The 72,089-nt window shown below is 38.0% G+C and overlaps 3 protein-coding genes across 3 annotated transcripts; all 3 read left to right on the plus strand.

Moving 5' to 3' along the window:
• Positions 1-2,680: 2,680 nt before the first annotated feature.
• LOC122023580 (5-formyltetrahydrofolate cyclo-ligase, mitochondrial-like) lies at positions 2,681-33,763 on the plus strand. Its single transcript, XM_042581755.1, has 7 exons — positions 2,681-2,971; positions 21,316-21,456; positions 22,229-22,393; positions 23,551-23,592; positions 23,666-23,711; positions 32,831-32,901; positions 33,498-33,763. Exons 1-7 carry the CDS (start codon positions 2,683-2,685, stop codon positions 33,629-33,631), a joined length of 888 nt encoding a protein of 295 aa, XP_042437689.1. The 5' UTR covers positions 2,681-2,682; the 3' UTR covers positions 33,632-33,763.
• Positions 33,764-34,423: 660 nt separating this feature from the next.
• On the plus strand, positions 34,424-35,374 carry LOC122023581. The gene is made up of 2 exons (XM_042581757.1): positions 34,424-35,005; positions 35,096-35,374. Exons 1-2 carry the CDS (start codon positions 34,586-34,588, stop codon positions 35,210-35,212), a joined length of 537 nt encoding a protein of 178 aa, XP_042437691.1. The 5' UTR covers positions 34,424-34,585; the 3' UTR covers positions 35,213-35,374.
• Positions 35,375-37,521: 2,147 nt separating this feature from the next.
• LOC122022960 (reticulon-like protein B1) lies at positions 37,522-38,380 on the plus strand. The gene is made up of 3 exons (XM_042581061.1): positions 37,522-37,600; positions 38,069-38,249; positions 38,338-38,380. Exons 1-3 carry the CDS (start codon positions 37,522-37,524, stop codon positions 38,378-38,380), a joined length of 303 nt encoding a protein of 100 aa, XP_042436995.1.
• Positions 38,381-72,089: the final 33,709 nt, after the last annotated feature.

Here is a 72,089-nt window from a genome sequence, read left to right on the forward strand (position 1 = left end):
CTTCAACTCCTTCTAAGTCCCTGGGCACGAAACTGATTTCCGGTCCACTTGCCCGTTCCTGGCTGCAGCCGACCGCATGGATCTGAAGCTGCCGGACGCTCGCCTTCCTTGCTCGGTTAGAGTCGCCTCCGGTCGGCCCGCCCGCAATAATGTTGATCTCGCCTCGGGAAGTATTACTTCTATTTTCTTCTTCCCGAGCGGACGGTCGGGGCCGTTCCCTAGACATCCGGAGATTCTCCCGCCTCGGAGAGCGATGTCGCTCCGGAGTCTGTTGTTGTCGCCTGTCGGCTTGGGAGATTCTACTTGGGAGATTCTCGGTAATGTGCTTTGTGGAGACTGTTAGCAGTATGCTATCTTATGTCTTCGGCCGAGCTTGCCATCCGCTCGGCCTTACCATCCTGTTCAACGAGCGCCGAGGCCCAACTTCCTGCCAGGGCGTCTTTTGCCCTCAGTTAGACACCGGTCGGCTGGCCGGGCAGTCGACCCACCCTTCTCCGGTCGGCCACCTGCCCTTTGACTCCCACGTGGCGTTAACTCCCCAGAACAGGGGTCCCATATTCTTACCGCCGGATCAGTAGATATTTGTATTTCCTACCATATACAAATATACCATTCGGGCTTTGTAAATAATCAATCAAATAATATAACTTTCGTTAAATTATTTAGACGACTAGCACCACTCTGTTAGATAATTCTTCAATGGAAATAAGTATAACATAAAAGTCAAATAAATTATACTTTTTAGTCAATTCAACGAGATATAATTAACAAACTTAAATACAAGCTAAATAAGATAATAGAAGTCTTAGTAATTGATTATGCAAATCAAACTATTTGTAAACATTATTTCTAGTTAATAATGATATTGAGATATTCCATTTGTTTTTAACTAAGCTCAATAACCTACCTATATAATATTGCTTAAGCCAATTCAATCAACATAACTTTTATGAAACTAAGTTAAACTAAAGTATACATATTTTACTTAAAATTTTTTAAAACATATAATCAAAAATAATTTTACATGAGAAAATGATAGATTCTTCGACATTTCGAATATTAATGATTCTGTAATCTTGAGGTTAACTTTCACTCAGACCTAATTCTTCAGGGAATAATTACTAACTAAAGGGATGAATGCCTTGTACCGGAGAGAGATCATGCAATCGTCGGTAAAGCGCTAAGGGTACGTTTGGTTTAAGTCATCATGTATAACCTTGGTTATGTGATTACCAGGTAATCACATAACCAAGGTTATGGGGAATAAAATATAACCAAATGTTGTTTGGTTCAACCTAGGTAATGCAATAAAAATTTGTTTGTTTGAAGGTTTTAATGAATACCCTAGTTTAATATTTTACCGTATTACCCTCAGTTACAAAACCAACTATACATAATAATAATAATAATATTATTATTATTATTATTATTATTTGTTTATTTATTTTTTAATGTTTTTTTTGCTTTTCTTTTTCCGGTATATATATATATTTTTTTTTTTATGTGTTTTTTTATTTTTTTAATATTTTTATATTTTTTATATTATTTATATTTATATTTTTTATTTTTTTTATTTTTATTTTTATTTATTTATTTTATTTTTAAATTTTTTTTATTTTTTTAAAATGTTATTTTTTTAATTTTTTTAATTTTTTTATTTTTAAAATTTATATTTTTTAATTTTTTAAATTATTTATTTAAAAAAAAATAAATTTTTAAATTTTAAATTTTTTTAAACATTTTTTTTTATTTTTTGACATTTTTTAATATTTTTTTATATTTTTTCTCTTTTTTTCATGTTTTTTCTTATCAGAGGGTATTTTTGGTAAAAAAATTCGTTAACCCCGGAATCAAGAAAAACCTTAGTTTTCTGAGGTTTTCCGATTCCGGGTTGCATGACCCTTTTGCTGACGTGTCGGGTATGGAACATTACTCGGGAATCATCGAATACTTAAACCAAACAAGTTTTTGTTGATAACCTTGGATGGATAACCAAGGTTATCAAGAATAACCCTGAACCAAATGCACCCTAAGAGCTATCGTTCTCGGTTTCACCGATGAGGCATGAGTGAGGCTAGTGAAAGTACTAGTGAACACTAAATGAAGGAGGGTTGGTGAAGTAAAAGTAGGGATTTAGGTAGATTTCGCCGATAAGAACTAGGGTTTCCAATTTTGCCATGAAGCGGGGGCCAGGCAGTGTTGAAATTTTTTTTACAAAAAAATGCACGAGTAATTCAGTGAGATATCTCGAACTGTCGTTTAAACCATCCTTACTTCGGACGATCATACAACCACACATGCGATTTTGGGAAGGTTAAAATGGAAAATGAATCCACTGAGGCTACCGATTTAGACAATTCCAAAACCACCTATGTGATTTGGGTAAATCGCAAAATCCACCACGCGATTTAGGAAATCACCAAAGATAATTTAAAAATAATAATATCTTTTAATGAAAAATTAAAAGATAAATACTTTTAATGAATTAAATAAAACGGGTATTCTTTTTTGTTTTTGTTTTTGTGCTTTTAAAATTATACCGCTTTATAATATTATAGCAGTTTTAATAAAACTGATAATTCCAATCTAAATTATTTAATTAAATTAGGTTTAACTAAAATAGTTTAATAATTTTAAAGACCAAAATTACTATTATAAGTAGAAAAATAATTATTTTTGCGCATGCTTGCTCAAGCGGATCAACAGGCGATGAGAGGCGAGGGAGGCGGAGTATTAAAAAAAGCTGCCTGTCTTTTGATGACCACCGATCTCGCCTTCCTCCTCTTCTCCAGTTCCCTTCCTTCCCTCCCCCCACCCGCCGCCGTTCCGCTCCGCCGCGTCGCCAGCTCTTCTATTCCCAACCCATCCGTGGCCATGGCGGACGCAGAGATGCAGCCGCAGAAGCGGGCCCTGCGGACCCAGATCCGGAGAGCGCTCAAAGCTGTCTCCCCTGCTCAGAGAGCCCAAGAAGGTTCACGCTTTTATCTTTTCTCCGCTCTACCATGGATCGGCTTTGATAGACTGCGTTCGTGCCTTCATTTGTCAACTATAACTCAGTTCACACAAGAGCTAAAAGAATAGAATAAAATGCAGGCCATTTCATCCATATTATGTTTTTTTTTCTCTGAAGTCTGATTATAGCAGATTTTAAGTCCAATTTCAGCTCATCCTCGGTTGAATCACTGATTGCCCAAACATCAGAAAAGTGTTAAGAGGATTTGCAAGAAAGATTTCTCAAGGGAAATGAACCCCATTTATATACTGTTATAGTTTGTACAAGAGCAATTTGGAAAGAGTTATTTGGAAATACGTAGAATATGGAATGTAATTATGGGTAAACTTCCATACTATGGTAATTATTGATACGTCAAAAATCCGCAAGCTCCAGCTGAGTACTCCTGGGATGATGATGGCCAGACACTCCTTCCTTACATTGTATCACAATAAGATAAGCTTCCCGGCCCAAAGTCAACATGAAGTCAGGGTACCGATCTAATACTGGCAATGGCCTTCCAATGCTTAAGTTAGATGGTGAGCAGAGAATAATATCGAAGATAATGATGTAGAGAATCTAGTATGAAATGTATGAAAAAGTGAACCTCCTTTCTCCGAATAATTACCCTTCTTTTATAGCTTTTTCTAATGACAATTTTTCCCATTTGGAGCGTTCTTTATGGCATTTAAAACCTTGCATTTCAACAACCTTGGACACCATCCTTATCCTTTCATTTTGACAACAATCGCCTGAAATCTCCACCTATCTTATCCTTTTGTTTTGGCAATAATCATATGAGATCTTTATCTACAAGATGACTTGGGTTGATAATCTCAAGTTGCCAGGGCTGGCCGAGATACTCTCCCGAGCTCGATTGGGAAGTTGCTGAGTTGCTCTTGAATTCTCCCAGAGTTTGGTTGGGAAGATGAGTGTCGTGAGGTCCGAGCTCCAAGTAGACCAAACGAAGATCATTGCCAAATGCTTCCCAAGTCCTAGTGGGAAACGGAACACCGAGTTAGGATAATGATGCCGAGTCGAGAAGTCATGTACCCAACTGCTGACTGTCGCTTGAGTCTGTGCGTGTCGCTGATGTGCTGAGTCGGGAGAGAAATCCTCTCGAATCCGAATGGGTCACTGAATACTCGGGGATGAGAGGCCTGTATTCGACCACATGGAGTCTAGTCAAGGGAGTCAAGGGCCTACGACGTGGACCCTTACCTCCACAACACTTAATATCCTCAATTTATCATGGAGTATCATTAGTCACCCCCTACCGAGTCAGACAGAGTGTGGTAAATCGAGTATGACCGTAAAGTCTCAAAAGCGGCACTCGTCCTCCTTTAATTACCCTTTGGAAGGTCGCCTTATTATCTCAAGCTTAAGCTGTTAGCTTATTTCGGGTTTATAGATGCGCAATCTAGTCGAGCACTTAAGAGACATCCTGAAGTAACTAGAGCCAAGGACTCGAAAGGATGCCAAAGTAACCCGAGCTTTTGAATGTTTATGGGTGCAATATCACCACCTTTTAAACTGACTACATTCGAATTCTCCCCTTCAATGGATCGACTACATCCTTGAGCTCCACATCTGATATCATTAAATCCGAAGATATTTTTCTGAATGTAGGCTTTTAAATCCGAGTGTTATTGAGTCTTGAATTTAGCTCCTAATTCTTTTTTGATCTTGAGCAGCATGAGATTCTGACCTGACTTTTCGAATATCGTACTATTTTTCTCCTGAGCACCTTCGTACTAAAAGTCCAACATCTACTAAAAGGTAGCTTATACTAAGCATAACCAATGAAATATATCCTCAAATGTTAGAACTTTTTTTAAGAAATGATTGCATGGATGCTCCGGGCCATAATCGACTTAAATGGTACTGTGCAGAATAACTTAAACCTACACTTGTCTTATTATTCGGCCTGAGCGCTTTTCCTAAACTTGAGCGGGATGTCGCTAGACGCAGCTGAGTTCTCCCCAGTGTCGAGTGCTCCGAGTGCCGCAAGGTTTGGGCGACCCGAATGCTTCTCAAGCCCTAGTGTGAAAAACTGATTTTAGCTGAGCATGTCTCCGAATCGCCAAGTGGCAAGAGCCGAATCAACCAAGTGGTTTGCCCAGTCAAGGAATCCCCAAGCTGCCTAGTGGAGTTGGGACGCTGAGTTCAGGTGCTCTAGACGAATGCCAACTGAGAACCCGGAGCATGAAAAGCTTGAGTGCTCTTGGACTACGATTCCCATTCATGAGGACCAAATGTTTCGAACCCAATTCTTGATTCTGGACTTGACTACCAAGTGCTCTCCAACTTTGATTCGGTCTCTCGGGCGCTTGCCTCTTAGGACCAAACACGAGGCCCAATCTCTCTCCCTTTGGCCTTAAATTTGTTGCCCTAACCCTATCATTTATATATTATTACGGAGTATCATTAGTCACCCGTCCCATGAGTTAAACGGTGCGTTGTAAACCAAGTCTAACAGTAGAATCCAAATGGTTGTGCATCATCGATCCATAGTTATCCCTTGAAAGGTTGTCGACTCAGTTTGGGATTGTAAATGTATAACTGAGCCAAGAACTTCAAAAGGTTTCCGACTCAGAGTCGGGCTTTATGATGTTAAGGACCGGAAGGTTGCCGACTTAGAGTTGGGCTTTATGATGCAACCGAGTCAAGGACTCGGAAGGCTGCCAACTTGAGGTTGGACTTTATGATGCAATCGAGTCAAGACTTGGAAGGTTGTCGACTCGGAGTCGGGCTTTATGATGCAACCGAGTCTAGGACTCAAAAAGTTGCCGACTCGGAGTCGGGCTTAATGACGCAACTGAGTCCCCTTGAAGTCAAGCTTTATCCTGCACAACCAAGTCATGGACTTGGAAGGCTGCCAACTTGGGGTTGGGCTTTATGACGCAATTGAGTCAATGACTCGGAGGGTTGCCGACTCGGAGTCGGGCTTTATGACGCAACCAAGTCAAGGACTCAGAAGATTGCCGACTTGGAGTCGGGTTTTATCTTGCACAACCGAGTCAAGGACTTAGAAATTTGCCAACTCGGGGTTAGGCATTTTGAGGAGGGCTCTTCCTTTCTTGAATTCTTCCTAGAATGGAGACTTGCTAAAGAAAACATATCGTTATTCTTAAGAATATTTAGCATTTAATAAATTGAACTAATACAATTGGCAAAATGTGATTTAGGTTGAAATATTAGACACAATGGTCCATAATGGTCCTGTTCTTGTCTAATGTGGGCTGATTCGACATTTCAATCTTGGGTGACCAAATTTTCAGTCAATTGTAGGTTGCCCTTTGGAATCAGGGATGAAGTTATGAATGGGTAAAAAGTAAAGGAAACAACTCCTCACATAATAAATTGGCAACACCTATTGTTGTTTGTATCTAATATCTAAAGAATGTTTAACATGGAGTTGGAGCCCAAGTAAATGTTAAGACTATAGATCAAAATGATAGAAGGCATGAGGAGATGGAGTACAAGAAATAGTGACTCCAAAACTCTTACTTATGATGAAAGAAGATAAAATACAAGGTAAAGAACATTATGTGAACGTTACAAAAATAAGCATGTGTCCATGGAAACATACATCCTCAGCAAATAGAGGTAGTTTATGGTATATGTCAAAATTTTCTAAAACCAAACTTATTTTTCGCTTTTTAGCTAAAGTAACAGATAATAGGTATTGGGTCTAGAAGACAAGGAAAATCAAAGTTTTAAATCATTTTGCATCAATATAATTGGTAAGATGATCTTAAGGCTATAGATAAATCCTCAAACATTGAGGAGGTCAAAGCATAGAAACTAGCATTATCGATGCATCATGTTCTAAACTAAGACTAATAATAGTGCAATTGCATCAGGTAATCATGGATCGATTGCAAGATAAAAATCCTAAGTAGTCACTGATTTGATCAAATCTCCAATGGTAAAATGTGCTAAATAACACCTCCCCATATTTTCAGACACATATAGATCAATATTGGTTACACATTTGTCTTTTGTGACATACGTGTTCACATCAAAAATACTCTTTTAGTACTTTCAAGCTAACTAAATATCATGTTCAAGGTCTTATTAGTCTTAGGGTAAAAGGAACTGATGAAGTTGGGTGTCTCTCTTGTGACTCATCTAATTTTAAAGCATTTGAATCCAGTGATGAAGATGGAATTTTGCCAAAAGAAGCATGCTTTTCATGGAGATAGGAGACTTAATTGGAGAAGACTTGACTATGTTTCTAGGAGCACATGAACTCTTTAAGACCCATGTCTTATCATTATAAAAGAAAATTGTCTCCTAGAGCCAATGAAAAGCTATCGAGTTCCTCAGAAATTGTCTCAAGTAAGGATATCGAATCTGGCACATAACGTGGATCTAGAGCCAATGAAAAACTATCAAGTTCCTAAGAAACTGGCTCAAGTAAGGATATCGAATCTCGCACATAACATGGATCTTCATTTTTGGAGTCTTCCACTATTGATTTTACCTTAGAGTTTCTAGAAGCATAAAAAGATTCACCTAATAAAGATGAAACTGAACTGCTACTAAAGGATTCAAAGGCTGCAATATATGTACTAGAAGATTTGTCACTCAAAGTAAGTAATGTTTGGGCATTAGGTGTCAATTCTATGCTTCTAGTTGGCTTACGTAGTTTATTAACGATTGTAGTGGGATCCTGAATATTTATTCCAAAAAATGTTTTTACCGCGTCACGAAGTATTTTAGGATATTCGCTTGACTTCTATGATTTAATGGTAGAGAAGGTAATTTTTATAATCATCTTGATGTATGCCCTCTAATACATGCGTCTGGTATGTCAATGCAGTGCAAGAAACTTAACTTCGTCATGTACTACTATGATTTAATAATGAAAATTGATCGGAGAGATGATTAAAAGAATTATTGTAAACATGGATGACAAAGTATGAGAAAGCTGTTGGTGCTAGGTGCGTAACATTTAACCCAGAATTTTGATATATGACTAAGGTTAAAGTTAGATTTATTAGTGATCTAACAACTTAGTGTAAGTATGCAGATGCAAGTTACTTGACAGTTGCAAAGTCCTGGTGAGTGAAGCTAGGCAGTGAAAAGCTCTAGTCAGTGAAGCTAAGCAGTGAAAAGCCCAAGTCAGTGAACTTAGTCAAGTAGGAGCTAAGTCTTTGTTGGGAGCCAAGCAAGAAATCCTAGCTGGGAACTAGGTGAACCAAGTCTAAGTGTGTGGAATGACCTATGAGTTGATCGCTTGACACAAGTCCAAGTTTGTGTTATTAGCTAGGAACTGATTGATTGACACAAGTCCAAATGTATGGAATTAGCTGGGGGCTGATTGCTTGGCAAACAAGTCCTGGGAGCTGATTGCTTGACCACCCAAACTTGATGGGTCAAAATCTAGTCTAGTAAGTACGAGTAATTTTAGATTCTATATTCTACAAATTACGTGTAACAACTGCAAGGAAGCTATCATGACCCGAAGACTTCATCCCTATATGAGAGATAACCTTCGTTGCACAATATTCATCCTTATATCAAAATCCATAAATAATTCCCAAGAAGGTACACAGGCGGTACGAACATGAATTTGCAATACTTAATGATGTAAAAGAATGTAAACAAATGTTTGAACCAAATTACTGACTCTACTATACCATGACATGACTGATAACTAACCTCGTGCAGACAATGAAAATAGAAATTGTCGAAATAACAAAATGCATGAGTGCAATAAAGAAATAAATTGAATTGAATGGACTCTGTAGACTGTCTCCAAAACCATCGTTGAGCATCTCTAAGTAATCATCTGCTATAATGACCAACCTCGAAAATCACCTCAAGTCTACGAATCTAGAGGTCAAAGGGGAAAAAGACTGAGCACAAAGTGCAAAGTGGAGATAGATGAGACGTGCATGAAAATAAAATCAAGACAGCAACAATATAGTTTACACTTTATATTTTCATGTCATTCATCCTTTATTCTCTTCTTAATAAATTTCATTTGTTTTCTTTAATTTTTCAACTTCAACATTACATACATTATAGTCTTTCTTTATTCGACAACTCGACATAATTTATTTAGTGGGTGACAATATGCAATACAACCATTACAGATGTATCATATAAGTAAAGGTGAACAACCTGCAATCCACTAATATGAACACATCATATATAAATGTAATTTAAGGGTGAGTGACCTGCAACCACCCGAGAAAGATGCCTCGTATATAAGAGTGAAGGACCCGCAATCCACTCATAATGAAGAACATCGTATGTATGCACATATACATGCATGGATAGGGTGAACGACTCACAATCCACCTGAAAGAGATGCATCATATATACACAGAGTGAACGACCCGCAATCCACCTCATACGAAATACATCATGTGAATGCACATATACAATCACATATATATGATGAATGACTCGCAATCCACCCACAAGTGTCTCACATAAAAATGGGATGAACAACCCGCAATCCATCTCATGAGGTAAGTTATCTCCATTTTGGGCCGAAGCCGATGAACACACCGAAAACGACGGCTCGAAAGCCATGGGCCATGGTTTAAAGTGTGGAGCTAATGCGTTGTATTTCGTCCTAAGATTCATTATATCCTTAATGCAATATAATTAATCTCCCAATTTTTCATCTTTTTGAACATTATATAACTAAAGCTCATGACATAAAAGGTATCATTCTTTCCCAATTAACTCAATTATAAGATGTGAACCTACTAGAGTCTTCTCATAGTATTTAGCAAGTGCGTTGATTTATCATCTAGACTGTTCGAATTCTTCTTACCTTTAACACTACAGTTTCTGCATGGTCTTCTAAAATCTAGAATTATTTAATACATTCTAATAGAGTATTAATGGAAAAACAATAGCTAGAGTGTGACGAAGGACAAACAAGAAGGACAAGGCATTATCAAGCATTATAGGTAATCAAGCAATAAATATGATTGATTAAGTTTCTTCAAGAAGAAATGTAACCTCACAAAATATATCCTAAAACCTCTTCTAACCGAGATATACTTACATTCTCAAGGAAAATATTATTAACTTTCTAATACCCATGTGATTCATCAACTAAGGAATCTAAACAGACCGTTTACTCTATTCCCCAAATGACCATTAACTATTTTTTTTTTCTTTCTCTTCTTGCTCGATTAAGATGGCAAGTCTAATCATGCTCAAGGTCATTATAAAAAAAAACAAGCAGATGACTCCACAGACTTTCCAATTGTCGATTAAGTTTCAAAATAGCAAAAGGTGTCAAGATAAAGGATCCAAATTTGATGAAATGTATGTGGAATCATGCACGAAAGGTAATAAAAAAAGTCAAGCAAGAACACTCCACCTCAAATCGAAAAATCCTAGTTGTGGAGCACTAATCGTGACACTAGCTCCCCACAACGAGTGGCGTGGGAGCAACGGGGTCAACGAGCGGCGGAGCAACGACGCCAACGAGCAGCCGAGCAACGACATTGACGAGCGGTGGTGACGATGACGACAACGACAATGACGGCGTGGGTGAGAAAAAGATGAGATTTTGTTTTGGGAGATTTAAGGTTAGGTTTTGAGAGGATATGAGGAAGAGGGGGAAAAGTCATGGCACGGGAGGAAAAGTTTGGCTGTTTCTTTTTAATTGGATTTTTTGCGAAAAAGTCCAACAAGTTTTATAATTTATAATTAAGCCCTCTTTCTTAAATTTTTTTCCCATGATGTAATAGAAGTGGTTCGACGGATCCAGACGACCGAAGGAAGTTCGGGGCCTAGTGATAACTCTCTATAAAGGATTTCGGAGGGTCCAGATAACTGTTGTTGGGTCAGGGTGACCGGAGCGTACGGCGACCAGAGCGGCTTCTTGGTGACCAGGAGATGGCGTTTATCAACAATACAAGCAAGTCGAGTCAAGATCAGATTTGATCCCTCTCTAAGCGACCGGAGAGTTAACGAGCGATCGGGGAGCTTCGTTAATGTTATCTAACAAATAGAAGTTGTAGCCACGCTAACACGAATACAGACACTCGGAGAGCCTGTAGACGACCTAGAGAGTGCTCTAAAAGGAGATTCAAGGCAGAGCTTGAAACTCACCAATTCATGATCATTCTTCTCTGTTCTTGTGCTCTCCTATGCTTTTTGTGTTGCGACACACTGCAACTTCGCTATTAAGTTCTGATCGGCAATATCTAGAGTACATTTTCATTTATGTTGTGTTGCCTCATTTTATAATTGTGCTTAATATTTAGATTTTCATTTTTTTGTAAGGTTTCTCCACCTAGGATAAATTAGAAATAAAAATCATATTTTTTTTATTATTGTTGCATGTGTCTATTTCTGCTTTGTTTTAACCATGCTTAATCTGCATTCTTGATTTAAATTGATAAACTGGTAGATAAATATTTATTTCCACTGTGTCATTACTCTATTTATCTATTATTTCTTTAATTATTAGTTCATAAAATTTGTAACGCTATTCACCCCCCTCTAGCGTCGAGTTTGATCCTACAAAAGCATTTACAAGGCTCTGGGACACTATTATTATGCCAGGAGATAAGACAATGTGAAATGCTAATAATGAATCACAAGAATCTTAAACATTAGTTACTTTACTCTCTCATGGAAATCCTATTTGCCTTATTGGATCTTAGTAGAATTAATTCGTTGAATACTGATATTCTAATGGGCATCAATAGAATTTGTCCATGGATATTCTACGATTTAAAATTATTGATGATAAACATATTTTAACTATCCGGCTAAGTCAATTGGGCATTGTATAAGAATCTATTGCTTGATGTATGCAAGTGAAGCTTGTTAGATCTACAAAAGGTAACAAGTTACCTCAAGTTATGAAGGCGGCGGTTACAACATCAGTCATGGAAAGTGAAGGTGGCGGTTATGTGCTGCCATAGAACAATCATTGCTTCCAATCCTTCGCTGCTAAGGTAATAACATCGAGACCATTAGAAACATAAATGAGTGCTTTTTAGGAAGAAAACCTCTCCAATGTCACTGATGATAAAACAAAATCTGGCACAACCAACTGATTCAGCACTAGGGAGCCAGTTTTCCTTTGTGAGTATATCCATGGCTTGCCTATCACTTCCCAAACTGATCAAAACACTCAACAATAGATTCAAAATCTCTAGAGATGTGAAATAGTAAGCTTTACGGTTGTAATCCTTATCTAATAATTGCCCTCGCTTGGTCAAGAAAGGCAAAACTGCATAGCACCATTTTCCTTCATTCTAGTTCTAATTCTTTTGGCATAAGGGCAACTTGCAATGTGATTTAGCCACTAAAAGTGAATCATGACTTGAGAATAAAATCAGCAAAATCAATGGCACCTGAGAACCAGAATTCAGCTCCAGCATTGCAGAAATTGGTGTACTTCATGAAAACCCAATTAACTCCTCTCCTTGTATATCATGGAACTCCCATAGTAATTGTAGAACTCAAAAGTAGCGCATTAAAACCCTCAAATAGAATACCAAGATAGCTGAGTGATCTTTATAGAGTTGCTCTCCTTCTTTGTCTTTGTTTTTCAATGAATAAGGCTTGATGCGTGGTCCTCCTTCAACTGTTGCCTCTCCCACTTTTGTAATATAAATCATTCCCTTTTCTTCTACCAAGAACAATAGGAAAGTGATGCAAGAGAAAAAGGGGTAGTGGTGCTCAGCTCTCCTATAACTGGGGCAATGTGCCTCGTCCTCAAGAATCCTCTTGTGGTAGAAGAGGCAAAATCTGAAATCACAAACACAAGGGAAGACCCTAAAATCTATGGGATCTAAATCTGCAAATAAGGTACAAGCCAACAAGGAAAAGGTTTCCTTCGTTTGTCCACCACCAATCTGTTTTTAGGAAAGAATCTCCGTTGCTTGGAGGTACTTAAAAGGCTATGTGGCTTGGGTGCTTCCCAAGCCGAGTGTGAAGCCGTATGTCGGGTCGGCTGAGTCTCTTTACTGTTGAGTTGGGACGTCAAGTGTCTAGTTAGGAAACCGATTGCTCGACTGCCGTGTAGAGCATCGAACACTCCTAGTGGTCCCAAATGATGCGAAGTCCGAGCAGCTCAAGTGCTTCTCGAGTCTGAGTGGGTCGTCAAATGCTCGGGCGCGAAATCAAAATGGTCGGAGGAGACTTCGAGTGCTCGAGGTTGAGTTGTTGGTCGAGAAGGAAGGTCAAGTACTCGGGAAGTTGAGTCTCGAGTCGGGAAGGAAGAAACGAGGGAATGAAAGTAGATTTGTTGCTTTTTCGTCAACACCTTCGCCCATGTTTCCCATAGACAGCGTGAATTATGATACAACAAAAATCTACAAGCTCCAGTCGAGTACTCCTGGGATGATGATGGCTGGACACTCCTTCCTTTTGTCATATCACAATAAGAGAAGCTTCCTTGCCCAAAGTCAACACAAATTTAGGTGTTAGTCTAGTCCCGGCAAGGGCCCTCCGATGCGTAAGTTAGACGGTGAGCAGAGAATAATATAGAAGAAAATGATGTAGAGAATATAATATGAAATGTATGAAAAAGTGAACCTCCTTTTATAGCTTTTTCCAATGTGATGATTGTCTTTTTCCCATTTAGAGCATTCTTCATGACATTTAAAACCTTCCTTTTTCAGCAGCCTTGACCACCATACTTATCCTTTCATTTTGGCAACAATCATTTGAAATCTCCGCTCAGCTTATGCTTTCATTTTGGCAATAATCACTTGAGATCTTTATCTACGAGATGGTCTGGGCTGGGCCAAGCTGCTCTGAACACTTTCGGAGCTCGAGTGGGAAGTCAAGTTGCTCCCGAATTCTCTCCGAGTTTGGTTGGGAAGATGAGTGTCGCGAGGTCCATGCTCCAAGTAGATCGAATGATGAATATTGCCAAGTGCTTCCCGAGCCCGAGTGGGAAATGGAGCGCCGAGTTAGGAGAGTGATGCTAAGTCGGGAAGTCAACTGTCGCCCGAGTTCGAGCGTGTTGTTGCTGTGCCGAGCCGAGAGAGTAATCGCTCGACCATCTAAATCTGAATGGGTCACTAAATACTCGAGAATGAGAGAAGTCGAGGCCTGTTCGAGCACATGGACTCGAGTCAAGGGATCTATCACATGGACTTTATGTTGACCGAGTCAAGGGCCAGCCACGTGAACCCTTACTAACCTCCACATCACTTAATTTCTTCAATTTATTATTATAAATCTCCATCACCCGCGGAGAATATTACTAAATTCTCCATTGCTGTGGAAGAACTATTAACGACCCCATGCACTTTTTGCTATGGTATTTAGTGTATATATTTGCAACTATATCAGCAACTTGATCCTTGTAGTACATTTGAGCAATGTATGATCTTTTGTTGGTGATGATGACTCACAAGTGAGAATCCGACTCAATTTTTTTTATTTATTATTTTTTTTATGAAGTACTTCATTATGTACTATCCGGATTGCACATTTGTTGTTATCTTAAAGAGGGGCAGATATTGCAAGCTAAAAATGATCGAACTTAGACAATATCTGGATAGGTGTGCTAGATATTCTACCTCCGTGCTAGATTGCAAAACAACTTTGTTTCTTGCTTTTCCAAGAAATCAAGACTAGCTACTTGTCATGGTGTTTATAGTTATAGCATTCCATAACTTTGGATATTATAGCACAATTGCAATATTCTCCACAACTATGGAGATATATAGTCATCATAGTTACCCCCACCCTTTTTTTGATCTGATGTTGCCCCTCCTATCTGCAAACTCATGTCACCTCTTTGTCAATTTTATGTCCTACTGTCACACTTCAGGTGTCCTGCTCTCTCATCCATGCACTATTGCTTTGTCGACTCCTTATCTCTACCATGTGCTAAACCCTAGGTCATCACCATGTGCCCCACTCTACTGATTTCCATCCAGTCACCTATTGCATCACCTCCCGCACAAATCACGTTAGACTTGTAGCACCACCCAGTGCCACGAGATCAAGCAAGGCATGACGTCATCCACCTGCTGTATCTATTAAAATTCTCCCTTCAGCACCATTGACTGATTAGTCATCATGAAGCACCCTTGAGTGTTCTTAGAGACCATCTATGAAACATCTAAGATCAGACATTAACTCATCAGTTCATCTAGTAGTTTTTCATTGACCTTATTTCCTTAAGTTGCTGATCTAATTTGTTTGGTAGTTATGGAAAGCAAGGCATCCCATCCTATTTTAATCAAAGATGATAACACAAACTATAGTCAATGGTCTTACGTGACAAGAATATTCTTTAAGGGCAAAGAACTATGACTTTATTTTGTTGGCAATATCCTTTCTTTAGCAAAAGATAATGAAGAACGAGAAATCAACAACTATAGATGACAAAGAATTATGGCTTTATGTTTTTTTGGCAATATCCATTCTTCAGCAAAAGATAATGAAGAATCGAAAATCAACAACTATCAATAACATAGATCGACAGCATCTGTCAGTTCATCGAAAAACAGTGTTATAAATTTGAAAGTGCCAAAGGAATTTAGGATTTGCTTGCATTAAGATATTATCAAACAAACATTGCTTTGAAATATAAGTTAGAAATAAACATTCACAACTTGGAGTAGGAATTGAAACAATCCATCGTCGAGTTACATTCTCAAATGTTTGTCATTTGGGATGAACTTGGAATTGAAACAATCCATCGTCGAGTTACATTCTCAAATGTTTGTCATTTGGGATGAACTTGCACTATAGAGCCTACATGAACACCTGATACCGAAGTATACTACAAATACAACAACAACAACAACCAAGCCTTTTCCCACTAGGTGGGGTCGGCTGTATGAATCCTTTTACGCCATTGAGCTCTATCTCCTATTATATCATCATCTATATTTAAATAAATTTTATCTTGTTTTATTGTTGCTAACCAAGTCTTTTTTGGTCTTCCTCTTCCTTGTTTGATATGCATGTTTATCATAGTTTCACATCGCCTAACTGGAGCATTTATTGATCGTCTAAGTACATGTCCGTACCATCTTAAACGTGTCTCTCGGAGTTTTTCCTCAATAGATGCAACTCCGACTTTCTCTCTAATGCTCTCATTTCTTATTTTGTCCATCTTCGTATGCCCACACATCCACTTTAACATCCTCATCTCTGCAACTCTCATCTTCTGCTCGTGTGCTCGAGTCATAGCCCAACATTCAGCTCCATATAACATAGCAGGTCTAACTCGGTTTTATAGAACTTACCTTTAAGTTTAAGAGGTACTTTACGATCACATAAAACATTCGACGCTCCCTCCATTTCACCCATCCTGCTTGTATTCTTATAAGACATCTCTCTCAATCCCTCCATCATTTTGTAAAAATGATCCTAAATATTTAAATCGCTCGGTTTCGGGCAACTCGTCCTCTCCTATCTTAACAATTGTTTCATTACTTCTAATATCGCTAAACTTAAATTTCATATATTCTATCTTTAATCTACTAACCTTAAAACCTTTCCCTTCTAGTGTTTCCTCCAAAGATTCTAGTTTAGTCACTCATCTACTAAAATAATATCATCTGCAAACAACATGCACCATGATACTGTGTCTTGAATGTCTGCAGTGAGTTCATCCATAATTAGTGTAAAAGATAGGGACTTAGAGTGATCCTCGATGTAACCCTATCTTTATTGGAAATACTTCATTCACTCCACCTGAAGTCTTTACTCCGGTCGTTACATCCTCATACATATCCTTAATTAGTTTAATATATGTTACGCTAACACTCTCTTTTCTAAAATTCGCCATATAATTTCTCTTGGGACTCTATCATACGTTTTTTCTAATCTCTCGATATTTTTTAATTAATCGTCTCAAAAGATGTATAGCTTCTATTGTCGACCTTCCGGTATGAACCCAAATTGATTTTCGGTCACCGTCTCCTTAATCTTTTCTATTTTTTTCTAAAGTTTCATAGTATGACTCATTAGTTTAATACCCCTATAGTTTGCACAATTTTGTACGTCTCCCTTATTCTTATATAAGGGAACTAGAGTACTTATCCTCCATTGGTCAAACATTTTTTTCGTTTTCAATATCATGTTAAATAATTTTGTAAGCCATTCAATACCTTGCTTCCCTAAGCACTTCCATACCTCTATCGGAATATCATCTGGTCCAACGGCTTTTCCATTGTGCATCTCATTTAAAGTTTGTTTTACTTCTGAAGTTTGAATTCTACGATAAAAATTAAAATTTCGATGCTCATTTGACCTAATTAAATTACCCAAGTTAAGTTGGTCTCCTAAACCTTCATTAAAAAGTTGATGAAAATACCTCTTCCACTCTTTTATTTCTCCATCGCTTACTAATACCCTATTACATTCATCTTTAATACATTTTATTTGGCTAAGATCTCTTGTTTTTCTTTCTCTCACTTTAGCTATTCTATAAATGTCTCTTTCCCCTTCTTTTGTATCCAATTTTTGATATAACCATTCAAAAGTTTCATTTTTTGCTTCACTCACCACTTTCTTAGCTTCTTTCTTGGCTATTGTATATTTTTTATGTTTTCCTCATTCTTACAAATATATAATTCCTTATAAGCTATTCGTTTTTCCTTCACTTTCTCTTGTACTTTCTCATTCCACCACCAAGATTCTTTACTTAGCGGTGCATGCCCCTTTGACTCACCGAGGACACTCTTACTACTATTTTCAACTTTGATACCATCTTATCCCATGTTGTATTAGAGTCATCGTATATTTCACCTAATGCTTGTACTTCTACCTTCTCCTTAAATATATGTTGCTTCCCATCCTTTAACTTCCACCACTTAATTCTAGGAATTGTATATATTTTCTTTCTATTGATACTATGTTTAAGACGTATATCCAATACTACTTAGTTAAGCTTTCTTCGAGGATGACTTTCAATCTTTACAAATCTTTCTATCCTTCTTCCTAACCATAAGAAAGTCAATTTGCGATTTATTATTCCCACTTTTGAATGTGACTAAGTGTTCTTCTCTTTTCTTAAAAAACGTATTAGCTAATATAAGGTCATATGCTATCGCAAAATCTAATATAGTTTTCCCTTCCTCATTCCTCGTTCCAAACCCATAACTCCCATGTACTCTCTCATATTCCTCATTTTTCACTCCGACATGTCCATTTAGATCACTTCCTATTAAAATTCTTTCATTTGGTGAAATATTTTGTAATATTTCATCTAAGTCCTCCCAAAACCTTGATTTGGTAGCTTCATCTAATCCTACTTGTGGTGCATATACGTTAATTATGTTCATAGTTTCTTTCGCCACTATTATCTTAAGGGCTATAATTCTATCCCCTTTTCTAACTACTCCTACAACTTCATCCTTTAACAAACTATCTACAATAATACCCACTCCATTTCTTGTTTTACTCTTTCCAGTGTACCATAACTTAAAACCCGTGTTCTCTATCATCTTTGCCTTCTCACCTGTCCATTTTGTCTCTTGTACACACAAAATATTAATTTTTATCCTAATCATCATATCTACTACCTCCATTGATTTACTAGTGAGAGTTCCTATGTTCCAAGTTCCAAATCTTAGATTATTAGTTTTCCTATCATATTTGTTCTTATCTAACCTATTGTGTGAGAACTCTTGCCTATTTAACACTACACCCAAGTTCTCATGGAGATGTAGCGGTCCTTGCTGAGACGTTACAGTCGGATCCTGTAACGCGAACTCTTGCATATTTATCACTACACCCGAGTTCTGGAAATGTAGCGGTCTTTGCCGGACCCTGCAACGCGTTCCTTCCGGGGAACAACCTAGCATTAGCACAATAGTTTAATGGATTCATTCATGAAATATTTGCCATAGTTTGACGCTGGCTGGCAACCTAACGCAACCCTCCTCCTTTATCTGGGCTTGGGACCGGCCATGACCGGTCATCATGGGCGGAGTTCCGAAGTATACTACAAATATCATAAAAAAAAAATCATATTTGGTTCAATTTCTCATGGCTCTTCAAGACCACTTTGAGTTTGGACATGCCTCCATCCTTTACATGTCTCCTCTTCGTACTGTAGATGCTGCATTAGCAGAATTACTAGTCAAGGGGACTAGAAAAGAATCACTAGTGAAAATGTATGATTCAATGGTGCTTGCTCTTCCACCGAAATTGTAGGATATCTCTTACAATTGCAAAAATATTTTGCTTACAATTATACTAGTGTCCGGTGAAGCTAGAGGGCATTTGCAAACAAAAATCTTTCTGCTGATGTTGCTGCCCAACCCATCATGACAGGCAAGCGGTACTTGATCATGGTGCTTTTGAATCATATGACGTTTGTTTCACCATTTGGAATTTGCTTAATGACCTCATCATGTGGATAATTCTTGTTCTTTATTTCAATGACATGGCTATCATGGGCAATGATTCTCAGGGCATTCTTCAAACCAAAAATTAAATTATTTTCAACAAGTCTTTGATTCAAAGCATCATAATCAAAGTATCAATTATCTGTCATGGTTATACTAGCAGCAGTATGAGGATTAGAAGTATTATTAATGGAGATTGCTTGGTGAATCATTTCTTATGCATCAATAGTGGAAGGAGTTCTAGTAGGATGTTTGGTGCAGCAGCAACAGTAGAAAAGTTTGAGCTTGAGCTTGCAGATGCCCTTTTAGACTGCATGTTCAAGAGGCACAATTCTGAAGTGTGTCCAAACTCTTTACAATAGTTGCATTGGGCAATAGTATTATTATGAGTGAAATGCCGTATTTGGTGCAATTGTGGCACTGGATCTGAGAGATATCTTGTGATATGTGTGGTGCACCAAGGACCACTGAATCAAATATCCACACAAGTGATTTCTTTCTAGTCTCCTTACCTAGTAATCTGCTAGTGCAACATCTACATTAGGAAGAGACTTGTAAAGCATGGATCCACGTACCAAGTCACAGTGATATTGAAGAGCCATGAGAAATTAGATTATATGTGATTCTTCATGATATTTGTAGCAGATTCTGTGTCAGCTATCTATTTAGGCTCTATGAGTTCAGGTTAATTTCAAATGAAAAACATTTGAGAATAGAACTCGACAGTAAACTATTCTAGTTCCTGCTTCAAACTATGAATATAAATTAGTATTTTAGGGCAAAGTTTGTTTGATCATATGTAAGCTTAAGGATTTTTTTTTTTTTAACTTCCAAATTTATTTAATTGTATCTTGATAGATGGACTGATGGTGTTGATGATGCATGTCATAATTCTATAATCATTGATTTCTCATTCTCCATTATCTTTTACAAAAGATTGGACATTGCCAACAAAAAATTGCCATAATCCTTTACCCTTGAGGAATATACTCATTAGATAAGACCATTGCCTGTAGTTTGTACCATCAAGTTTGATCAGAATCAGCTGGGGCATCTTGCTTACCATAACCGCCAAACAAAAATAGGATCTGCAACTTAGGAAATAAGACAGATGGATGAACTACTAGTTGAAGCGATGAGGGGGTGTTTAGTCTTAGATGTTTTGTGGATCTTTCCCTAGAACACAGGTGTGCTTCATGATGATGGATCAACCGATGGCACTGAAGAGAGAACATCGAGCGATGCAGCAGCAAGTGGATGGTGAAGGATGTGGAAGAAATATTTCTCATTGGCAATGAAGGTCCTTTATACACAAGTTTGTACAAGAACAAATTGGAAAGACTGTGTTTGGAAAATACATAGAATTGATAATATAATTATGGGTGAAATCCTATATGGTAGTTATATGTCTCCACAGCTGTTGAGGATGTTAAAGCTGTGGACTAGTACAAATATTAACAAAAAGCATGAACAAGTTGGTAGACAAACTACTTAATACATCGCACATAAGTTTAACTATCTGGTTTTGATTTTTGATAGTGGAACCAGTTTCATTGTAGCCACTAAGTTATGTTATCTTGTTTGTCAACCTGTACTTGATTGACTACCGTTAAACATCCTATCTTTCGCCCAGCATAATCTTCAAACCTTATGGCACAATCAGTTGACATGATTAATCAGCACCATAACCAACCCTACAGTGCATCTAGGCCTATGAATCCAAAGACTATTAAGCATCCTGGGCTTTTCGCCTCGAGATTGAACATCAGTGCAAGATTTTGCAATAAAATACTTGGTCAACTTCAAGTGAATTATGCCTTTGTTATAATGTTAGGAAGCTTGCTGTTTATTATTTATTTAAGTACTTGTGCTTCTCTTCACACACTTATAATTTTCTTTTGATCTCCTCTGACATTCTTAACACTCTTTAACACTCTGATACTGATAATGCTTCACAATTGGTTAGGCATCTAATTAGAGAATTCTGTTTGATTTCAGATTCAGCAATTCAAAATTTTGTACTTGATTCTTCTTGGTTTCAGTCTAGTAAAGGGTTATGTGCTTACTTAAGTTGTGAGACACTTCGTGAAGTTGATACATCAAGAATTATAGCAGAAGTTCTGAAGATGTCAGATGCTGGTAATTATCTCAACCACTTCTGTTTTATTCTTGTTTTTTAGTTATGTTTAATTCTCAGCACATGTATTCACTGTACCATCAGACATTTCAGTTATTTTTTAAAACTAGAGTATATGCAGAAATTCTGATGGTGATTTAAGTATGCACTGACTACTAGTTTCTTGTAAACCATGGCTAATATAATGCATTTGCCTTGGCTACAATACGACTTCGAGCTTATTCTACATACACTTTTCCAATATTGTTTCCTAAATTTCATGTCAAAACCTAAGTTGCCAAAGGGTAAGTGTGCATAAGTGTGGCAAATGAGATGTTTACAAAATTCATAGGTACTCACTTATGCAAAGTTAGATGGTTACTATATGTTTTGTGTTTTTATAGGTTGTTTAGGTTCATATGCAAATATTTTATATGGAATTTTGAATTGGTTATGTTGATTATTTTGCTTTGTGAAGTCGTAAAAGTAAAATCTTTTTATATGGATTGTTTAAATTGACTAATTTGATGTATTATGTGGTATTTTTCAACTTGTGCATTTTCTCATTGGCAGTATTGTGAATGCTGTCAACAAAAGTGATAAATATTCTTTCAGTATAATCCACATATGTAATATAAATCATTTATTGAAGACAACTAAATAACATCAAGAAACCATTCTTTTGTGAATCTCCAAGATACTTATGCCATTCTTGATTGTAGAATTATGTTCATCATTTCCATCATTTAGGGTATACAGTATACACGTGTGCTTACCGTCCATTTTCAAATCAAGAACTTGACATGCAGATAAAGAAAAGCCTATATGTTCCAAGGGTGGAGGATAAAAATAGCCATATGAGGATGCTCAAAATCTCAACTATTAATGACTTGGTAGCAAATTCAATGAATATATTGGAACCATCGCCTATTGATGCTGCTCAAAATGCACGTGAAGATGGTAAACTTTCTAATATCACACACTCTTTCTTGGTTTACTTGCTTGTTTTAAAATTATTATTGATTATGTTATTAATTCCAATATTGTTTTTTTCACATGTAATGCCTTATCAGCAGTGATAACTTGGTTACAAAATTGACTGTCTGTGTTGTACAACAGTACAAAGTTTTGCATGCTAAGTTGAAATAACTTTTTTCTGGTGTGCGCTTGTAGTTATAGTAATGAACTGGTCTTTCTAGAACAATCTAAGTAAATCCGTCCGACCAATTAATAACCCAAAGCACTTGTTTTTATTGGAATTTGAAGCTCTGCTGCATGCCAAGTTTCTACCTGTTGATCTCAAACTTAATCTAGAATCAGAGCCCACTTTAGTGATTATAGTGATGTTTTCAAATGTTGGCAGTGCCGACTAAACATTCTATTTGTCAAAGATTAAAATCCACATTGTTTTGGATATGAAGCACAACAAGCACAATAGTCTGCTTGATAAATATAAAATGATCAAGGCAATAGTCTGCTCCATTTAAACTATTTTGTATTCAATCATGCGGCTACTCAATCTAAATTAACATGGCTGTTGTATAACTAATAAATTTTAATATTTAACACGTAAAAATACTCCAATAGTATTCAATGTTTAATAAAAAAATTCATCTAGAAATAGGCAGTAGTGTCTGAAGCAGATCAAAGCTGTCTTTAGTTGATTTAAACAAATAAATAGCTTAGAAATGTTTCTTTTATACTTCTAGAGATGGAAATAGGTAATACTACGTCCATGTTATTTTAATGCAAGGGTAACATGTAGTTGTAGTGGGTCACACCTTGAGAAAGGATTCAATGTAATTTATGAGTAGTTCTCAGATAGTGCCTGTGTTTTTTTGGCTCAGCTTCTACCAGCTTGCATTTCATATGAAGCTAGTAAGGCATATTTGCCTTGTTTTAGACAATTGTTTGAGAAGCTATTATCTTTGGTAGCCAAATTGCATACTTTATGTTGCCTCCTGTGGACAAAGGATATTTTGGATATTCATGTCTAAGTATGAGAATCAAAAAAGTTTTTTTCAACTAATGTCTCATTGATACTGCATCATGAAATATGTCAGAAATTCAGACTCAATGTAGATAGTTGACAATGCTTTCACTACTTTTCATTGCAGTTATGCTGGCAAATCAACCAGTTGATCTCTTACTTTTACCTGGTAAACCTGCATGTCATATTTTTCTAACATCTAAAATATGTTTCAGTTTCATCTTTTCAATTTCAATATGCAGGACTTGCATTTGATAGACAAGGAAGACGTCTAGGTCGTGGTGGAGGGTATGATTCCAACGTTTGTCATTTTAATTTACTATTAATTGACTCAACTTAATCAGAATGGTTGCTGAATAACTTGCTTGTCATGCTCCACATTTTTAAGTTTTCTGTTTTAATAATTCAGTTTTATTGCATGCACAATATGCTGGGAAGACCAGGTTTGTTACTTGTTATGCCTAAATGCATAATGCTTTGAAGAGTTAACCTTAAGTGAATGGAGATCATGGAGACTTAAAAAAATTGCTGAAACTGTATATTTGAGCGCTAGGTGATTGAAATTAGGAACTCCTGTCTTGTTCTGCCTAGTTGTGCACCTTTGGACCTCTTGGAATTTGTGCACTCTTTCTTCATGTCTTTGGAGATGATCCATAGTTGTCTATCATTCACAACCTGCTTACATGCATGAAGAGTTTTCCCTATTCTAGTTTCAGGTGCTCAAAATCTTCACGTCCCTGGTAATGATTCATCTTCAATACTTGGATGTTTTTGAAAAAGTGGATGCCATAATTTTCTGTGTCACCTATTCACCATCTTTAGGTCTTAATTTTTAATGAATAGGGCCATCACACACCTATGGGCTCTCTGTTGGAACCGAATTCAAAATTCGGATATTGTGTTTCTACACCCTTATGTGCAGCGAAAATTTAAAATTTTATTTTATGATTTAACTATTAAATCACAGGAATGTTCGTATGGATTTTTAAAACAAATATAAGCATGATCTTTAATCTAAGCATGCATTACAATCTAATCATTCAAGTAAGATCCTAAAAGCATAATAAAGATAAACTATCATGTGATTGATTCATCTAATGCTCATTTAATTATTTTATTTAGAAATGCAAAATATCTAATTCAAACATACAGATCATTTAAGCATAATCTAAATAAAACTATTAATATAAGCATCAATAAACATGTGAATCAAAACATAAGTAAAAACATACCTTTCAAACTACCTTGGTTTTGCGATGTATTGAACTTGTACTTCCAACGCCTAATTCGGTCCACGATCGGAATCCCCTTTCCAACGTTTGATCACACTAGTGATCAAGTGTCGTTTTACGTTGAGACGATTGAAGAATATTCCTCAAAGATGAGGGACCAGCCACCTAATTTCCCTTCACAAGAGGCTATCCAAAGTGCTCTCAAAAGGGATGCATCTTCCAACAATTGCTAGGTGCTAGGCGGCAACAATTTGCATCTCAAATAGGAGAAGCAATGACAAGGAGATGAAATCTGTCTTGATGGAAGAGAGGGAAGAAGATCTCTCTTCTTCCTTTGAGAGGTAGCGGCAACAATGGGAGATGGGCTGCCAAATTTCTCCCAACAACGATCCAGAATTTTCAAGAAGAGGGCTGCTGAAAATTCTCCAAGGCACATAATTTTCTTCCCTTGAAAACTCCAAGAGAATTTTTCTTCTCTTGAAAACTCCAAGACGATACTACGATTCTCTTTTAATACTTCCAAGAAAAAAACTTCTTTTTTAAGAAGTCACATCTCTTTTCTCTTGATGGATAAAACGTGGAAGTGAGGAGAATAGGATGTGGTGGAAGTGGGAAAGGTGGAGAACGTGGGGGAGATGGTGGAAAAACTAAAACAAAATTATTTTTATATTTTTCTTCCTCCTTTTTTTTTTATTTTCTTCCCATGATGCAAAACTTAATGTGATTGCATTTCCTCTTGGGCTTGAGCTTTCAAAACCCATTGTATCTCTTCCATCTTAATCCATTGGATGTAGAACCTTTTTTAGAATCCAATTATGTGAGTCCATCATAATCATATCAACGATCCAAAATTACCAGTGTGGCGAGCACACTTGCTTACCATTATGATAACTTAAATCCGATTTGTAGACTATGTGTGGAACTCTTCCACTCTCCTTGTTTCCATTAATTGGAAATCACTCAAACTCTTTTATGAATCATAACATTTGATCATATCAAACTTTAGTTGTCAATTCACTGTTTGATTATATCAAACTTTCTTCGCTGAATTCAACTACTTTGAATTTGACTTTCTCAATGAGAAATAGTGAAGCCAATACTTGTGTAACCTTCAATGGTTCAGGGATATAAATAGTCGTGGGTCCACAACTCTTTGTAATTCAGGACTATACTCTTCCTTTTATCCGGGCATACCCTTAATAGCCCCATCCAATGATCAACTCTTTGATCATAGGACGTCAGATCTAATTCTAATTAACACTCAATGAATTATGGTAAGAGCGTCTAGCAACACCGCCCTATGATTCCCTACGTATCATTTGCCTATAAGAACTGGTCGATTATGATTAATGTACAGTCCGGTCCCTTTATCTCATATATCTCGGTCGAATCTACAACCATTCGTCCATCGAGGATTGTATATTGATTCGATAACCACGTGATATATCTTATAGTGATATCGCATGTATAACTAGGAAACTCATTTCTTAAAATAATTCTTTCAACTCTGATTAGAGACTTTATACACTATAGAACAATATATTATATAGGATATCTACACCCGTGAGTGTGTAGTGAATCCCCGATTACAATACATTGACTCCTATATATTTCGTTATTACACTCAATATCACCACCTGATGACCCTAATAGAGTCGATAAATAAGTCAAAGTGCAGCTCTAGCATATAGAGTCTCAATGTTGTCTCGGGTCGTAAGGACTATTAATGTACAACCACAACTAATGACTTATTCACTTGATAAATGATAACCATTTAGAAAGTTCGTGTGAGGGATGTTCGATAAACTCATCATATGATCACCCATCTGTATATTTGAACATCTCTATGTCTTTATCAATGAAATGTGGTACACTACATCACAAATGTTAATCTCTAGCTTGAGCGTAGGGATGGCAATTTTCCCCGCGGGTTTGGGGCCCCACGGGGAAAACCCGAAATGGGGATGGGGATCTCCGATTTTTCGGGGATGGGGCGGGTTTGGGGCGGGTATGGGAATACTATCCCCATCCCCGAACCCGCCCCGAATATATTATTATTAATATTAATAAATAATAATATGATTTTTTTTAAAAAGTATTAATAATAGTGTTAATATTAATATTAAAAATTTTGAAAATATTATTATTAATAATATTATTAATATTGATATTAATATTAATGGTTGGTGATGAATGATGATGATATATGTTCTTCAGTTTAGGAATACTTTCATAAATCATATTGTATAATTACTTTAAAAGGAACAAATAATTAAGTGGAAAAACTTGGTCTAACAACTCAGATCATTTTGTACTCTTCTCATTCAATTTCGCTGATGCACAAGGAACCTGAAAGCTCAGCCCATGTTTCATAACTTGTCGTGACCAAAGTTGTTCTCTAATTCGGTTCAAATACTAAATTTGAGAATGGGGCGGGGATGGGGAATACTAAAATGAAAACGGGGCGGGGATGGGAATGGCAAACCCGCCCCCGCCCCGCCCCGTTGCCATCCCTACTTGAGCGGCCTTTTTTCCTTGTTTATCAGGTGACCCAATTGACTAGGAACAAATTTAGAATATATAGTAAATATTGATGTATTTCATGATGGTCATCATATATACAAATCACAGCTCACTATAATATCAAGGACTTTTTCTATGCATCTAGCATGAGTATAAAGATAAAGTAAATGCTAAACTGAATTGAATTATATTAAAATAAAGGTTGTTTATTTACAAGAGTCAATCAAACTTTAGCCAACAGTTGATTTTGCAAGGCACCTACTCTAACTACACTCACCAATCCAATTTGAAGCATATTTCTCAAGGTTCTTTGATCTTTAGCAGTCAAAGACATAGAACAATTTTTCGATATGGCAACATCAACTTCACACTTGATGAATTAAGTGTGGTAGTGAATGCTACATATTGAACTGAAGCATATGAGAGAGTTTTGAAATCTTTGCATCTGTAATCCTGAGTTTGTTGGCGACAGAAGACGATATCAATTTGGACAAACTACACCCTTGATCTTATTAGAACAGAATGCATTCGTATAAATCTTGCTCAAGAGGATGAACGGGAGCTTCAGCAGGCAAAAGTAAATGGATGGAAAATCTGACTCTGAGATATATTTGTTGTGACATTAACAGGTTAGCATAGATTTGTTGAAATTAAAAAGCGAGGATAGATTTTATAGAAGTAGTAAAGGCTGGGATGCTATAGCAATTAATCTTTTTTAAAATTTTCTATGAAGTTTATAGAATGCAAGTTAATTAGGGCAAAAATCAAAGGGCACCCCAAGTGGAAATATCAAAAAGACATCTCTGTTGGTCCCCGTGGGTGTTTTGATGTGATCAACCAAGTTGATTAGGTCCTGTTTTGTTTGATCCCTGTGTCTAAGTGTGCAGGAACTTAGGAGCGCAGGAAATCGAGCGGAAGACGCAGCTAGCGAGAAGGACGACCCGGTAATGGAGCCTACGGGCTCGGTGCGTCCGAAGGACGAGAGAGCTGCGGAAGAGTACACCGGTGGGCGAGAAGAACGTGCGCGGCGTTCGAGGGACTTTAAGCCGGGGAGGAAGACTGCTCGAGGAGAAGGCCGGAAATTGGGTTCGGGTGAGCCCTATTTCGGTTGGCCGAAATCATCCAAAAGATCGGAGCGTCGGAAGTCAAAGCGAAGCAAAGAAGCAAGCTGGAATTCAAGATGCCAGCTTGGAGGCGCCTCCATCAGGCTTGGAGGCGCCTCCAGCTTGAAGGCGCCTTCAGCAAGGCTGAAGGCGCCTTCAATAGGTCAAAATGACCATTTCGAGCTGCGGATAAGGTTTTATCCGCTCACCCCTTGGAGGCGCCTTGGACCCCTATTGGAGGCGCCTTGAACCCTCGAGATCAGATTTCCAGAGGCTATTTAAAGGCCCCTGGAGCTAGGAATTCAATACAACTGAAGCAATCAATTGCATAGTCTTTCCTAGCAATAGTTCTAAGCTTCAAAGTGTAAAAGACTTCTCCGCCTTCAGCAAAAGGAGATCTTCTATTGCGCTTTTGTCACTGCCCTGGATTAACAACCCTCTTGGTTGTAACCAAGTTAAATTCTTGTCTTCTGCTTAATTTCTATTTCTTTATTTGTTATTATTTTTCTATTGCTTTTCTGAGTTGAAATCCGAGGAGGGTATAGTTTATTTTTGATTTCAGCAATTCACCCCCCTCTTGCCGGCCTCCGCTGCACCTACAATTGGTATCAGAGCCAGACCGTCTCAGAAGGACTAACCGCCGACTGAAGCAAAACGATCAAGACGATGGCCGGAGCAAATATTCATCCTCCAAAGTTCAATGGAGATTTCGCCACATGGAAGCGAAAAATGGAGGTATTTTTTAAAACGGATTTTGATATTCTTATTACAATGAAATATGGTTTTGCAGCGCCGAAAGATAAAGAAGAAAACACATGGAACAAGAAGGAGCAAGCCGATTTCGTCGCCAACGGAAAGGGTGAGTTCCATCTACTCAGTGTACTGCCACCTCAGGAGGTAAATCGGATCGGAAGCTACGACTCCGCGAAAGATCTCTGGGAGAAATTCCTGGAGCTTCACGAAGGTACCTCCGAAGCGAAGCTAGCCAGGTGCGACATCCTCCGGACCCAGTTGACGAACCTCCGAATGAACCAAGGCGAGAAGGTAGCGCAACTCCAAGCAAGGATCAAAGAGCTGATCACGCAACTAACCAATCTTGGAGAAGAAGTAACGAACCGGGACTCGATCCGATACGCGTTCAACGCCTTCCCCAGAACTCCAGAGTGGGCCTCCTTAGTAGATGCGTACTACATCTCTAAGGACTTCGAGGTAAGTACTCTAGAACAACTGTTTTCCACTTTTGAACTTCACGAATCTCGAGTTTCAGAGCCCAATGGAGTAGAGAAGACCAGTCAGAACATTGCCTTAAAGGCAAAAATGAACAGTTCTGACTCCGAAGCCTCGGTTGACGAATCAGAAGCGACACTACTGGTAAGACGCTTCAATAAAATTTTTAAATCTAACAAATTTAGATCGCAGAGGCATGAGAGAAAAAGAAGAACGACTCGTTGCTACAACTATAACGAAGAAGGGCACATCAAGGATGACTGCCCGAAATTGAAGAGCAAGCAAAAGGAGAAGGCAAAGACCAAGTACAAGAAACTAGATTCCTCCAACAAGAACCTAAAGGCCACTTGGTCAGACTCATCCTCTGAATCAGACGTCGAAGAATTCTCGGGGATAGCTCTAATAGCTAATCATCAGCTGGAAGAAGAGTCAAGCTCAGAGATGAGTATCAATGAAGGGGGAGGAACATCAGAAGAAGAAAGCTGCAGTGAAGGGGGAGCCTCACCGAGTCAGGTAAGTCAGGTACGAAATCTAACCCCGACTCAGTCTTTTCGCTTTATTAAATCTCTTTCTAAAGACTTATTCGAATTAGAAAAAGAAAATAAAGAATTGAAAATGAAATTAGCAAAAACATGTCCATTTGAGATGTATGATAGCATAAAATCAGAAAATGATAAATTAAAATAAGAAATTGAAAAATTGAAATCTGATGCATATTTAAATACAAATAAATTTCCAAACTCAAAATTAAAAATTTATGGAAAATTGAATTGGTACATTAGAAACCATCAGGGTCAACTTAAAAGAGTACCCAAGAACTATGTACCCCCGAAATTTTTGAATAACCCTGTAGGAAGGAACCTCTATTGGGTTCCGAAATCTGTGCTAAATTAATTCGTTTAAAGCTTACAGTAAGAAAATTAAACTTTGAATTTCTTTATGGAAGCTTTGTCTAAGGAAGTGGTTGTTGCTCCAATAACCAAGAAGGCCTAGTGCCTCGCCACGACCTGAAAGCCGAAATATCGAAATGAAAATGTTTAATTAACTTTCTGATAAAAGCATTAAAATTGGAATTAAATAATTCTTTGAAAAGTTTTTAAACATTTCCTTAGAAATTCATTTTTTACAAAAATATCTGTTGAAAGCTTTGCATGACTATTTTTTAATTCTAAAAATCAATTTTTTACTTAGAAATCATTTTGAAAAATCCAAACAAATCATTGTAGTTAGAATTCTTTTGTCACTTAGAAATTTTACTTAGCAATTTTACTTAAAAATTAGAAATTTTCTAACTTAAAAATCTATTCTAACATTTTTTTTATTACCCCGTTTTTGCTGTGATCAAAGGGGGAGAGAATGGTACAAGCTTAGAGAAGTACATATTTAGGGGAAGAGAATTTTTTTTAAAAAAAATTATTCTTTTTGTAGTTGCAATTTTTAAAAAATTAAAAATATTCTTTTTGTAGTTGCAATTTTATTTATTGCAAACTAATGCTTAATATGTGAGTTTAGTAATTTTCTTTTAAAATTACTTTTCTGTCTATTTTTACCCTAACTTGAACTTGGGTTGATGCACATCAAAAAGGGGGAGATTGTTGGTCCCCGTGGGTGTTTTGATGTGATCAGCCAAGTTGGTTAGGTCCTGCTTTGTTTGATCCCTGTGTCTAAGTGTGCAGGAACTTAGGAGCGCAGGAAGTCGAGCGGAAGATGCAGCTAGCGAGAAGGACGGCACGGGAAGGGAGCCAACGGGCTCGGTGCGTCCGAAGGACGAGAGAGCTGCGGAAGAGTACACCGGTGGGCGAGAAGAATGTGCGCGGCGTTCGAGGGACGTTAAGTCGGGGAGGAAGACTGCTCGAGGAGAAGGTCGGAAATTGGGTTCGGGTGAGCCCTATTTCGGTTGGCCGAAATCACCCAAAAGATCGGAGCGTCGGAAGTTAAAGCGAAGCAAAGAAGCAAGCTGGAATTCAAGCTGCCAGCTTGGAGGCGCCTCCAGCTTGAAGGCGCCTTCAGCCTTGTTGAAGGCGCCTTCAACAGGTCAAAGTGACCGTTTTGAGCTGCGGATAAAGTTTTATCCACTCACCCCTTGGAGGTGCCTTGGACCCCTATTGGAGACGCCTTGAACCCTCGAGATCAGATTTCCAGAGGCTATTTAAAGGCCCCTGGAGCTAGGAATTCAATACAACTCAAGCAATCAATTGTATAGTCTTTCCTAGCAATAGTTCTAAGCTTCAAAGTGTAAAAGACTTCTCCGCTTTCAGCAAAAGGAGATCTTCTACTGCGCTTTTGTCACTGCCCTGGATTAACAACCCTCTTGGTTGTACCAGGTTAAATTCCTGTCTTCTGCTTAATTTCTATTTCTTTATTTTTTATTATTTTTCTATTGTTTTTCTGAGTTGAAATCCGAGGAGGGTATAGTTTATTTTTGATTTCAGCAATTCACCCTCCTCTTGCTGGCCTCCGCTGCACCTACAATCTCATCCCTAAATTTCTTCCCCAATTGCCCTTTTTATCCTGTCAGTCCAACACTTGTAACTTACGTGTCTGCCTCTCATATAAACTAAATGGTCTTCATGATGCAACACTTTTAACCAAATTGATATGTCATGTAGCACTTTTGATTAGAACTGCTACATGGATTTACACCAATCTGGATGCTTGTTTGATCATTGAATTGTGTTTTTTGGACCATAGAGAGTTGTAAGATGCATTCGTCTTTCACACCTGATTAGATTTGCATCATGTAGCAGTTTAGGCCAAAAATGCTACATGGACCTAGATTGATCTGGCTTTGTGTTCCATGAACCCTAGGGATGATCAGATTTGCATCATGTAACAGTTGAAAAATGTAGCAGCTTTGGGTTGGTTTTTCTGGGCAGCCGGCTTGTGTTACAAATGTTGGACCGGCCAGGTAAAGAGGGGCAATTGGGGAAGAAATTTAGGGATGCGGTGTCCTTTTTAATATTTCCACAACATGGAGCGCCCTTTGATGATAATGAAAAAACGGGAGCCCTTTTTTATTTTTGCTCAATTAATTATATTTCTTAGGATATAACTCTCCATAGGGGTAATAGTCCATGATTCTTCGTGTGAGATTTCCCTTACCAATCACGAACTTTTTATTCTAACTGTTCTATTTAAGTTATTGTTGCGACATTCATCTTGCCACCTTAACATCACATTAAGTCAGAAGCCAAATCCTTCCGTACCTTCTTTTCTCACTAGATCAATCATGAAGTCTTATCTTAAGAAGTATATTCTCAGCATTTGATATACTATTTACTTTTATTTGTATGGCATGATCTACATTTTGTGCATGCTGCAGTTACTATGATGTTTTCCTGAAGAAATATGAAGAGCTCGCTAATCAGCGAAAATGGAAACAGCCACTTCGAGGTAACCTCATATCATGTTTGCCATCAATTCTGGTAAAAGACACCATTGCATTTCCATCTTGTTGTAAATGTGCCCAATATTATTGACAAGATGAAATAACCTGGTATAATTTATCAATGTGGATTTTTTTTCCCTTATTATTGCTTTGCACTGCGAACTGATCTACGGCAAAGGTCAAGTTGCACGGATAGGGATTGCATTGTGTAAAGTACTCACTAATTGTGTAAAGTACTCACTATCTGAGTCTGACCATGATGTAGCTAACCAAACTGACGAGCATCTCGGAACACGAATGTGATTGAAGTTCTTGTTCTTCTAGTTGAGCATAATTCACAGTTAGCCAAACTGATGGGTGCCTGAGAATTCTACAAAGTTCACCAAATTCAAACATGGTTTAGCTCCGAGATGGGTATTTAAGTCCAATTTTACTGATATTCTACCCAACTAAATTATACGCAGATCTACCCTAAAGCACAGGTTGATTGTGTCATCCCTAAGCATGGACTACTCAAAACACCTCTTCACAGTTATAATTATATTGATACCCATTAAAGTGTTCTATTGATTTTTATTATTTCTTACTTGGCTCCTTGCAGTTGCACTTGCATACTCCGTGCAAATTCTCGAGGAGAATGTGATACCAATGTCCCCGACCGACATTCCAGTCGATGCCCTTGTTACAGCAAATGGTGTGATTGCAATCAGCTCTTCTGCGAGGGAGAGGTTGTAACTAAATTACCTAAACAAATTTGTGTGTTTCTTTCTCATTAGCTTAATCTTCTGCTGTGTATCAAACATACACCAATTTAGTTTCCCGCTGTTACAATTAATTTAAGAAGCTAGTTTAGGACTGATAATAAGAGACGCATTGTTCGCTGCTTTGCAGTTCGCTTTCTATGTACATGAATTTTCCATGCGACGATGTGATAAAATGATAATTGTCAATAAAGTAGTCTTCTTGTGTATTCTTGACAGTTTTATAAATATGAAGCTACCCAATACTTAAAGAAGGCCACTGCCAAGTATGATCGGATTGGATCTCTTGATTGCACTCAGATTCAAGGCAACTTGTTTTTCAGTTGACCAGATTTGGTTCACTTTAGCTCCGAATCAGCTTGGTTGTCTATATTTAGCTTCACATACCGACTTGATGCCTGAGTTGATTGGACCAATGACTCAACCGATATGAGCCACTCGAGTTGTCCATTCAACCCAAAGACACGATTCAAAGAAAAAAAATATTGTCACCTTATTAGATTCTAGTGGCCTTCCTCTAATCAATCATGTGGCAAAAGATGATACACTCATTCTCCCTTGACATTCATCCCCTTGACATTCATCCCAAGGCATTTGAAGGAGAAGTAAAGACTAAATGACATATCTAAAAGGAGGGATTTTAGGATTGTTTCCCTGGCGATTTGATTTCTCTAATCAATCATGCACCGAGAATAGTTGATCTTCGTGGACAACTCATGTCTCGATGAAAGTCACCTTGAAAAGCAGTGGATTAACAGGATATAATTTTTTTCACAGGTGGTCCAGACCAGCACAGTCCCTTTCTCCAAGTTCTCCACTGATTAGAACTGAAAGGATAAGTCCCCAATTCAGCCTCTGGCCATCAGACATCACCAAAAACTTCCCCTAATTCTGACAGTCCTCTTCTCCTCCCCAGTATTCTTCTCAAATGGAAAAGACATGCCCAGAGGTTGACCTGCAAGACTGGGAGATTCTCCCAGACAGCAACAGCTTGTTGCAAGAACCGAGCAGCCATGGCACCAAACCGCCTGAGCTTCTCAATCAACCTGTAGCCAATACTGGCTACTTCTCAATGAAGGTGGAGAATCCTGCAGTAATTCCAGCAGAGGAGATGCACACAGATGAAGAAGCTGAATACAAAGCCATGGAGGAGGAGGAGGAGGAAAAGAAGGATCGCACAGGATCTGAACTGAAAGGTAAGGACTTTGGTTGTAACTGGAGATTGACAGGTATTGGGGCAGCAGTTGCTGCTACTGTTTGTATCTTCATATTCGGCGGCAGTGGCCGACAGCACCAGAAACAACTGCAGAAACAGAAGATCCAGTTCAAGATCTATGCAGATGACAAGGCAGGCACTGTTTATCAATTTGTTTGCGGTTGCAGATGACAATTAAGTTTTTTGATGGATCGTAAAAGGTTTGTTGTGTGATCATCGCAGAGGATGAAAGAGATGGTGCAACAGGCGAGAAGGCTGAACCAGGGACTGTCAGCTGTGAGGGGAGCTCCCATGGGCAGGGCTCGCTTTTCATTTGAAGGATATTGTGCAAATGGCTGATTTTGATCAGTGAGTTATCTTGTAAATGAGCAAGCTGGACTTGGGAAATAACTCAAATATAAATTTGTATTGTACACAAAATAGAGAAATTTGGCTCTGTTTTTTCTTTGATTCATATTAGTTTACTCACGCTATAAATCTGATTCTCAGTTTAATTCTCCATCTTTGGCTTGAGTTTGTGTTGTTAGTTTGACTTCAAACTTAAGTAATTCATCACCTTTAAAGTTTACTTCTCTACACTACTCTAAGAGTTCTAAAATATTGAAGATTCATTTGGTCTTCGAATGAATTTAAGTAGGTAAAGTTATTGATTTGGGGATGCCTCCATTTCCATCCTATTATCCCATTGTGTCGAGCAACCATGTGACCACCCTATGTGAAGATCCCTCTTCGATTTAGGAATATAAAGTCTTGATTGGCCTTTAGCGAGACATCAACATTATTTATTATTTTAAAAACAGTGGTGAGTTGCACAAAAGTGTTTCCGCAACACGATTATCATATCATATGTTTTTGCAACGCGATTATCATTTTGTTTTTTTAATTATCTTATATTGATATGTATTCCAAGATCGATGTCAATCCCACAACTAGGATGTCTCTAAGAGTTATTTGATACAAAGAATATCAACTTGCGCTCTATGATAGGAAAAATTTTTAAATTTACAATAATAATTTTTTGTGTAGAATTCCATTGCCTATGCGATGCAGCTGCAACACTGATTGTAGTTGTAAGTTTGAGATGATTTAAATTGGTCATTGTAAATTTTTTGATATTGTGACAGTTGCTAATAATAACAATATTGATATATCATTTTAACTTTTATATTTAATATTTTTAATCATCTTCTATATATTTAATTCCGTGTTTATATGGTACTAGTATGGATTAATAGTCATTTTACTGAAATATGAATGTATCTTATTTTGTAGGTATCAAAGGGGGCCTTGAACGTATAAAATAGAAGTCAACATGGCCTAGCCGTGTCTCCTAACACGGCCTAGTTGTACCCCCTGACACAATCTAGCCATGTCCCTTATTGTTCCCCACAATTTAGAGTCTATTGAGAATTTAATGAAAGTTCCACATTAAAAAAATTATGAAAAAAATTAAGGATTTAAAAGGATGTATGATATCTCTATTGACATGAAATTTTTTAGGTAGAGTCCAAGAATAAAGCTATGAGGTCTTAGGTCCAAAGCGGATAATATCATAATATTGTGGAGATTTGAATATCCTTTGGTTACAACAAATGATATCAGAGTCATGATTTAGACCTGATACCATATGGATTGTAGGGTGGCCTTAAACGAAGTTGTGGGGAAGCCTAAAGGAGGTCAAGATGACCATATGCTTACGGGGAAGGCCCGAAGCAGGTTAAGGTGACTGAATGCTTGTGGGGAGGTCCGAAGCAAGTCAAGGTGATCGGATGTTTGTGGAGAGACCCTAAGCAGGTCAAGAGTGATCGGATTTAGATGTTTGTAAGGAGGCCCGGAGTAGGTTAGGATTACCGGATGCTTGCGGGGAAGTTCTAGAGCAAGTCAGGGTGACCGAATACTCACGGAGAGACCCGAAGCAGGTCAAGAGTGATTGGATGCTCGAGGGGAAGCCTATACCATGAGAGTTGGTCATTCGTTTGAGGGGAAGATTGTTGGGAATTCAATCAAAGTTCCATATTGGAAAGATATGGAAAAGATCATGGGTTTTTAAGGATGTATGATATCTTCATTAACATGAGACCTTTTGGGTAGAGTCCAAGAGTAAAATCATGAGGACTTAGCCCAAAAGTGGACAATGATCATGTCATTATAGAGATATGTGAATATCCTTTGGTCACAACAGAGTCGAAGGCCAACCTCCAGCATCAAACATGGCTGTGCTTCCCATTGTTCCTCGCTTCACTGGCAGAACATAGCTGCTAGCAGCCTCCATTGATGAGCTCAACCGAGTTAGGGAGAAGCTCATCTTCATCCACAAGCTTTGTGTTCTCGAAGCTTAAGTCTATTCCGCATGAAGCACTCATCCTTGTTAGGAGAAGCATTACCATATTCATTGCTGGAATTTGTCATCGATGAGCACTCATCCAAGCAGGCCCGGCCCTGGAGGAGGGCCATCCTGGGCGATGGCCCTGGGCCTAGATTTTTGGGGGGCCCGAATTTTTTTTTAAAATATTATGTTTAAGTTTAATAGGTGTAGTGCAGGAAATCAGGAATTAAAATCAGATTTAGGGCTTTCCGCTTTTGCTTCTGCCGCCGCCTGCTTCTGAGCGAAGAAAAGCTCGCTGCGGCCGTGTGACGCCGCCTGCTGCATGAGAAAGCCAAGGTCTTCCGCCTCTTCGGCAGGGAGAACTGAGAAGTCCGTTCACCACGTCTTCGGCGGTGGCCAAGGTACCTTTCGATCCAACTCATTTTGGTATCCTCATCGTACTTTTTCCTTCGAAAATCTAGTTTCTTTGTCTTCTTTTGGGAGAGAATTCGTCGATGTTTGGATTTTTTTGGCAGAAATTTTGTCTGAAATCGTGTAGATCGGATCTGCACTTGATTCGTAGTTGTTTATTTGCTTCGAGGGGCAGCGCTATGCTCGTTGCTAGTATAATAATGGCTGGGTTTCCAGTTGCGGAAAGTTTTTAGGATTTATATGATATGTGGGGAACGCGTCACAGAACGACACCATGCCAATTCGAGTACTCGTGTACTTTTATTCTTCGGCTGTGAATTCTCGATCGTATTTTGCATCGTTCAAGGCAAACTAGTTTAAAATTTTCGTTCATAGTGTAAAAATTAGGTCATTTCATTGTCCTGAGTAAACAATTGTTTCTTTGCTTCATCAATTTGATTTATAGCGTTCCATTTTAGCTGCTAATTTGATTCTACGGAGGGACAAGAAGATCTCAGCTGGAATACTCGATGGTGCCACTGCTATTTGGATTCTGTTCGAGTTCGTCGGCTACCATCTACTTCCTTTAATTTCCCATGGCCTCATCATCTCTTTGCTCATGCTCTTCCTGTGGTCGAAGGCCTTGAAGTTTATTAACAAGTAGAAGAACTCTTTTGCTGCACTTGGAGCTCTCCTCTGGTCTCAGTTCACCAGCGAACTGTTTGCTTATTTCCTTTTTTATTTTCAGATCTCCGTCGCACATTCCAGAGGTGAGGATACCTGATACCTGAGGACCAAACTGTAACTCTCTAAAATATTATAAACGACTTTATCAAATATGATAATGTCTGCAATTGATATTTTTGAATTTGTTCAAAGTGTAGATTGTTATCTAAATGTAGCAATTATTTACAGAATTTTGTTGATTATACCTGATACAGTAGCATCGGCTGAAAGGAGTTTTTCAAAATTAAAATTATTAAAAACATATATGAGATCGTCAATGTCTCAAGAAAAATTAACAATTTTATGTAGTGAGAAAGACATCTCGGAAAATCTTGAAACTGATAATATTATAGAAGATTTTGCAAATAGAAATACTAGAAGAAGTCATTGTAGATAAATTATATATTATTAAAAATTTATTTAGGATCTCATTTTATTATTTCGCCCAGGGCCTCTTGAGTAGAAGGACCGGGGCTGCATCCAAGTTAGGAGAGGTGCTTCCACTTTCGTCCACAAGTTTTGTTGTATTGAAGCTTGGTTCATTCCACAACCATTCATCCATTGGAGGGAGAGATCTCCACTATATTTTAAAGACTTACATTGGTTTAGTTTGCATGCTTGTTATGTGTTTGTTTAATCGCCCCTTACATTTTGTTTACTTTTGTTAATTCATTTCAATTCATTTAATTACTTGCATGGTTGTTTCATTGAATGCTTTAAGTTCTTGTCATTAATTTAGATTGTAATTAGGTTAGGTTAGATTATGTAGGCCTTACTTTATGTTTCCTTTAATTCTTCCACAATTGTAGTTTAACTAGTTTAGAGTTTTAATTACGTGTAGTGCCAAAATAATTTGGTCTTAAGATTTATCAATCCCGTTACATTCCTTATGAGAGACGCTTCGGATTATTCCCTATGCTATATTAGTGTGGAGGAGTTCGACAATTTATTTGATATTGTAATGCAACACAAAATAAATTTATATCAAAATGGCATTGTTGCTAAGGAGTGTTAGCGGTGTTTGATAATAAGATTGTTTTTGCTTGTTTTTTATTTTCTATTTTATTTTTCTGATTGATGAAATTTTAATATCTCCAATTGTCCTAAAAATGTTCAGGTTGATGAATTTGGTGCAAGGATAAATATTCATTGCTTTGTTGTGACTAATTACCTATTTTGGCCAAATTCCAATGTTTAAACCACTTTTAATTCTTCAAAAAAAAATTATTCCATAGTTATTGGAGGTCATAAAAATTTAAAAATTATTTAAGGCCTTAATTCTTGTATTTTCTTGTATCTATGTGTTGTGTCTTGTATATTTTATGTATCTTTTGATCTTGTTTGTTTTAGTATTCAGAGTAAGACCAGGGAACTTATTCTATGAACAACATTAAATTCCTATTCTCAACAATTTGGAGGCTTTAAAATTGCTTATGATTTTGGTGTTGAGTAACAAAATAGGAAGAGTCAATTGTATGAGATAAGTTTTTTCTGAGACAGTATACAATGAACCAATCTTAATAGCTCAATTAGACCATACAACCAGTGTAAGTAATGAGCACCTATACTATTTGTGCCAATCCACTTCATCCAACTAATGAATGCCCCATCCTACAGCAAGCTGATATGTTTCTCATAGAACCTCATTACTACCAAAGCCAACATCAAAACATGTGTGGTCTAATTGCCAATACTTGTATTCTTGATTGGAGTGATCATCCAACTGAGTACTATCAACCTTATAAATTCTTGAGCAACATCAATACTTCTGAACCCACTTGTCAAATACCTATAATTTGGGTTGGATAGATCATTTAAATTTCAGGTATGGAAATACACAACAACAAAATGTGTATGATCCAGTTCCTAATACATATATTCCTAGTTGGAAAGATTATCCAAATTTTGAGTAAGAGGATACACAATAACAGATTAATCAATCTTTTTCAGCATATTAGATTCTACTGGGATTTCAGAATGACCTGATGCTTAACGGACCAGAGTTGTTCTAGCAAGTCAAGCAAATTTCATGGAGGGCATTCCAAGATTTCAGTGAGCAAACTCCTACTCTTAGTCAAGTAAAGATCTCAATACAAGAACTAAAAGAGCTTGTTCATCAAGTAACATCAAACACAACAAATGATATTTCAAATGCAGGAACAAGCAACATATATTCTTCGGTCCTAGCAATGAGCTGATGCATCAAAAAAAGAATTTGTAGATTCATATGGATCAACTTGCATCATCCATCAGCCAACTACAAGCATGAGACTCCAGTCAATTTCTCTCATAGACCATTCTACTAGTATCGACGTGCTTGAGAAGATGGATTATATAGTTTGTGATAATCTTGTATCTAATTCTGCTACTCTACATGACTTCTAGTTCTTTGTGTTACAATTATAAAGTTGTAGATGATGCCTATTCAGATGATATTAATGTTGATGTTGCATGTAAAATTTTTGATGAAGTTGTTATTGTTACAAAAGTTGATGATATGAATGTTGCATGCATAATTTTTGATGTTGTTGTTGTACTAGATATGGATGATAATGTTTGTGTGTTGCCAACTGAACTTGCTTGCAGTTTTTCTATAGATGATTTTGTAGAGGAGATAGTACCCTAGGAATTATTTTCTTCGGTTAGGCAACCACATGATCTAGAATTCGAGCTCTTCCCTGTCCATTTGAAGTGTGCATATTCAGAGAAGGATGAACAATCTCTAGTTATCATTGCTTAGAATATCGAACCTGACCAGAAGTCAAGTGGGATAGTGGTAGCAAGCAAATATGATGAATTAATCCCCACACGAGTGAAGAATAGCTAGAAGCCCCCAAACTGGACACTCTCATTTAAGTTGAAGTCTCAAACATTCTTGTTGAAGAAGAATCTAACATCAAATACAATAATCAATCTTCCAAAGTGGATACTCCAACTAAACCCCCTCCAATCATTCGAAAGAACCTTCAATGGAAAAATGGTGAAGAGAACCGTTTGAATTTCAACTAAAAGCATTCCACGCTCAGACTACACTTGAATCATCTCTAACCTCCTGGAAGAACTTTCAAATAGTATAAGGTGGAAAGAGTGATCTTTACTTCTACTTCAATTATTCCACTTTCAGAGTAGATGCTATAGTTGTGTTGGCGCTACTCGGAATTCCGTTTTATTTCCCCTGTACAAAAATTTGTACAAGTACAGAATTTTTTCTAGCAACCCATGTGTTCTTCAAAAGTTAAACTTGGATTGTAAACGAAACTTAATATTATTAATCCAAGTCCAACTCATGTGTTCTTCATAAGTAAAATCATATTACAGAAGTTGATTAAATATCTATTTCAAGGATTGACCTCCAGGTCGTTGGCGAGACACTCGGCCTTCTTGGTTATGAGATCATCCACCACTTCCTAGACAAATCCTTTCAAAGAAATTGAATATTTAAACTCCTTACAGTAAACCCTAGGTTTAACTACAGAGAACTCAATTGAAGCACAAAATCGATAGCCTCTTGTGTTAGTATTCCAGGATCCATACAAAGAAAAACTAAACTAGTTTCGTTGCGGAATAAAGAACTAGTTGTACCTTTCTTCGTAGATAAAGACCTCTTGATCTTCTGCTGTATTCCTCTCCTCCTCTTGGTTGTCGTGTGGGCGACGATCTATCAGGACAAAGCACTCGAACCTTTTCTTCTTCTCCTCCAAGCACCGCCGGCCACAAAGATTGAAGCAAGGTGCCATCGGCCTCAAGAGAAAGAAAACAATAGAAGAGAGTTGGCCACACAAGAGAATAAAAGAGAGAGAGCTTAGGTTATGTTTTTAGGCACCACCCTCCTCCTCTTTTATATTCTTTGCTAGCGGCTAAAAAAGAAAAGTTTTAACAAAATTTTCCTTTTATTTGCTATTGTGGATGGTTACAAAAAAGAAAAGATTAAAAACTCTTTTTTAAACCATTGTAAATAGCTATAAAAGGAAAGATTATAACAAAACTTTATTTTAAACAAAATCTTCCTTTTATTCCTGTAATGGTTGGTTATAAAAAATGAAAGATTTTAACAAAATTAAATCTCTCTTTTAAACCATTGTAGATAACTACAAAAAAGGAAAGATTTTAACAAAATTAAAATCTCTCTTTTAATCCTTTGTAGAAAGCTATAAAATGAAAGATTTTAACAAAATTTTGTTTTAAATAAAAACATCCTTTTCTCTTCTATTATGGCTGGCCCCATGCTTGGGCACAAAGCATGGCTTGGCCGACCCACATCTTGGGCACCAAGCAAGGCTTGGCCGACCCCTTGCTTGGGCACCAAGCAAGGATGTGGCCGACCCCTCACTTGGGTAGGAAGGAAAATCAAAACGGGTGAATGCGAGGCTTTATAAAAGCTACAGCAGGGACCGAGAGGAGGAATTGGTTTTGCCCTCCTGATGAACTTGAGCTTCCTGTGTTTGACCCGAACACTCAAGTTCATCAATAATAACTCATACCACTAAAGAGTTATTATTGAATTACCGCACCAATTCCATATTACATTATGGACTCCTTCTTATCATGAGTGCATTAATCTCCCTGTGTTTGAGATATCGAATGTCCATTAATTAAATGAGTTACTGACAACTCACTTAATTAATATCTATCTCCAAGAGTAGTACCACTCATCTTTATTGTCATGTTGGAACTAAGTCCACTTGCAGGGTTTACATGACAATTCTTATGAGCTCCTCAAGGGGACATCATCATCCTAATAAATAGGACACAGTTTCCTTCTATAATCAACAACACACCATATAAATAATATTATTTCCTAATTTATCGGGCCTATTGATTTAACGAATAAATCTCACCCATTGATAAATTAAAGAAATAAATACTAAGTATATGTGATTGTTATTATATTGGGATTAAGAGTACGCACATCCATAATAACAGAGGTTGTGTTCTTTTATGCAGTCAGTATAAAAAGAACAACCTCAAATGGTCTTGCTCAATACACACATAGTGTACTAGTGTAATTTTATAGTCAAGATAAACTAATACCAAATTACACTACAACCATTCCAATGGTTTGTCCCAATCCATCTTGGTTGTGAGCTACTATTTATAATTTATAAGGAATTGATTGTTAGTATTAGCCCTAGTACCAATTATGAGATGATTGTAAAGGGCTCATTTTGTATCATATATCATTATTAATAAAAGACAAAATTGGTTATTATATTTATTTCAGTTTAGTGCCAATTGAATAAGTATAATAATGTCCTTGGGTAGTAGGTTCTTATCTATAGTATATCAATTAGTTGAATTGATAGTGAGATATTATAGAAAACACTACTCTTAACTATTCCTAGTCGAGCATTAATATACAAGGACAATATTAATGCATTGAGACTAGCATGTAGGTCGACGGATGACTTGATCTCACAAGTCATGGATATGAGATATCAGGTTGACACAGGGGTATATATTAGAGAATATATACTGAATGACCCGCCATGAGAATGTTTCATGGATCGTTATATGAGTGTCATAAATATTCTCATGTGACTATTGGTATGAATAGTCCTTAGAACTGAAGTCACTACGGTTCCCTACATAAGGAGTTGTGTACTTTGGTATCGACAAACGTCACCTGTAAAAAGGTGGACAATAAAGTCGATCACTGGATATGCAATGAATTATGCGGAGGGATGTGAGTGATGTGATGGGATCTATCCCTTCCATATGATAGAAGCGATATCTGTGGGCCCCTTGGTTAGTAGGATACAAAGAAAGCATGACCATGCTCAAATGAGTCAATATGAGATATTGAGCTTATTTGATTGAGTGTGTCTACTTAGAGATCAAGAAACACAAAGGTTGATAAAAGGATGATACGGTCTATGCCTCATTGATCAATCTAGATATCAAGAATAGAGGGACCAAGTCATACAAGATAATAACCACGGACAGGTTAGGTCGGATCTTGACCTTTTCGTCACTTGAGTAGCAATGATGCCTTACTAGATGTCATCCATTGCTTATGTATCTAAATGTTGATTTAGGAACATTGCCAACGTTACGAGAACCTATTGGGTCACACACAAAGAACAAGTAGATTTGGAGATGGGTTCATATGATGAATCATTGGATTAAGTCTTATTCGAATTGGACTTATTGAGTTAGACTCAATTGGATCTAATTGTTGAATTAAGTCCAATTCAAACTAGACTCAAGGAGTTAATTCAAATTAATGAAATGTGATTCATTGAATTTGAATTGTATGAGATTAATTGAGTAAGACTCGATTGAATTAGACTTGAGTTAGACTCAAGTGAATTAGACTTGAGTTAGACTCAAGCAAGGAGACTTGAGTTAGACTCAAGTGAGGATTAATGAGGCATTCATTGAATTTCAAAATTCAATGATACATTTGATTCAATTTTCAAAATTGAAATGAGGAGTTATTTGAAATGAGGAGTTACAAGTGTGTGGTCCTTAATGAAGTGCAAATGCTCATTAAGGCTATTAATGCTAATTAAGTATTTTCATTGGATGTAAATACTTAAGTGTTTTTCTCTTCATTTTGGCAAAATTTCTCTTCATTCTCATTGCTCCTCTCCTCTTGGCCGAAATCCACTCTATAGGTTGCTAGCACAACCTTTCTCCATCTTGTGAGTTTGTGAGACAAACGAACGCTTGTTCGTGTGGATACCGTAGAGGCGCGAACGCGAGATCGTGCTGTGATCTAAGCTATTGGGAGTCCGTGAGCACGCTACAAAGGTATAGTCTCTCATGCTATGTTCCTATGTAAACTTAGTATATATTTTCTTCTCCCTTCGCATGGATCTTCTGGAGGAAATAGGTTTTTTCGCTACGCGTTTGCGTGTTTAACAACCTATTTCCTTACACTGATAACATGATCTTCTGTGTGACACCACACACCATGTTATCTACAATATAAATTAAATGGATAACTGCATTTAACTAAATGCAGACATTTGACCAATGTGATTCTTATTTCAAAATAAATGTTTATACAAAAAGCTAGGCTTTTAGTATACATTCTAACAATCTCTCACTTATACTAAAAGACTATGCTATCATATACGCTGTCATACATCTGATCCCCATTCCCTCAACATGCCCATCAAAAGCTCTCACCGGAAGGGCCTTAGCGAACGGATCTGCTAGGTTATCTTCTGATGCAATCTTTGCGACAACAACTTCTCCTCTCTTTACGATATCTCGTATCAGGTGGTACTTGCGCTCAATGTGTTTACTTGCCTTATGGGCTCGTGGTTCATTCGAGTTTTCTATTGCACCACTATTATCACAATAAATTGTGATAATTTTGGGCAAACCAAGAATCACATCTAAGTCCATCAAGAAGTTTCTAAGTCATACAACTTCTTTGGCTACCTCAGAGGCTGCCACATACTCAGCTTCCATGGTGGAGTCTGAAACGCATTTCTACTTAACACTCCTCCATGCTATGGCTCCACCTCCCAAAGTAAACACATACCCTGAGGTCGACTTACTATTGTCCCTATCTAATTAGAAATCCGAATCCGTGTAACCCACAGGGAGCAAATCATCTGCCTGGTAAACAACATATAATCTCTAGTCCTTCTCAGGTACTTCAATATATGCTTTACGACAGTCCAATGTTCCTGTCCTAGATTACTTTGATATCTGTTAACCATACCCACGGTAAAACAGATATCCGGTCTCGTACATAGCATTGCCTACATTAGGCTTCCTACTGCCGAAGCATAAGGAACTGCCTTCATGTCCTCTATCTCCTTTGATGTTTTAGGACACATCTCTTTAGATAAAAGTACTCCATGCCGAAAAGGTAGAAAACCTTTCTTGGAGTTATGCATGCTAAAACGAGCTAGGATAGTGTCGATGTATGAAGCTTGGGATAAGCACAACATTCTTTTCTTGCGATTCCTTATTACTTTGATCCCAATAATATGTCCACATTCTCCTAAATCCTTCATATCAAACTTCTTGGACAACCATACCCTTACGTCTGACAACACTTTGACATTGTTGCCAATGAGCAAAATGTTATCTACGTATAGTACAAGAAATATCACCACGTTTCTGTCACTCTTCTTGTATACACAAGACTCATCCGACACTGAATAAATCCATAAGACTGGATCACTTCATTAAACCGAATATTCCAAGATCTCAAAGCTTGCTTCAGTCCATAGATAGACCAATTGAGCTTACATATAAGATACTCTTTGCCCTTCGCAATGAATCCCTCTGGTTACTTCATATGGATATTTTCTTCAAGACTTCTATTAAGGAAAGCTGTCTTGGCATCCATTTGCCAAATCTCATAATCCATATGAGCGGCAATAGATAAAAGAATCCCGATAGACTTAAGCATGGTTACCGACGAAAAGGTTTTCTCATAATCGATTTCCTCTTTCTGAGTATACTCTTTTGCAACAAGCCTTGCTTTGAAGGTTTCCACCTTCCCGTCTGTCCCTCTTTTTCTTTTATAGACTCATTTACATCCAATGACTTTTACACCATTTGGTGGTTCTACAAGCTCCCAGACCTGATTAGAGTACATAGATTATATTTCAGAGTTCATTGCACTTTGCCAAGATGTTGCATCTTTATCTTGGAGTGCTTCATCATATGTCCAAGGATCAAGTTCATGTTCACCAAGGATCAAGTCCAAAGATTCTCCCAAAAACATGAATCTATCAGGTTGCCGAACAACCCTCCCACTACGACGTGACACTGCTTGTAATTGTGCATCATTTGTGACACGTGTTGCAGTTTCTTCTGGTATCTCATCTTATACTGTTGGTACTAAAGTGGATGTGTTATTTATTCAAGAACAATTTTACTCATGGGCTTGTGGTTCATTACATAGTCCTCTTCTAAAAATTGGGTATTGATGCTAACAATGATCTTCTGATCTTTAAGACTATAAAATAAACCATCTTTCGTTCCTTTAGGATAACCCGCAAACAAGCGAACTTCTATACATGATTCAAACTTATCAGTGTCTTCCTTCAGCACATGTGCTAGACTACCCCAAATCTGAATATGATTCAAACTAGGCTTAGGCCCATTCTATAATTCTGTGGGAGTAGAGGGTACTGACTTAGAAGGTACCAAGTTCAGAATGTACACTGCCATTTCCAGAGCATATCCCCAAAATGAATTTGGTAATTCTGAATAACTCATCATTGATCTAACCATTTTCATAAGAGTCTTATTCCTTCGTTCTACCACACCATTCTGTTGGGGTGTACCAGATGAAGATAGTTGGGATTGAATCCCGACCTCTGATAAGTAACTCCTAAACTCTCCTAAGAGGTACTCGCCACCACGATCAGACCGTAGTGTCTTGATACCTTTACGATGATGTTTTTCCACATCAGTCTTATATTCTTTAAACTTATCAAAACACTCAGACTTGCGGTGCATCAAGTAAATGTACCCGTATCTCGAATAGTCATCTATAAAAGAGATAAAATATTCGAAACCACCTCTTGCCTGGATAGTCATAGGCCCACACAAATCAGAATGAACCAATTTCACACTTCTTTGGCTCTATACCCCTTTGCCTTAAAAGGTCTCTTGGTCATTTTTCCTTCCAAGCAAGACTCGCAGGTTGGAAAGTTTTCCACCACCAATGAACCCAAAAGTCCATCGGCTATTAACCTTTGAATCCTACTTAAGTTAATATGACCTAGCCTTAGATGCCAAAGATATGTTTGGTTCATTTCCGAAGGCTGCTTTCTCTTATTTGAATTAGAAGATGTGTTATTAATTTCCATTTGTTACATCGTGGGAGTTATTGGATTTAGAGTATACAAATTGTCAGCCAATGTACCAGAACAGATAGCTACCCTATTTTTCTTGACAACTACTTTGTCATCAAAAGAAACAGAATATCCATTCATAAATAGTTTGGAAACTGAAATAAAGTTCTTTCTAAAACTTGGTATATAAAGATAATTTCTCAAAATCAATATTTTATTCCTATCAAAGGATAAATAAGCATCTCCCACTGCAACAGTCACCACTTTTGTAACATTTCCCATGTAGATGGTGATTTCCCCTTCATATAGTTGTCGAGTTTCCTGGAACCCATGCAATGAATTGCAGACATGATCAGTGGCTCCTGTATCTACACACCAGGTACTGGTAGATAACACCGCTAAACATGTTTTAACAACTAATGAATAAGATACACCTTTATTATTCTCCCTTTTGCGAGGATAGTCCAAGTTTTGTTTCCAATCAATGTAATTGTGATTAGTAAGTTTGTTCTCTTTCAATATATCAGCAAGAGGATTGAAAGTCATTTGAAATCCTAAGAACCATAAAATATTTGGTCAAAACTTTAGAATTTAAAATAATATTGATTCCTCAAATAATATCATTTAAATTCACCAACACCTCAAAATACCGTGAATTTTGTATGCAACGATAGTGTGGATGTATACAAATTTAAATATTTGTAAGAGAGGGTTTTACCCATTAATTTTACTATTTTGTCAACCTAATTTTATGACAAATAAAATTAATAGTTGGTTTTTCTTCGGTCACACAAATAATAGTAATGACTCCGATGAGGAGGATACTATTAAGTGTGCCTAAGTGTATACCATTACTTGATACTTAGTCCATTAAATAGGATTGTGCCCCTTCAGATGGAGAAGATCACACAAACCTAAATAATTTCCTATAATCATCAATAAAGGAAGTTTGATCTAGTGATCTGCAATTAAACTCATTCGATGTGGAGGAAGACACTCAAAATCAATGCGTAAGTTTGAATGCATCACTTACAAACCAGTAATGGAGACCGTGGAATTTAAATAATTCCTTTCCCACTTAGTTATTTAAAGTGAGGAATTTTAACATGCACACACACACACATCACATATAAACAACATAAAAGGCAATAAATATGAAAAATAATTTTCCAACTATTATGTCCTCATCCATAGTTGTCCTCCGTGTGCCAATAACCCTAGCCGCCGCCAACGGGTCATGTCGTCGCGTCTATCTTGCTTCTTTTTCCGCTACGCCTCTAGTCCTCAAATAGCATCATGCCTCGCAAGCATACGATCCGCGACAAAATAAAATTTTATATTTATTGATCCTATATTCCACAAGGGAATGTACATGTAATCTAGATCGAACAGAATATAAAATCCTAAAAACTAATACAGCTCCTACTATATTTAATAATTACAATCATGCACACACATAAAATACCCTCGACATGCCCGAGGGTCCAATCACACACAAACTCAATTGGGCCATAATAGTTGGAACTAGGATGCCTGCAACCACAGAGTTAATCTATTTGCACATCATACTATTATCCTGCCTAAATTTATGTATGAAAAGTGCATAATTTAACTGGAAACCAAACACACAGAGGCAGAAACTAGCTCTGATACCAATTGTTGGCGCTACTCGGAATTCCATTCTGTTTCCCCTGTACAAAAATTTGTACAAGTACAGAACTTTTCCTAGCAACCCATGTGTTTTTCAAAAGTTAAACATGGATTGCAAATAAAACTTAACATTATTAATCCAAGTTTAACTCATGTGTTCTTCATAAGTTAAACTATATTACAGAAGTTAATTAAATATCTATTTCAAGGATTGGCTTCCAGGTCGTTGGCGAGACACTCGACCTTTTTGGTTATGGGATCATCCACCACTTCCTAGACAAAGCCTTTCAAAGAACTTGAATATTTAAACTCCTTACACTAAACCCTAGGTTTAACTACAGAGAACTCAATTGAAGCATAAAATCGATAGCCTCTTGTGTTAGTATTTCAGGACCCATACAAAGAAAAACTAAACTAGTTTCACTGCGGAATAAAGAACTAGTTGTACCTTTCTTCGTAGACAAAGACCTCTTGATCTTCTGCTGTATTCCTCTCCTCCTCTTGGACGTCGTGTGGGCAACGATCTACCAAGACAAAGCACCCGAACCTTTTCTTCTTCTCATCCAAGCACTATCGGCCACAAAGATTGAAGCAAGGTGTCGCCGACCTCAAGAGAAAGAAAACAATAGAAGAGGGCCGGCTACACAAGAGAATTAAAGAGAGAGAGAGCTTAGGTTATGTTTTTGGGCACCACCCTCCTTAGCTTTTATATTCTTTGCTAGCAGCTAAAAAAGAAAAGTTTTAACAAATTTTTTCTTTATTTGCTATTGTGGATTGTTACAAAAAAGAAAAGATTAAAAACTCCTTTTTAAACCATTGTAAATAGCTATAAAAGGAAAGATTATAACAAAACTTTGTTTTAAACAAAATCTTCCTTTTATTCCTATAATGGTTGGTTACAAAAAGGAAAGATTTTAACAAAATTAAAATCTCTCTTTTAAACCATTGTAGATAACTACAAAAAATGAAAGATTTTAACAAAATTAAAATCTCTCTTTTAATCATTTGTAGAAAGTTATAAAAGGAAAGATTTTAACAAAATTTTATTTTAAATAAAAATTTCCTTTTCTCTTCTATTATGGTCGACCCCATGCTTGGGCACCAAGCATGGCTTGGCCGACCCACATCTTGGATACCAAGCAAGGCTTGGCCGACCCCTTGCTTGGGCACCAAGCAAGGATGTGGTCGGCCCCTTACTTGGGTAGGAAGGAAAATCAAAACGGGTGAATGCAAAGCTTTATAAAGGCTATAGCAGGGACCAAGAGGAGGAATTAGTTTTGGCCTCCTGATGAGCTTGAGCTTCTTGTGTTCATCCCGAACACTCAACTCAAGTTCATTAATAATAACTCATACCACTAAAGAGTTATTATTGAACTACCGCACCAATCTCATATTACATTATGGGCTCCTTCTTATCATGAGTACATTAATCTCCCTGTGCTTAAGATATCGAATGCCTATTAATTAAATGAGTTACTGACAACTCACTTAATTAATATCTATTTCCAAGAGTAGTACCACTCAATTTCATTGTCATGTCAGAACTAAGTCCACCTACAGGGTTTACATGACAATCCTTATGAGCTCCTCAAGGGGACATCATCATCCTAATAAATAGGACACAGTTTCCTTCTATAATCAACAACACACCATATAAATAATATTGTTTTCTAACTTAGCAGACCTATTGATTTAACGAATAAATTTCACCCATTTATAAATTAAAGAAATAAATACTAAGTATATGTGATTGTTATTATATCGGGATTAAGAGTACGCACATCCATAATAACAGATATTGTGTTCTTTTATGCAGTCAGTATAAAAGAACAACCTCAAATGGTCCTTATCAATACACACATAGTGTACTAGTGTAATTTTATAGTCAAGATAAACTAATACCAAATTACACTATAACCATTCCAATGGTTTATCCCAATCCATCTTGGTTGTGAGCTACTATTTATAATTTATAAGGAACTGATAACATGATCTTTTGTGTGACACCACACACCATGTTATCTACAATATAAATTACATAGACAACTGCATTTAACTAAATGCAGACATTTGACCAATGTGATTGTTATTTCAAAATAAATGTTTATACAAAAAGCTAGGCTTTTAGTATACATTCTAACAAGTTGAACCTGTTGGACCCCGTGGTTGTTTTGATGTGATTAACTAAGTTAGGTTGGGTCCTGTTTGGTTTTGATCCGTACGTCTAAGTGTATAGGAGCTTAGGAGTACAGGAAGTCGAGCAGAAGATGCGTCTAACAAGAAGGACTGTACGGGAGAGAGCCGACGAGCTCGGTGCGTCCGAGAGACGAGAAGCTGCGGAAGAGTACACTGGTGGATGAGAAGAACGTGTGCGACGTTCGAAGGACGAGAAGCGGGAGCGGAAGCCTGCTCGAGGAGAAGGCTGAAAATTAGATTCGGGTGAGCACTATTTTGGTTGGCCGCAATCACCCAAGCGATCGAAGCAGCAACAGAGCATAGAGAGGCTGTAAAGGCTGTTGAAGGCGTCCTCTATGGGAAAAGAGGGCGCCTCCAAGGTGCGCCAGTGCCTCCGCCATTTGCAGACGGAGGGTGCCCTCCATGAGTATAGAGGGCACCCTCGACCTGGCCAAAGTAGATGTTGGCAGCGGATAAAGGTTTATTCGTTGCTGCCTTGCTGGAGGCGCCCTCCATCCTCCTTGGAGGCACCCTCAAGCTAAAGATAGGATTTTCAGGAGCTATAAAAAGGCCCCTGGAGCTAGGAAATAGAATAACAACTTGAGAACAACTACTATAATTATTTCCTACTCTTTTCTAAGCTTTTCAAAGAGTGTAAGAGACTTCTCCACCTACAGAGAAGGAGATTTTTCTAGTAGAGCTTTGTAACTGCCATGGATTAACAACCACCTAGGTTGTAACTAAGTCAAATCTGTTTGCCTCATCTTTTTATTAGTTGTCATTTTTGAGATTATAATTATTGTGATAGTGCTACTAATCTTAGTTGGAAAAACATTGAAAGGTTTTATTTTTCTTTTATAGACGTTGCGCCCTCTCACCGGCCTCGCCGCTGCACCAATAGAACCGTCTCCAATCACCTTGGAGAACTTTCAAGGAGGCGACGATGGAGGGAGCAAACCTTAATGACACTGCTTACATGAAGAAAGCGCTCACCTCCACTCGAACCATCCCACTTCTAGCCTAGCTTCTATTATTGAATCACCTTCAGCTACCAGAAATAAAGGGAAGTTTGTTCCTTTCCTTTCTTTTTTCTTATTTTCCTTGATCTTATACTTCTTTGTTGCTTTGCCTTGTTTGTTACTTTGCTTTGATTGCTTTTCTTTGAATACTTTGCTTCTTGCTTTATACTTTTGTGTAGTTTTGTTTTGCAGTTATCTGTATGTTCCCTCATAATACTTTGAGAATATAAAAGTTTTTTAAGTTTGACTGTTGAGTTTTTAGATCGATTGACATGATTGGGTACTTTGCTTGCATGTTGTTTCTGGTGTAGCAATGGATTCTACCTTGATAGATTAAGCTTAATAATTTTTATATACATAGTGAAGGTCTTAATAAGCTTATTCTTTATCCTCTTGCATGTGAGTTTCACTCATGTATTTGGCACTTTAGAACTTCTTTAGCTTTTTTTTTTAGACTACATTATCATATACATGTATGAATACGATGAAGGTCATCTTTTCTCATTCATTGTTTAGTTTCCTTTCTCAGTTAGTTACTAGTTGAATAATTGATGCTAGGTAGGATAGCGATTATCCTGTAGACTGATGAGAATGGGGAATTGAGGAGAAGACAAGAAGAGAAACCGTTGAAAAACCAAAGAGAGACCTGCTAAAAAACCAAAGCTATAGGTTTTATCAAAAAAATGAAACTTTATTAAGAATAGAGGATAATCCCTCAAATAGTTAAACAAGATGCTTATATAGACAAACTCTAATCCATAAATACCTAACATACCAAAAATATCCTAAATACCATACATATATAATTACTAAAAATAACAAAAAAATATTTGGATTCTTCGAAAAGAACTTAAATGGTGTTTTTTGGGCCCAAAATTTGGCGGTTATAGGTTTTCTAGTTACAAACATAGATTTTTAAATTATACACGTGTGAGTATAGACATAGTCTGATTCTGAATCCCGAGTCAAAAGTTATGACCCATTGAAGATTATGTACTCCTATGTTGGCCATGCATCAATAATCCACCTACATCTTCCATCGTTCATTATATTTTCTTTGCCACTATAGGATCGTTGCTCTAGAGGAGGTGATGTGCGTAGATTATATACACTTTTAAGCATATTTGGACGCACATTCACATACTTTGAGCATGCTTTATCTATGCATTTTCGTACTTCCAGCTTTCCTTTTAGCATATTTACTCTTTTTGTTCAGAGATCTACTTTTGTGCATTTTCTGTATACAGGGGTCAAATTTGGTGAAGGATTCATGTTCGAGGCCAAATCTGCAAGCGGAGCTAGAGAGGAAGGTGTTGTATGTGAACCTCACACGACCCAGCCATGGGGGGTTGCCCAGGCCGTGTGGAGATCCTTGGTCGTGTGGTTGCAACAGAAAAGGAAGTGACCTCGTTCGTGTGAACCTCACACGGCCGTGCCAAGATTTGAAGCCAAAAGAAGCCTCGGTCGTGTACACCACACGGTCGTGCAAGGTTTCCAGAGACCAAGAAGACCCTGACCATTTCCATATCTTTAGGGCTTAGATTAGTTTAGTTTTCATGCTTGTTATGTGTTTGTTTAATTGCCCCTTACATTTTGTTTACTTTTGTTAATGCATTTCAATTCTTTTAATTACTTGCATGCTTATTTCATTGAATGCTTTAAGTTCTTATCATTAATTTGGATTGCAATTAGGTTTGGTTAGATTATGTATATTTTACTTTATGTTTCCTTTAATTCTCCCACAATTGTAGTTTAGCTAGTTTAAATTTTTAATTACATGCATTGCTTTTCATTTGTTAGGTTTAGCACCCAACACAAATCCGCCATTTCAATATCAAAAATCCAAACCCCAAAACATTCCATTTACAAATAACTTGGTCTTAAGATTTATCAATCCTGTTACATTCTTTATAAGAGGCGATCCAGATCATTTCCTATGTTATATTAGTGTAGAGGGATTTGATAATTTATTTGATATCATAGTGCGATACAAAATGGGTCTATATCAATAGTCTTTGGCCATCATAAATGGGCTTCTAAAATGCCAAATTAAACATCTAAGACAGTTTTAAACATTGTTTGATATAAATCTAATGCAATATCTCCATTGTTCTATTTACATCGATATTCATCTCTCTTTGTTACAGGGAAAAGGATAAGAAGCTAAGCAACATGTATTCAACAGAAGTATTTACATGTACATCTATCTATGGAAGACAAAAAAAGACATCTCAAACTTTTCATTTCTCGATGAGGAAGGTAGTCCTCAATACAATTTTCATAGAATTCAAGAGATCATTTGGCTAATGACTCCAATATCTTCATCACTTGGCTTCAAAAGTTCAAAAAAAAAAAAATCCCTTTTCTAGTTTCAAGGATTTTAAAATCAGCTCGACATGGCCGAGCATCCTTGTTTGATAGGATGCTAGCAAGACCATCTTGTAAACCAGGGTAGGGTGTTCTTTTAAAGATGTTACTAGACTAAACAAAGTTTCATCTAATTAAATTGCATCTCATAACATTAGTCACATTTCCTTTTAGGATAACTTTTTTTATGTCCATTCCTCTTTATATGGCAATTGAGGATATCAACTCTCCCTCTTGAGGATATCAATCTGAGTCTAGGCCCAAGTGGGAGTTATGGAGTTGATTTCGATGGTCGAGTTTTGTAAGACTTGTTTCAACCATAGCATAATTAAGGATTATCATCACACTTTATGAAGTCGAGTTTGATAATCAAATCTTTTGAGGCGATTGCACCAATCATGACATAACAGAAAACCATCCGCAAGCCGTTGGTCGAGTTGATGCACCAACCAAATGATCATGGATGTTATAGAAAAGAGTAACCTAGTGGATGACCTAAAAGAAAAGAAAGAGTCCTTAATCTCCCCTTAATTAATCGTATTTTCTGTTTAAACATAAATTTCATTTCCATCAAAGCTCTCACTTATATTGTTTCTGAGCCAATGTGCTCCACACTTACAAATTAAAGAATAGTGATCAAATTATCAAAGGTCTAAACACGAGTAGGTAAGATCAAAATCTTAGGCAAAGTCGAAAGCAATAGTTTCACATTGTAGTCACCACTATTAATAAGGATGAGCCAACCTTTCACATCCTATAATTAACCCATGTTTGTGTTGGTCCTACTCTTGATGATTGGCCATGTGCATGGGTCAATAGGAATAGGTCACAAAATTGAAGCAATGGAGGTTAATCCATCACATTAAATGGTGTGATCCGCAATGATTTCATTAGATATGGAGATAGATGAAGATGATAAGAGGATGAATGTTCGGGAAGCTAACACTTGTCACCTCATGACCGACACAATACGACTCAAAATTTATGAATCGATCCAACTTCTCAATATTATTGAGAGGATAAATTTGTGTTGCGGGCCTTTTCGAACCAAGGGTGATAAAAAAAAAAATATCACTCAAACTTGGCCAACCTAACCTAGGGTTCATTTTTAAGTCATGAGATCGTACTTTATCGGTAATATATTCCTATATAAATCTAAAAGACATTGCCCATATATGCATCTTGGCAAGGATGAAAACCATCTACCCTAGACAATGACGTGATCAAGCTTGAAACTTATTTCTATTCTTCAATCTCTATTTGCCCATGAGCTTATTAATAAAATCTTAAAGATCCATACTCCCACTAGAATTGGGTTGTCATGTCATATGGACATTTTAAAATCTTCATAGTGATGATAATCTATCCCCTAAGGAAGCTTACAAGCATATCGATACATGGTGATCTCGAGGATTTGTATAAATTAACATTTTTTTCATGAGAAACTCCAAATGCATATGCATATTGAAACTTAAAAATCAAAGAGCTCGATTCCGCTATTAATTACTCCAAAGATCAAACTAACATTAAGATGGCATGATATCCTTAATTTGGATGTCCATTGACTAATAGAGCTTAAATATATATATATATAATGCATGCGCCGAATCCGGGAGTAAGAAGCAAGACTGAATGCAATAATAATCTATGCATCCAATGCACTTACGTGGTCGTCCAAGCAGCACGTATCGACTTTAGTTCTGTACATGTTGACTTCCGTCATTAAACAATGAAAAAATTAAGAACTTTGTTGAGGCTCAGTTTACAAGATACATCTCCCACCTAGCAATGCCTCGTTGGCTTGACAAGGCAGATGATTGATTTTCATACTGATGTGGAAATGCATGTGGTGCCGGCAGACACTTCAAAGTTCAAAGCATGTGGAAATATTTTATCACGAACTTATTAAAAGATCTAAGCATGTCATACCCACTCATCAACATCACCAATTTGGATTTATAAGAATCCTCTAGTTGAATTTTCAAATATTGTAAACAGCCATCAGTGAGTCAAAACTCACTAATGATTTTAAGCATCTTAAAAATATTTCAAATCAAATTCATTGCACTCCTAGCATCCTCCAGAGTATAACCATGACATCAGACATGGATTTCATAATCTAGATAGAGAGCTTTGAGTCTTTAAAATTTACAAGTTTGAAATATTTTATTACAAGCTCATTAAATTACCTAGGCCCATCATATATATTCACTCATCAACACTATAAAAGATTCTTAAGACTTCCCTATTTCACACCATATCAATATTTTAAAATTCTAGACTTTGTTGTTAAGACTTTATGAGTTAGAGGGGGTAAATATCTTTGATTGTGTCGATAGATTGCATAGTAGAAATTTCAAACTAAATTGATGCAACTACACGACACCAAGATTTTACTTGCTTCGCCACCTCCCATGGCGACTACTCCAAGGTCTAGTTATAACGATCTACCAGCACTAAATCTTCTCCTTCTCGGATACCTTTTGAAGGTAGAGAAACTTCTTACAATACATGTTGTTGTAAAACAATATAACACAAAATAAAATAAAAAATACATATAAAAGAAAAAACAATTTTACAAGTGAAACTTTACTTTGCTTATTCTTTTGTCGCTTTGGATTGTCTCTTGATGGTAGGAAATGCAACAACACTTCGTCTCTAAACCCTCAAGAATTGACTCCTTCAATTTCCTTCGAACCCCTCTTTTAAAGATTGTTGCTCGAGGTGATTTCCGCTTACCAATCAATTGCTAGAGTTCATCAATCGACTATCATGTCATATCTAATTGTTTAAACATGGAAAACGAATCTTTCCATGCAGTTTGATTATTATCAGTTGATTGATGAACCATAGAAATTGACTAGTAGCCTCTAGTCAAACTGATCAATTGAGTTGGGAATGTTCGATTCATTCAAACACTGCAGTAGTTGATTGTTGGATCTTATCAATCAACTGGTATCCAATAGTTGAACCGAATAGTTGAGTTGGAACCATTCTGTGTGCTACTACAATGTCAACAGTTGATTGCTAGATTCCAATAGTCGACTAATAGCTAGCAGTTGAGTGCTACGGTGTTAGCAATCAATTATTGCATTCTAGCAATCAATTGTTAGGTTCCAACAAACCTCATTTATTCCCTCAAATCCCGAATACAGGATTTTAGGGTTTATCAATCGATTGCCACTTTCTAGCAACTGATTTCTACCATGTTTCAGCCTTTCCAAAGTTGAAATCTCATTTTTCTTGGTATCCAGTTGACCTCACCCTACTATGACTTCCTTTGCCTAATCATCCGATCAACCTTGACTTATAAGATCTTTTCATTATCCAATATACAGTCAACTTTAACCTACTAGGACTTTATGCGCCTAACATCCGGTCACCTTTGACCTGCTAGAACTTCTCTTATGTTAAATATCTGATTTTACTTTACATGTTTGGACTTCTGTACTCATGCCAAGTGTCTATTCTATAAGTACCCTGGGTTAGTTTTGATGTGATCAACCGAGTCAAGTTAGGTCTTGTTGTGTTTGATCCTTGTATCTAAGTGTGCAGGAGCTTAGGAACATAAGAAGAGTAGAAGACACAGCTAGCAAGAAGGATAGTACAAGAAGGGAGTTGAGCGGCTCGGTGCATCCGAGAAACGAGGTGTTGCGGAAGAGTACATCAGTGGACAAGAAGGACGTGTGCGACGTTCAAGGGATGAGAAGCTCAGGAGGAAGTATACTTGAGGAGAAGGTCGGAGTTGGATTCGGGTGAGCTTAACTCTGTTTAACCGGAGCATCACCTACGTGAACAAGATCAGCTAAGAGGCTGATCTGCTTTATGGAATGTGCCTCTGAGAGGCTTAGAGGCGCCCTCGCGCCTTCGTATGGAAGGTTGATCTACTTCATAGAAGGGACCTTCAATAACTTGGAAGGTGCCTCACATGAACATGATGGATCGAAAAGAAGTGATAGAGGGGGAGGGGGGGTGAATATCACTCATTAAAACTTTTTCTTTTGTATCTTAAAAACAATCAGAGTACAGAAGAAAATAATAAGACAAGTTCAGTTACTTGGTTCAGAGCTTATGTCGACTCCTACTCCAAGATCCACGATCCTTGATTACACCAACGAGTAATCCACTATAACTCTTCTTTCCAAAATATTCAAAAAGAAGCAATTCGTACAAATGAAACTAGAAGATAGTAACACACTACTATCTTCTTGAAATTAAAAGAATGCAAGCTAATTAAAATTACACCAACAATAGGTAAAACATGAAGCTCTATCAGCACTACTTGATGGAGCAGCTTACTTATAAAGATGGAGCTAGAGCAGCTTGTTTATGAAGATGGAGCACAGAGTAAGAGCATGAACAACAGATTTGTACAGAGATGAACTGAGAATTGATGCATTACCTCGGACCTCGAGCTTCCCTTATATAAGCCTGGTTCGGTCGACCGAAAAGTCATTTGGTCGATTGATCCTTTTAGTCAACTGATCCTCCTATTGGTTAACTGAACCCCTTGCTTTCCTTTTCGACGAGATTTGATCTCCACATATTTATGAGCATTTATTGTTTGGTTGACTTATTCCCTTGATCGGTCGACCAATCAGTGCCATTTCCTTATTCGCTGAGATTTGTCATTAATTCTCTGATTGTTTGGTCGACCGATCCCTAGGTTCGGTCGACTGATCAGCCTGGCTTCTATATTTGCTGTGGCTCGATCTGATATCTACCATGTCACCTTTGTTCAATTGACTGATCTATTGGTTCGGTCAATTGATGAGTAATTTTACCAAACTTTGCTTCAGACTGATCTCTGCTCTATATCAACTTGGTTCGGTCGACAGATCCATGAGTTTGGTTGACCGATCAGACTGGTACCTGTAAAATAGAGTTAAACAAAATATTCCTGTAAAACAAAGTTAGGATAGTGATATATGATACATGAATAATAATTGATAGTAGAATTATCTTGATCTCAACTTGAAACTTTTCTGATTTTTTTAGTTGGATCGGCGACCTAAGGTTGTTCTTTTCCGAAACACGACCTCACTGTCACTCCTCTCTAGTTGTTTATGTAACGACCCGCCTTCTACTGACTAGGCTGTGAGGCCGATCGCTACATTATGGTGTGCTAAATTACTATTGCGGAAATCTGGATTGATTAAAATTTTACTAAACTAATTACTGTAAAATCTGAACTTAATATTCTAGGTGTACCTAGGAGTTGTACACATGCTAGGGAAGATAATCTATGCCTCTCGGATGTCCTGCTAGCTGTAATCAGGCATTTCAATCGATCCATGAATCGATTGGGCTGTCGGATCGATCCAGTGATCGATCCAGCTTGATACCGGCACGGAGAAAAACTCTGGATCGGTCGGCTGACCGATCCATACGCTATATTGCTTCTGTATGCGGCTGGATCGGTCTACCGACCGATCCAGGAGTACACTGATCGGTCGGCTGACCGATCCAGTGGCTCACTGATCGGTCGGCTGACCGATCAGTGAGCTTCTGTACTCTCTGTTCGCATCTGGATCGGTCGGCTGACCGATCCATAACAGACGCTAACTCTCTGTTCGCAACTGGATTGGTCAGCTGACCGATTCAGTGGCACAACCCAATTCTGATCGATCTGTAGATCGATCTGGGTTTCTGATTTTGAATCAGAACCCCTGATTTCAGCACTATTTCGTGCCCAACTCATACACATCAAGTCTATAACAGCTAGAAACATTTTTAACATGTATTAGCTAACATTTTAAACATGATATCACGCATGGTTCACTAATTCATGGCATGCAAATGTACTATGTGTAGAATAATAAGGTTCTAACAGTTAGCTAATTTTGCTGAAAGTTCTAATGTATAAATAAAGCTTGTTAGATCCCTAAGATCTTTTATTCCCAAGTTCCTTCCACACACATCTTCATCGCATTGTCCTCCAGCCTCTGCTAGTCCATTTTCCCTTTACCTTTATCTGCAGTACAAGGAAAAAGTATCTGTAAACTTAAAGCTTAGTAAGAAACCAGCTACCTCACAAAACATGCACACGATGCAATTTATGTTTTGAAAACATGCTATTTGAAATACGTACTGAACATAGATAAGCATGACATAGCAAAGTTACTAAGCACAAATACTGAAACATTGCATGCATTTCAAAATCTAAGCATGGAGCTAACTCATGGTATCAATCAGGAAGAACTAAACTGAAACTGAAACTGAACTAAACTAAGCTGATACTGAATTAAATCCTGATCACATAGGTGACTGAGAGTTTTGAAAACTGTATACATAAGTAGATTAAAATAATAATCATGCTGCTGAGGGCCCTGGCAATTGTACGTGTTGTGCGCGCACCCCTAGCTAGACCCGGGATTGTAAGTTCCAAATCTAGTAGGGTTTACTAGGTTATCTGAACCTAGGGACGACTGTGGGAGTCCAACCCAATGGATATCTGATCCTGTACAGTGCCACTGCTGAAAATAAAATACTGAATAGTTGTACTGTTTTATTTAGCCGTTTCTAGGTTATCTGAACCTAGAGCTAGGTTGTCAGAACCTAGAGGCGACTGTGGGAGCCCACCAATTGAACATCTTGTCCTATGAAAGCTGTAATAAAGCTAATTAACTGGATCAATACATCTATACGGCATTTGACTGAGCTGAATAAATGCCCACTGAATCAAAAGCTGTCCTAATCTTTTTATCGAGTATTTGGTGTGCTCTAACTCTCCTCTTTAGTAGGGAGACCACCTCTAGGCACCCGACAATGTCTAACACCTCAACTGAAGAGGGCAAACGCGTTCGGCCCATCTAGAGGTGCTCGACTAATCCCTAAAGCTGCGAGGAGGGTTAAATACACCCTAGATGTCGACAAAAATCCGAGTATAACTAATCTAAAAGCATGCATTCAAACGGAAGCTACTTATACTGCAGGTGAGGGGTTTCTTACCTCTTATTCGTAATTTCTTACGATTCTAATCGCGAGATTTTCCGGAGGAGACGATCCTTTCGACGATCTTCTCGCGTCTAAGCGTTCCTCTCGCGAAGGGAAACGTCCTCGTGTCGGAGATGTCGCATGAAGGTGTCCTTGAAGCCCTAGGAAAGGAACCCTAGGTTTCTTCTTGTGGTTGGCGCCGAGAGAAGGAGAGGGAAGGGGGAGGGTCGGCGAAAACTAGGGTGAGGAGGAGCAAGTCACGTTCAAAGAGAAAACCAAATAACTCTTCACCCATTAATTCCCTATTTATATTAAGTGGGTATTTCGACCCAACTTAAACTTAAATATAAATGTTTCCCTTTCCTTTCAGTACGGCCCTGCTGGGTTCAACTGGTTACTAGAATTACCCGTAAACCATAGGTCTCGGGTTCAATTCCCACTTAGGCCGTTTTCGTTTTCTATTTATTTTTGCTACTTCCGCTACTCTAAAAATTCTATAAAAATATCCTAAAATTCCAGAAAAATCATAGAATATTTATAAAATAGTTTTGAGAATTCTCGGGCGTTACAATCCCCCATACCTTATAAAAAGTTCATCCTCGAACTTAAAATAACTCTGGGTACTTCTGTCTCATGCTGGCTTCTGTATCCCATGTCGCCTCTTCTGCTGTGTGACTGTGCCAAATAACTTTGACTAATGGTACTTCCTTGTTCCGTAATTTCTTAACTGCTCGGCCTATTATCTGAATAGGCCGACTGTCATAGTTGAGGTCGTCGCGGATCTGTACGGACTGGGGCTCAATCACCTGGGTGGCATCTGGGGTATGCTTCTTCAGCATAGAGACATGAAATACATTGTGGACCGCTGACATTTCCTGGGGTAGCTCTATCTCATATGTCACCTTGCCCACTCTTCTGCTGATAAGGTATGGTCCCACATATCTGGGACTTAGCTTGCCCTTCTTTCCAAAACGCATTACTCTCTTCATAGGAGCTACTCTGAGGAACACTAAATCCCCAACTGAGAACTCTAAAGGTCTGCGCCGGGTATCAGCATAGCTTTTCTGGCGGCTCTGAGTTGTCTCTATCCTCTGGCGGATCTGCTGTATAGCTGCTGTGGTATCTGCTACTAGATCTGTCTGAAGTTCTAGTTCTTTCTGTTCACCACTCTCATACCAGCAGATTGGAGATCTACACCTCCGCCCATAGAGAGCCTCGTAAGGTGCCATGCCGATAGTGGCCTGATAGCTGTTGTTGTATGCAAATTCTGCTAAACTCAGATATTTGCACCAACTTCCTATGAAATCTAGGGCACATGCTCGGAGCATATCTTCGAGTACCTGATTTACTCGCTCCGTCTGACCATCTGTCTGAGGATGGAAAGCTATGCTAAACTTTAACTTCGTGCCCAAAGCTGTCTGTACACACTCCCAGAAGTGTGACGTGAACCTGCTGTCTCTGTCCGAAATAATGGTTCGTGGGACTCCATGTAATCTAACGATCTCCTTGAGATACAACTGAGCTAGCTGTTCCATGGAGTAGGATATCCTGATAGCTAAGAAGTGGACTGATTTAGTCAATCTGTCGACTATTACCCAGATGGTATCAAAACCATTCGTGGTTCTGGGTAATCCCACTATAAAATCCATAGAAATGTCTTCCCACTTCCATTACGGTATCCGTATACGCAAAACTCCCCTAGTCTCGATGTTCGCCTTAACCCTCGAGTTAGGCGGTCTTGTATATCGGCGATGTCTCTCTTCATCCTGTGCCACCAAAAATGTTTCTTCATGTCCTGGTACATTTTGGTGGAGCCAGGATGCATTGCATAGGGAGTCTTGTGAGCCTCATCTAGTATTTTTCTCTGTAGTTCCTCCTGATCCGGAACACATAGCCTGTCACCAAAATACAACACCCCGCTATCTGATATTCTGAACTCTCCACCTTCTGATTCTACTAAACTTTGCTTGATTCTCTGAATTTCAGGATCCTGCTCCTGAGCTGTTTGGATGTCACCGAGCAAAGTAGACTCTAATGTCATAGTAGAGAGCTGTCCGACTATGAGCTCGAGACCGAAATCTGAGATCTCCTTCTGTAGGGGCGGTGACATGGCTGCTAGAGATAATAGGGTAGCGCTGGACTTCCTGCTGAGGGCGTCTGCTACCCTATTCGCTTTTCCTGGGTGGTAGAGGATATCTATGTCGTAGTCTTTGACCAGTTCTAGCCATCTGCGCTGTCGCATATTCAGATCCTTCTGAGTGAAGAAGTACTTCAGACTCTGATGATCTGTATACACTCTGCACTGAGCTCCATACAAGTAATGTCTCCAAATCTTGAGAGCGAACACCACTGCTGCAAGCTCAAGGTCATGAGTAGGATAGTTCTTCTCGTAATTCTTAAGTTGTCTGGAGGCATAGGCGATCACCTTGCCATCTTGCATCAGCACTGCTCCTAGTCCCAACTTCGAGGCATCACTATATATGTCAAAGCTATCTGCGTTCTCTGGTAGAGTCAGAATAGATGCACTGGTCAATCTCCTTTTCAGCTCGCTGAAACTGTTCTCACAGTCCTCTGTCCACTGAAATTTTCTGTTCTTCCTGGTAAGAGCTGTCAGTGGGGAGACTATCCTGGAGAAGTCCTCTACGAATTTCCTGTAGTAACCTACTAATCCCAGAGAGCTTCTGATCTCACTGGCGTTCTTGGGTCTTTTCCAGTTGCTCACAACTTCTATCTTACTGGGGTCTACCATGATACCATCCTTTGAGATGATGTGACCCAGGAAGGACACCTGATCTAGCCAAAATTCACATTTGGTGAACTTGGCGTACAGCTGATTTTGCTGAAGGGTCTGCAATACTGTTTTCAGGTGCTCTACGTGTTCTTCCTGAGTTCTGGAATAGATAAGGATGTCATCGATGAACATGATAACGAACCTATCTAAATATTCTCTGAATACCCTGTTCATAAGGTCCATGAAAGTAGCTGGAGCATTTGTCACGCCAAAGGGCATGACTACGAACTCGTAATGTCTGTATCTAGTCCTGAATGCTCTCTTGGGTATGTCCCCTTCTTTAACCTTCACCTGATGATAACCTGATCTGAGGTCTATTTTAGAGAACACTGCTGTTCCCTTTAGCTGATCAAACAGGTCATCTATTCTGGGAAGAGGATACCTGTTCTTGATTGTGACTTGGTTCAGTGCCCGGTAGTCTATACACAGGCGCATGCTCCCGTCTTTCTTCTTCACGAACAATACAGGTGCTCCCCATGGTGAGTGACTAGGACGGATGAAGCCCTTGTCAAGCAGCTCCTGTAGTTGCTCATGAAGTTCCTTCAGTTCTGCTGGAGCCATGCGGTAAGGTGCTTTGGAGATAGGATTTGTACCGGGAATGAGCTCTATCTCAAATTCGATCTCCCTGTCTGGTGCTAGGCCTGGTAACTCTTCAGGGAAGACTGCTGGGTAGTCACATACGACTCGTCCTTATCCTGACTGGTGCTGACTACGTGTGCTAAGAACCTCGTACATCCTGAATCCATCAACCTCTGTGCCTTCATAGCTGAGAGAAACTTCTTGGCCTTTCTCCTGGGTTCTCCGACGAATTCGAACTGTGCTTCCGCTTCAGGTTGGAATATGACTTTCTGTTTACGGCACTCGATGGAGGCACCGTATTTGATCAAGAAGTCCATCCCGAAGATGACGTCGTAGTCGGTCATATTAATCACTATCAGATCGCAAAAGAGCTCTCTGCCTGCTATAGTGACCGGCACTGCTCTGAGCCAGTGCATAGATGTCATAACTTCTCCTGAAGGTAAGGTCGTAAGGAACTGGCTACTGAGTACCTCTAGAGGTACTGCTAACTTCTCAGCAAATGCCCTGGATATGTATGAATGGGTTGCCCCAGTATCGAATAAGATAGTTGTACTTTGCTGTAAAATCCTAATCTGACCTGTAACAACTGTCGAGGCATTTGTTGCGTCCTCTCTGGTGAGTGAGTAGATCCTCGCATTGGTCGTAGCTGGAGGGGCTTCTAATCTGCCCTGGCTGATATGTGGACCATCTAAAGCGGCCTGCATCTGATGTAACTGAGCTGGCTGGCCTCCATACTGAATCGGCTGTGGCTGAGGAAGACTGGTCTTGTTTGGACACTGCTTGGCCATATGCCCTTCCTGTCCGCATTCAAAGCATCCTCGTGTGCCTTTACGACAAACTCCAGGGTGGAATTTCCCACAAGTAGCACACTTTGGATAACTGGGCTGCTTGCTGGCTGGTCCTCCTTTTGGGTAACTCCCTGGTTTGCGATTGTTGCTGGAGTTCCCTTTCCAGTTAGAGCCATGGGAGCTGTGACCCTGCTGCTTCTGAGTGCCTGAGCCTCCTTGACCTTTATCTTCTGAGAGGACTTGCTTTTGCTGCTTGATGCTATGCTGGTAATGCTCAGTGATTAGAGCACTGCTCACTAATTCTTCTGTGGTTTGTGGCCTATGAACGCCACCAGCCACGTTCATTGCTATTTCCGGCCTCAGCATCTTGAGTATCAACCGGATTCGTTCCCTTTCTGTGCTGACTAATTCAGGGCATAGACGAGCCAACCTGTTGAATTTCTTCACGGCTTCCCCAACTGATAGGTTGCCCTGACGAAACTCAGTGAACTCGTCGTAGTGACGGTTGGTGACCCGCATGTGAAAGAACTCCTCAAAGAATTCCTTCTCGAAGTCAGCCCATGTCATCTGGTTCACTGGGCGCTTCGCTCTGATTCTCTCCCACCACATACGTGCATCTCCTGTCAAACAGAAGGAGGCGCACTTCACCTTCTCATGTTCTGGCCAGTCCAGAAGCTCCATCGTACTTTCCAGTGTTTTGAACTATGCCTGAGCATCCCATGGTTCATTGATGCCTGAGAAATTCTCTGGCTTGACTCTCTGCCACTGGATTAGATAGGCTTCTCTCTGCGTTCCTGCTGCTGGGGCTACTGGTGCCGTAGGCTGGACTGGTGGAACCTCTAAGACCACTGGCGTTAAGGTGGCTATTTCCTGTTGCTGTTCAGCTAGCTGCTGCTGTAACTGAGCCACTAGTGCTGTAAGGTCTTGGGGAGGCACTGAACTGCCTGCCTCATGCTGGGGCTCAGTGGCTGGTGCCCTTCTAGCTGGGCATCCTCGTGCCATTTCTAAAGACATGCAGGACATTCATGACTAACACAAGCATAATAGAGAAACTATTGTTATCATGTTAACTACTATCATAAACAAGCATGCTTTAGTTATCTATAACAGAAAAGCAATAAACATACAAAGTGAGATGTATTCTTACTTGGAAGCTGCAGGTACAATGCTGATGTGTGTGTAGGAAGTATGGAAACTGCTCTGATACCACTCTGTAACGACCCGCCTTCTACTGACTAGGCTGTGAGGCCGATCTCTACATTATGCTGTGCTAAATTACTATTGCGAAAATCTGGATTGATTAAAATTTTACTAAACTGATTATTGTAAAATCTGAACTTAATATTCTAGGTGTACCTAGGAGTTGTACACATGCTAGGGAAGATAATCTATGCCTCTCGGATGTCCTGCTAGCTGTAATCAGGCATTTCAATCGATCCATGAATCGATTGGACTGTCGGATCGATCCAGTGATCGATCCAGCTTGATACCGGCACGGAGAAAAACTCTGGATCGGTCGGCTGACCGATCCATACGCTAAATTGCTTCTGTATGCGGCTGGATCGGTCTACCGACCGATCCAGGAGTACACTGATCGGTCGGCTGACCGATCCAGTGGCTCACTGATCGGTCGGCTGACCGATTAGTGAGCTTCTGTACTCTCTATTCGGATCTGGATCGGCCGGTTGACCGATCCATAACAGACGCTAACTCTCTGTTCGCGACTGGATTGGTCAGCTGACCGATCCAGTGGCACAACCCAATTCTGATCGATCTGTAGATCGATCTGGGTTTCTGATTTCGAATCAGAACCCCTGATTTCAGCACTATTTCATGCCCAACTCATACACATCAAGTCTATAACAGCTAGAAACATTTTTAACATGTATTAGCTAACATTTTAAACATGATATCACGCATGGTTCACTAATTCATGGCATGCAAATGTACTATGTGTAGAATAATAAGGTTCTAACAGTTAACTAATTTTGCTGAAAGTTCTAATGCATAAATAAAGCTTGTTAGATCCCTAAGATCTTTTATTCCCAAGTTCCTTCCACACACATCTTCATCGCATTGTCCTCTAGCCTCCGCTAGTCCATTTTTCCTTTACCTTTATCTGCAGTATAAGGAAAATGTAAGCTTAAAGCTTAGTAAGAAACCAGCTACCTCACAAAACATGCATACGATGCAATTTATGTTTTGAAAACATGCTATTTGAAATACGTACTGAACATAGATAAGCATGACATAACAAAGTTACTAAGCACAAATACTGAAACATAGCATGCATATCAAAATCTAAGCATGGAGCTAACTCATGGTACAATCAGGAAGAACTAAACTGAAACTGAAACTGAACTAAACTAAGCTGATACTAAATTAAATCCTGATCACATAGGTGACTGAGAGTTTTGAAAACTATATACATAAGTAGATTAAAATAATAATCATGCTGCTGAGGGCCCTGACAACTGTACGTACTGTGCGCGCACCCCTAGCTAGACCCGGGATTGCAAGTTCCAAATCTAGTAGGGTTTACTAGGTTATCTGAACCTAGGGACGACTGTGGGAGTCCAACCCAATGGATATCTGATCTTGTAAAGTGCCACTGCTGAAAATAAAATACTGAATAGCTGTACTATTTTATTTAGCCGTTTCTAAGTTATCTGAACCTAGAGCTAGGTTGTCTGAACCTAGAGGCGACTGTGGGAGCCCACCCATTGAACATCTAGTCCTATGAAAGCTGTAATAAAGCTAATTAACTGGATCAATACGTCTATACGGCATTTGACTGAGCTGAATAAATGCCCACTGAATCAAAAGCTGTCCTAATCTTTTTATCAAGCATTTGGTGTGCTCTAACTCTCCTCTTTAGTAGGGAGACCACCTCTAGGCACCCGATAATGTCTAACACCTCAACTGAAGAGGGCAAACGCGTCCGGCCCATCTAGAGGTGCTCGACTAATCCCTAAAGCTGCGAGGAGGGTTAAATACACCCTAGATGTCGACAAAAATCTGAGTATAACTAATCTAAAAGCATGCATTCAAACGGAAGCTACTTATACTGCAGGTGAGGGGTTTCTTACCTCCTATTCGTAATTTCTTACGATTCTAATCGCGAGATTTTCCGGAGGAGACGATCCTTTCGACGATCTTCTCACGTCTAAGCGTTCCTCTCGCGAAGGGAAACGTCCTCGTGTCGGAGATGTCGCCGGAAGGTGTCCTTGAAGCCCTAGGAAAGGAACCCTAGGTTTCTTCTTGTGGTTGGCGCCGAGAGAAGGAGAGGGAAGGGGGAGGGTCGGCGGAAACTAGGGTGAGGAGGAGCAAGTCACGTTCAAAGAGAAAACCAAATAACTCTTCACCCATTAATTCCCTATTTATATTAAGTGGGTATTTCGGCCCAACTTAAACTTAAATATAAATGTTTCCCTTTCCTTTCAGCACGGCCCTGCTGGGTTCAACTTGTTACTAGAATTACCCGTAAACCATAGGTCTCGGGTTCAATTCCCGCTTAGGCCGTTTTCGTTTTCTATTTGTTTTTGCTACTTCCGCTACTCTAAAAATTCTATAAAAATATCCTAAAATTCCAGAAAAATCATAGAATATTTCTAAAATAGTTTTGAGAATTCTCGGGCGTTACAATTTACCTCAACCTACTTACCAAACACTGGTCCTCTAGACCTGTTTAGACTTTGTCGCTTTGCATCAAACCGTCTCACCAGGGTTTCTTCTCGATACCAGATCCTCCAGACCTATCAAGCTTCCCTGCCAAGTGTCGGGTCCTCTCGATCCACTTAGACATCTTTCCTAGTTTCCATGATCTACTAAGACTTTCCCGGTTAAGTAAATATCCTGCACACTTATTTAACTTGTTAGATCATAACAAGACTTAACTTGAACCTTTGACAACATCAAAAGTCACGTTCGATCTGGTACACCTTGCACCAACAATTTTCTTCTTTTTGATGTTTAGCAACTAAAGTTCATAGTTAAGTTTATAACATATGCAAAAATAAGTAAACAAGCATTTTACCTTAACTCTCCTTCTAAGTTTGTTAACTCCCCCTAAATTCACTATCTCTCCCCTTTGGCGCATATCAAAAATAGGGAAAAATATAAACAACAAGTCTAAAGTATTCTAAGATTTAAGTTTTGGAGTTAGAAAAATTTGAAACGAAAGATGTATATGCATATGAAAATATGATTTGAAAAGAGTTAGTTTTAAAAATTTACTCAAGATTTCTAATGAATAAGTTTTGAAAAATAGACTTTTGAAAATATTTTTAAGTACAAATATATGTTTTTTGAAAATATTTTAAGAATTTTGAAAATAAGAACTAGTAACCAAAAACCAAGTGATGAAATTAGTTGTTTAGAAAATAAATTTTTGAAAATGTTTTGTAAAAATAAATTTAAATAAAAAATGTTTCTTTTTTTAAAGAATGAAGGAGTCTAAAAACATAAGTGTAGAATTTGAAAGTTAAAAAATTTAAGTTTAAAACAACATAAATTTTAAAAAAGATAACTATACAATAAAACAACTTTTGAAATATTTGGAGAAAAGAAATTTTGAAATGTAACATTGAAAAAAATGTTAATGTAAATCTAAATATTTGAAAATTTAAAAATTCATAAATTTTTAAAAAATTGGTAAAGAGGATAAAATATGAAGTTTAGAAATTTCGTAGGCTAAAAATAAATTCAAAAATAATATTTATGCTCCCCTTAAGTTTATATATACCTAAAATTCCAATCATGGTTTAAAAACTTAAAAAAATGTCCTTATTATGAAATGTCCAACTTTCATACTTAGCTGATGACTACAAGATAACAACTATTGATTCAGGTTAGTCAATTTGAACTTTTAGTTCCAACTAGTTTGTTACTAATCAGATTACTCAAATTGATCAATATATTTTGTTTAAAGTCTAGATTTATAGCGATGTATTGACATAAGCATCTGAAATCTTAGGTTAACTCCTAAGCATCTCACATTTTTTTTTTATGTTTTATAATACATAAGCAAAGTATCCTACTATACTTGTGAGATGTTAGCTGCTAAAACTATAGGAGCATGCAATTCTCCGGTAAGTCCTAGGCTAATCCATAAGGTTAAAATATTGAAAATAAATGTTTGAAAGGGGAATTTTGAAGATAATTTTGGAAAACTAATAATTAATAATTTTTAAAAACATATTTTGAAATAAAGAACACTACTCTATAAAGCACATTCCTAAATGTCTTCTTAAGTTACTAAATTCATATTTTGGTAAAGGTTTGGAAAATATATCAGCTAGGTTAGATTTAGATTCAATGTATTAAAGTTCTATATTACCTTTTGAGACATGATCCCTAATGAAGTGGTGTTTAACATCTATGTATTTTATTCTAGAGTGATGTACTGGATTTTTACTTAGGTTTATAGAACTTATATTATCAATGAAGGTTTTCACTTTTTTATATTCTAAATTAAAGTCTTTTAAGGTATGGGGCATCCATAACAATTGAGCTATGTATTCGTCTGTTTCTATGTATTCGGCTTCAGTAGTAGATAAGGTAATACAATGTTGTTTTCTACTAAACCAGCTAACTAAATAAGATCCTAGTAGTTGACATCCTCCACTTATACTTTTTCTATCTAACTTACAACCGACATAATCTGAATCAAAATAGTCAACTAAATTGAAGTGTAA

This window comes from Zingiber officinale, chromosome 9B (genome assembly GCF_018446385.1).
Source record: "Zingiber officinale cultivar Zhangliang chromosome 9B, Zo_v1.1, whole genome shotgun sequence".
NCBI classification, from domain to species: domain Eukaryota; kingdom Viridiplantae; phylum Streptophyta; class Magnoliopsida; order Zingiberales; family Zingiberaceae; genus Zingiber; species Zingiber officinale.

What these genes read in the sequence shown, in the direction of transcription:
- LOC122022960 (XM_042581061.1), top strand. Translation starts at nt 37,522, where the DNA reads ATGAGAAAGCCAAGGTCTTCCGCCTCTTCGGCAGGGAGAACTGAGAAG. An exon ending in CGTCTTCGGCGGTGGCCAAG is followed by an intron (nt 37,601 to 38,068) that starts GTACCTTTCGAT and finishes GTTCCATTTTAG; the next exon opens with CTGCTAATTTGATTCTACGG. An exon ending in GCCTTGAAGTTTATTAACAA is followed by an intron (nt 38,250 to 38,337) that starts GTAGAAGAACTC and finishes TTTTATTTTCAG; the next exon opens with ATCTCCGTCGCACATTCCAG.
- LOC122023581 (XM_042581757.1), top strand. Translation starts at nt 34,586, where the DNA reads ATGGAAAAGACATGCCCAGAGGTTGACCTGCAAGACTGGGAGATTCTC. An exon ending in AGATCTATGCAGATGACAAG is followed by an intron (nt 35,006 to 35,095) that starts GCAGGCACTGTT and finishes TGATCATCGCAG; the next exon opens with AGGATGAAAGAGATGGTGCA.
- LOC122023580 (XM_042581755.1), top strand. Translation starts at nt 2,683, where the DNA reads ATGCTTGCTCAAGCGGATCAACAGGCGATGAGAGGCGAGGGAGGCGGA. An exon ending in TGCTCAGAGAGCCCAAGAAG is followed by an intron (nt 2,972 to 21,315) that starts GTTCACGCTTTT and finishes GTTTGATTTCAG; the next exon opens with ATTCAGCAATTCAAAATTTT. An exon ending in TGATCTCTTACTTTTACCTG is followed by an intron (nt 23,593 to 23,665) that starts GTAAACCTGCAT and finishes TTCAATATGCAG; the next exon opens with GACTTGCATTTGATAGACAA.